Source organism: Nicotiana tomentosiformis, chromosome 4 (assembly GCF_000390325.3).
Source record: "Nicotiana tomentosiformis chromosome 4, ASM39032v3, whole genome shotgun sequence".
Classification (NCBI taxonomy): domain Eukaryota; kingdom Viridiplantae; phylum Streptophyta; class Magnoliopsida; order Solanales; family Solanaceae; genus Nicotiana; species Nicotiana tomentosiformis.
The window spans coordinates 78,464,066-78,525,013 of NC_090815.1; the positions used below are offsets into that span (position 1 = coordinate 78,464,066).

The following is a 60,948-nucleotide window of genomic DNA, read 5'->3' on the forward strand; positions in this document are numbered from 1 at the left end:
GCAGCTGGTGCTAAAACGAATCTTTCCACATCAGGATGAAGCCAAAGGAAAATTCTCACCTAACTGGTGAGGACCCTATATGGTTCACAGAGTACTAACAGGAGGAGCACTCACACTCACAGAAATGGATGGAGAGATTTGGCCAAAGCCTATCAACTCAGATGCAGTCAAAAGATACTATGCTTAAAGCCATTTACATTTATGCAATTGATGTAACTAAACTACGCCTGACTTGATTCCCGTTTAAGAGGGGATATATAGGCAACCTTGTGGGTTCGGTCACAATTCAATAAAATTCTCATTTTCCCCACAATTAGAAACTGGGCAGAATTTTGAGGAGGACCCTCAAAATTCTAAGGAAGTCGCAATGTCTCTAAAGTGTCACAGTCATTAGTTCATCTAATTTATCCGATATTGCATACTAATGTATTTTAAATAACTACATTCATCATATACACATTTTTGAAAACTTTATTTTAATGAAATAGCCAGATGCTACCCATGGTTACTCAAGCAGGACTTTGATACAGAGCAAAGCAAAGCAGGCAGGCGGAGGCACGAACCAACCTTCCCTCGTAAAACTCACGATTGTCCTTTGGATGCAGGAACAAGAAATATTCTCAAATTTGGGCACACTCCAGAATCATTATCTTCATAATGACAACGCTACCAAGCGCTAACATATCTCCAGCTAAGAAATACTCTGCTATCACTCATTTTCGTTTCCTGCTTAAGGCTAAGCATTGCCTTTCCTTGCACGAGACTAAGCATTGTCTCCATTTTTCATGAGGCTAAGCTCCGCCTCCTTAATTGCATAAGGCTAAGCACTGCCTTTCCTATTGTATGAGACTAAGAACTGTCTCTATTTTACATGAGGCTAAGCCCTGCCTCCTCAATTACACAAGGCTAAGAACTGCCTTTCCTATTGCATGAGACTAAGCACTGTCTCTATTTTACATGAGGCTAAGCCCTGCCTCCTCAATTGCATAAGGCTAAGCACTGCCTTTCCTATTGCATGAGACTAAGAACTGTCTCTATTTTACATGAGGCTAAGCCCTGCCTCCTCAATTATACAAGGCTAAGCTATGCCTTCCCTATTGCATGAGACTAAGCGTTGTCTCCACCTTTGCATGAGGTTAAGCCATGCCTCCTTAATTGCACAAGGCTAAGCTCTGTCTTTCCTATTGCACGAAACTAAGCATTGTCTCCAATCCTACATGAGGCTAAGCCTTGCCTCCTCAATTACATAAGGCTAAGCATTGCATCCACCTCTGCATGAGGCTAAGCCCTACCTCCTAAATTGCATAAGGCTAAGCATTGCCTTCCCCTGCACGAGACTAAGCATTGTCTCCATCTTTGCATGAGGCTAAGCCCTGCCTCCTTAATTGCATAAGGCTAAGCTCTGCCTTCCCAATGCACGAGACTAAGCATTGTCTCCAATCTTGCACAAGACTAAGCATTGTCTCTCCTTGCATAACCACAAATGTTGCGCTATTCAAAACCTTGCATTATTCTCTTCTCTCGGGGCGAAGCTCTGCCCCCGGCTCTACACAAGACTAAGCTCTATCTTGTTTCATCTCAAGTATCATGTCTTTTCATCTCATGGGCTGAAGCATAGCCAAATTTTCCGAAGGCGTCATAGTCCGAGGGCATCATCCTCATAGCCGGAAGACACCATGCCATGGCCTGAGGATCTCTCAAAATTGCACATCATTATTCAAAGGCATCATAGTTCGGAGGCACCATCTTCATAGCCCGAGAACATCATTTCATGGCCTACGAATCCCCTATATCAAAATTCATGGCCTAGGACGTCATGATCTAAGGACATCATCCTCACCGTCCAAAGACGATCTCCATGGTCCAAAGGGAATTTGCATCATGCTTAAATTTATGCAATAATCAACATATATATATTGTGCATACATTGTGTTTTGAGTTTGCAGGTGATCCAAGAAATAACCGTTCTCTTAACTGGAGCAATCTTCGCTCCGATTTCCATTCAACGTTCAAGCAATTATTTCAAACGTAACCAACCACCATCTGTTACCCATTTCCATCTGATAACTATTCAAATATCCATAACCATTCCCAGATACATTTGTTTACAATCCCGATATCATCTTATGCAGAATATCTTGTCTGTTCTTACAATAACTCCATCGGTTTATTCCATCGTTGGATCCAGAACTACACATGGCCTGATTCCTGTAAAAACAGGGATATGTAGGCAGCTCAGAAACCAGGGTCCGACCTATATTTTTCAAAATCACCCCGTTCGGTCAATATCGATCATTATTTCTTTACCCGGTAACTCTTTCATCCTTTCCAAGTAAAGAGGGGCAGTTGTTGATACCCGATTTTTCCCTCATATTTTTCAAATATATATAAATATATACCTTCAAAATGGCTCATATGCATTATCATTTGATTTACAAGCATACACAAGTATTTTCATAATTTTCCATGATTTTTAAAGACTTTAAACCAATTTATTTCTGCATTTTTATTGTATAAATATCCAATAATTATCCTCCAAATTATTTTATGATGATTTAATTGTCTAAACTTATCATTTACACCAATATGAGGTTTAAATATTTTCAGGGCATTTCTTATAATTACATTTGCATTTTTCTAGGGCCAAATTGCATATTTTGCAATAATAGCCCATATGCATGTATAATTACATTATTTATGCAGAAAATAACTTTTTATATTTTTATAATGTTAAATAATTGTTTTTAATCATTTTCATGCACAAATGATAATTTAGATATTTATTAATTACTTTTATAAATTATTTATTTATTAAACATTGGGTATTTAAAATCTAGTCCTAAATTCCTTTTAATCTCGGACCTAACTACCCAATCCTAGCCCAATAACCCTTGAGCCCAAACCAATTAACCCAACCCCATTCCCGATCGCGACCCGTTTCACTAGCCCGACCCAGAACCCCCGACTAATCGTGGCCGTTGATTTCAGAGATCAACGGCCCATATTACACCCGCCCTTTTAAATTATACCCGAACCCCTCTAAACCCTAAACCATCCGCCCCTTCACCCGCCGTCCTCGAACTCTCTCAAACTCCCCTTCTCTCTCTGTCAAACCCTAGCCGCCACCCCCACCCCCAGTTTTCTCTCTTAATCCCACCGATCATGGGATTCCATAGCCGCTTCTTGCCATATTCGACTCCCCCTTGGTACTAAAACCTTCTATATACCGCTTGCCTAAACATGGCAAGCGGATTTCATCGATTTCGAACCAAAGCTGGTTCATTTCCTTGACCTTTTCCGTCTATGTTCGTTCTTGTTCGTTTATGGTATGAATCTCTGTGCATTTTCGTGATTCCTACTCACCCTAAAATTAGGGTTTCAGATTCTTTTAAATCGAACTAAATCTGGTTCGATTCTTTGATTTTAAAAGGTATTTCTGTTTATGTTCATCTTATTCTATGCAACATGTGATTTTCACCTTTTATTTATTTTTTGGTTTCTACCGATTTTACACTTTCCCTAAAATTAGGGTTTGAGATTTTTCTCTTTTCCTTACTGATTTGATTGCATGCGATGATTCTTTCCTTTCTCGTGTTTGATTGATGATTTTCCTTGTTTGGATGTTAATTTCTGTCATGACTCAAACCGATGGGCCGCGACGAGTGCCCGAGTCCTACCTGTCAAACACCCTTAAGCATGCGACTAAGATATAAGCATGAATAATATCCGCTGAATTACGAGAATAACATGCGGGAGGAAAACCTGTCCAAAAGACATATATACATATACGTGTGGAATATGTAGGGCGAACCGGCAAGGATGCTATAGACAACTACATATCCAAAATTAGAAGCCGACAAGGCCACATACCACCCAACTATACACAATAATCTACAGACCTCTAATAGAAATACAACTGTACAAAGATGGGACTGAACCAGGTCATACCCATATATGTATACAAGCATATCGTACCAAAATCAAAGGCAGCTCCGGATTGAGTGGTGCATGCCAACTCTCGCTGATAAAAGATCCTAAGAAGGGGGACCGTCAGTTTGCCTACCTGCACCTGCAGGCATGAAATGCAGGCCCTGGGAAATAGGGCATCAGTACGAATAATGTATTGAGCATGTAAGGCATGAAAATCAGTATATAAAAGACATAAATGAAACATGGAATAAAGGAATCCATCTGTAAGTCTGAATAACTTTGTAAATTCTGAAACATTTATAATGTCATGCACGTGCATATAAATGTCGTATCATGCATAGGTATAGGTGTACATAATATCATCAAGCCTCGGAGGGCATCTCATCATATCGTCTCGGCCACTGTGGGCAACATCATCAACATATACCAACTAATCAGGTGGTGGTGCGTATATAACGTCGTAACCTTTTTTCCATATCCCATACACACACACATACATACACACACACACACACACACACATATATATATATATATATATATATAAATGTCGTATCATGTATAGTTATAGGTGTACATAATATCATCAAGCCTCTGAGGGCATCTCATCATATCATCTTAACCACTGTGGGCAACATCATCAACATATACCAACTGATCAGGTGGTGGTGCGTATATAACGTCGTAACCTTTTTCCCTATATATATATATATATATATATATATATATATATATATATATATATATATATATATGCGTAAATAATGCCATCTGGTCATGGGTCAATGTACATGTATAAATGAATGAAATGCATAAAAATATGTAATAATCTCAATATTCCTTTCGGATAAACTTTATCAACTGCGTATTATTTTGAGATGCATGAACAGAAGATATAATAATATGTCACGTGGGGAATCAAGAACACAGAGACCCCTAGTATTTCTATGAATAAAGTCGTTTATGAAAACTGTGTGTTTGCTCGTTTCTTCTGTATAATTTAGATCATGCCAAAAAGAAAGAATGGATAGCCTTAACATACCTGGAGTAGGGAAAAATTCGTGTGATATTATTGAGAAGTATTACACCGTACTCCTTTAGAACCGCAAAAACTTTCATTGCTAACGCTGACTTAATAATTATCGTAAGAAATTGTTTGGTTGCAAGAATTTCGTTGAAACCTTGTAGGAAGATTCTAAGTCTGGTAGTGTCTTTCTATTCAAGACATGAGAAAATGAAGTGTTTTGTTAGTGAGAAATTTTTGTTGAAAGTCTTTGAGGGATTTCTAACGCCTAATTGTAAGGCTTTTGGTATTTGAAGATATTAGAGATGAAGTGATTTGTTACTATCTTTGCCAAAGCTTCATATCTGATTGGTATTGAAATGTTGGAAACATTACTACTTTGCCAAAGCTCCACATTTAATTAGTATTGAAAATGTTAGTGTTTGAGAATGACATGTGATTTTGTATTCAAAATCCTAGGATGAAGTGTCTTAAAATCACTATATTATATTGCCACCTAACCACAATTGACCAAGAGTCATTTGTTGGGTTAGTGTCTTGCTGCCACATGGCGGTGGGAAGGGGTTTTAATCTTATCCCATAACTAATTAATTAATTAGGTAATATCCCGTTACCTCGTAATTAAGAATTGTCTCAAATTACTTATAATTCTACTCATTTTTAATATACTTTATACATCATACTATCACGGTCATATGGTACCTTGTATGGTACTAATCCATAAATATCGGGTATTATAGCTCAGACCGTATTTTATCCCAAATCGACAACCTTCAACGAAACCTATTTTCTTTAATTCGTGTACCCTTTATCCTTCATGGCACTTACTTATCGCTTGTTATAAATAGCATAAATACGTTAACCTCAAGATAATCTCATCCCCGAGTCTATGTCAATTAACTGAAGATGAAACTTTAACATACGAGAAATGCGGGATGTAACAATTTCTACTACTATATAAACCCCTCCCTATTCCCCTTTTTGGGACAAACTTGAATCGTGAATGTTTACTAAAAACTAAAGTTATCGCTCTTTGTTCTCTAAATACTCTTGTTATATATTCTGGTTCCTGGCCAGCTGAAAGCCAAGGCCAGAAATTCTGGGTTCTTGCTACTGTGGACTTTGTTCTTTCTTGTTTTTCGTTTAACTGGTGAGTTGCTGAACTTTCGTCACTTCATTCCTATTTACCTGTCATTAGCATGTGTTTTCACTTCTGAAGGTTGTTGTTCAATATGTTTCTGGATTGTTCTTGTATGCAATCCTGACTATCTTGCTTCAATTCTAGGCCTTTCTAATCTAAAATGCCATTACGCTTGTAGTTTGAGACATGTTTAGACCTGCTTTAAGTTGATTAATTTCTTTTTAAGTCTGCCTAGCCTATGTGTTACTGATGTTTAGAACCTTTGCACTTTAGCCATCTCTTTAGTGTTTAACTTTGCTATTAACCCTGTTACTTGAACATGCTTTCACATCCCCTTTTATGGATTAGATGACTAAGCATGAAGTTATTCACTAAGTGTTTAGCATAAGTCTGTTTCTGAACTTGCTGTGATGACATGTAGCATGTTTGATCCTGTATGCTTCTACCATGACTTCACTTCCCAATAGTGGACTTAATTTGTTCTTATTCTTTTAAGTTCTGTTTCCAATTGATATGATCCCTTCTTGGGACACTAGCATCTACACTTAGCATAATCTGAACACTTTTTTTCTAAATATGAGTCTGTGTACATCAATCTTGCAAACCTGTCTTGTTAGTATATACATTATGTGTTGAACTTGTTTTTCTGAAACTTTGTTAAGTCTGTTCTCAAAACCTAAGCATGTTCTACTACATGTTCTATGTGCTCAATTTGAATCTGCTTGTATCCCTCTGTGTTGTCCCTTAACCTTAGTCTATTCCCTTATTTCCTGGTCTCTTTTGAGTTCTTATTCATAGCCGGCTGAAAGCCAAGACTACTTAGGTTCTATCATTTGACCTCCTTAGTGTGAGCACTATTCGGGGTCCAATTGAGACCCTTGTGAACTCTGACACACTAGGATTTGGTCCTTAGGCTTTCTCTGAATTTCCTCTATCAAACTCCCTAGTGTGAGCACTGCCTTGGGTTCTTGAAACCCTTGGGAACTCTGACACACTAGGGTCATGGTTCTAATGCTTAACTATTCCCTGTGCCCATTAGGTGAATCACTTGATTCCTGGCTACCTTATGCCCATGAGGATGTAATTTTGGGATGTTATCAACTATGAGAATGAAGGCTTGACCTGGCCGGGTGTATCTTTGGTCTTGTTGTAGGCTCCCTATAGCTATTCTACTTTGTAATTTATTCTGGGCCTGTAATAATTCTTGTAATAACATTTGGGGTATTAGTGAAATTGGGAAAGGGATTTTTATCTTATATTTTCAATCAATGGGGTAGGAATCCTGCCTATAGGTTCAATAATGTGTGTTTAGTTATCGTGTGATAGAAATCATGCCTATAGGTATCCTATTATGTTCAGCCATTATATGTTAGCAATCCTGCCTATGGTTTCAATACTTGGTTTAATTATGTTCTATTTCTGCTTATTAGAAACCATGCCTATAGGAAATCACACACTTTACTTAACCTGCCTACTACCTGCACATTATTCAAAAGCATGATCGTTTGACTAAATATTTTACATGCTCTTATGCCTATTTCTGCCTGATTATTAGATATCATGCCTATAGGGAATGAATGCTAATAACAGTCCTTTCAATCTGCACCACGCTCAATAGATATCATGCATGTAGGATTTTAATTACTTAAAATCGCTATTGCATCATATTGTCCATCTAGAAAGTATTCCTATAGGAGCTAACATATGAGAATCAGTTCCAATCACTAGTCTCTGGAAATCATGCCTATAGGACATCACCACTTGCTCTTAAAACGCTGTTATCCATGCGATTATAAGGAGGCATAAGTAATTTTGAGCATTTCCAATAAGTTTTATTGACCCTACTGCATTAATCACCTAGAGATCATGTCTATATTTTTGATAACCTACAACCTGTAGTCTCAATAATCAGCGTGTAATACCAAATGCTCCTAAACTATATAGTCGCTTAGAAATCATGTCTATAGGTTTCATGACCTCCATAATCAGCAAATTAGTTAACTTGGGACAACAGCACCACATATACGATATTGAATTCGGCATCACCTAGAATCCATGCATATAGGACTCTAAGTCTCAAATTCTGAAACTACGTATTGCCCGCGTGCATTTGTTTGTTTGTGTGTGGAGGCTAACTTGAGCCCTTAATTGCCTTTACATGAAGTCCCAACTTGTTTTTTTGTATGTCGCCTAGTTTTATCATTTTTGAGCAACCTAAGTTAAAGTCTAGAACCCCCTTGAAATAGAGGTCTAAATGCCTCCTGGACCATAGGCATGGGACGGATAGTGCACGCATAGAGTATGACTTAGAATTGACTAGTGCGCTTTAGGTAAACAACTTAAAGATAGTAAACGGGTAGCAGAAGATGATAGTCTGTGCCCTCTGAATAATATGAGTAACACCCCATCTTGAAGGAATTACGAAGTATTATTTATATTGCACGAGGTGATCCTTTAGGCTAAAAAACTTAGGACCCCCCACCTTTGTTAAAGTCAATCATTTTATTTGTCCAAATTGATTCCCTTCCCTTAGACTAATTCATATAATTCGAGTTCGGCCGAGACCCACCATTGTGGACCTCGAGGAATGCCTAACACCTTCTCCTCAAGGTAATTTGAGCCCTTACCCGATCTTTGGTGACGCAACTGGTTAATCCAGAGTTATCTGCAAAATATGTGCCCTAACGCACCTTAATCCGTTAGGTGGCGACTCTTCTCTTTTAACACTCCTCCTATTTAAAAGAGTTGTCACGACGTCGAGGCCCGCTTTCCACGAGGAAAAACGGGGCGCGACAGCAGTCACAGCTCCAGATGCGCGGACGCACACGTCCGTTCCGGGAACTTTACCCAGGCCTATTTTGGTAAATTCAGAGGCAAATTGTTTTGACCTATATGAAGCCTAGCTCGTCTCAAAACAATGTATCTGAGATTTTGGAGCAACTTTTGGAGAGAAGAAGGCAAGGAAACAACGGAGACTCTAATTACTTCATCCAATTCATTCAATACGGAAGTTTGCTTGATTTTGTGAATTGTAATGTCTTCTTTTTCTTCTAATACTCTTGTGATGAATAACTTCTCCACTATGAAGTAATATTTCTTAGGGTTACTGACAGATATTGTGATTTGACTATTGTTTTGGGTTTTTACTCTCTGTTAATTTCCTGAATTCATTGAATGAGTTATTTATTGAATTGCAAGGCCAATTGTGGTTTTACTTTAATAGAAAGAGGTGTGTTGCTGCAATTCACATTGTGTCATATTGTTTGGGTTGATTTTACGCCTCTCATAGGTAATCGAAAGAGCTTAAAGAGTTATCAACTGACCCAGTTTAGAAGAATAGTCGAAAGACGTTCTTCGAAAGATCATTCATTCATTGTATTTTTGCATATGTTCATAGAACCTGTCATTAGGTTGGTTAATGGAACTCTCATTCATTCGGGAGAAGAATTTGAATCCTTGATATACCTAATCATCTGTTGAAATCGAAAGAGTCTATAGAAGTTAAGAGTGAACTTAGCACGGAGTTATCCGGAATAATAGTTGATCACATATCTTGTCACAACCCTTACTTCCCAACTTGATATTCAATTGTTGCTACTTAGTCAGTAAATTTCCATTATTTTCTCACAATCGATAATCTTAGTTTTTATTATTAGTTGATAATAACATAAATCAAAGGTTTATCTTCCTGGATAGTGTTAAGCTGAAGGTTTATAAGAACATTATTTAAACCAATCCATGTGGAGACGATTTAATACTATACTATCTTTGATTAGCGAGCCTAAGTTTTATTTTTCGCTCGTCAAATTTTGGCTTCGTTGCCGGGGATTGGCGATTAATAGTATTTGAATTAATTTTTGGTGCTAATTCAGGAGGAATTTTTTTTATTTTCCGTTTTTACATTCCTCTTATCTGTGTGCAGGCAACAAGTTAAGTTCAGCGGTGTATGACTCAATCCTTTTCCAAGGAATTGGTTCCATATGATCCAAAATTAGACAAGCACCTACGGCAATTGAGAAGGGAGAAAGGATCGAGCGGATTGGTTCTTGGGTCAGTCTTATACTCAAAATACAATGGTGAACAAAGAAGAGGAGGTGAACCTAGCTGCGAGAGAGGCAGATCAGCGACAGGAAGCAGGGTTAGCAGATGAAGTAGCCCGTAGAGTTGCGGATGAAACAGTCGATGGGGATAAAAGGTTCAATCTCAACTAAACCATGATCGAAGATGAATTTGAAAATACAGCTCCTAGGCCTGGGACGTCGCTAGGAGATTATGCCAGACCGGTGTACAACCAACAACAGTCTAGTGTGAGGCCCCCGCCCATTGATGCCAATAATTTTGAACTCAAACAGGGAGTCATCCAGACCATTCAGAACAATTGCATATTCAGAGGCAAGCCCAATGAAGATCCCAACAACCATATGATGGACTTCAACGAAATTATGAATACATTCCGCTAATCTATGAAGGGCAGCTTATGCTCAGAGTGGGCAACGAAAAAGTAGTGTTCTAGATGAAGAGGATGATGAAATACCCCAGTGATGAGGAATTTTATTTTGCAATATGGCACTACAGTGGGCATTTAGCTTGACCACTATTGTTTCCTCTAATTTTCTCTTGCTAGACATGATTTCCTTCAAGAACTTTGCATAAGCAGGCATCTGAGTGAGTACCTCTGGGAAGGGAATGTTCACATAAAGTTGCTTGAGCATATTCAAGAATCGCCCAAAACATTTGTCAAGTTTCTCCCCCTTCATCTTTTGAGGGAATGGTAGAGCTAGCATATGTATACTTTCTTCAATCTTCTTTTGTACCTCGCTACTCTGGCTCTTTTGCTCTTCACTCTTTCTCTCTGTTGGTGTCTCAGTCTGCTTGTTAACCACCTCAGGTCTATCTTTCACCGTTGCTTCAGTCAATGCTTTGCCACTTCTCAGATATACAACTTTGACTGTTTCCTTTGGATTCTTTTCAGTGTTAGAGGGAAGAGTTCCACTAGCCCTCTCATATAACAAATTCGCAATTTGTCCCATTTGTCTTTTTAAATTTCGGATAGTCGTGCCCTGAGTCTCGAATTTTTCATTTGTTTTGTTGATGAATGCCTTCATGGGATCTTCCATACTTGACTAAATTGGTTGTGGTGGGTGGTATTGCTGCCTCTGCTGGTTCTAAAAACCTGGTGGTCCTTGACCCTGGGGGTTGAGATTATTTTGCTGCCATGAGTTCAAGCTCCCATTAGGTGAACTCCACGAAAAACCTAGATGTCTTACCTAATCTTAGAGACTAGGTGACGTCACGACATCATACGAAGGGAAATTGGGGTCATGACATTTGTTTTCTCTAATTCAGTTATTAGAACAAGTTATGCGTAATAATTGTTCTCTTCTCTTTCTTTTTTTGCTTTCAGTTTCTTTTTTTCTTTTCTAATTTCATGTATTATTATTTCAAATTATTTTTTATTTCCTATTTTTCATAATCTAAATCTACACACCTTTTTGACTCCTTTATTTTTGTTCTTTTTTATTTTTTCTCTCTTTTCTTTTTCACTATAAAAAAGAAAACTGATATAATATATTTATTTATTTATTTATTCCTATTTATCAAAAAATAACTTATTTTAGCATATAATACACCAATAATAATAAATTTATAACCGTTTAAAGTATATTGTTACAGTATACTATGATACCCATATGGTATATATCATGTACTGATAGGGTATCATAGAGGACTCGTTCATTTCTTTAACAAACAAACAAAAAAGAATCATGCATAAGTTGTCACGACGCAATTTCACCTATAGGCCGTGATGGAACCCAACGTTGCCGCTATGCAAGCCAACTATGAACTAACCATGTATTTATTCTTTTTAACAATTTTGAAATAGTTGATTTTTCTTTTATTATTAAGTAAGAGGTGAAAAGTTTGATAAAATAAGTGTAAACAAATATGGGAACAAGTGTGGTGAAAATAAATACTCAAAAAAAATATATCAGATGTCTACTAGCATAATTTCAAGACTTGCTGTCACAAGTGTATGAGCTACTAGTAGAATATACAAAATACTAAACTACTGTCTGAAATAGAGTAGGCAGAAAGTAATGTAAAAGAGAGACTCCAGGTGCTGTCGAACGGACTTAGAAAAGTAGCTCACCACTAGGCCTCGGGGTATCGAGGGTGCACGCCGGTATGACTGTCAGATGCACCTACCTCAGATCCTGCACGATTAGTGCAGAAGTGTAGCGTGAGTACATAAACAATATATACCCAGTTAGTATCCAGTCTAACCTCGAAGAAGTAGCGACAAGGGGTCGACATCGACACTTACTATGGGCTAAAAATAAAATACAGAAATGCTAGATGGGCATAGAGTATGTGAATAATAATATTAACACAATAACAACAGCGATTAAATAATTATTTAATAATTAATAAATTCCAAGAGTCTTCTATTAGCACATACTAATTCCAAATAAATTCCGAACAAATAAATAATTTATAATCTCTCACTTTATGAAAAATAATATCAAGTATGTTCAGGCATCAAGCATTATCACACACGATTTATGCCGAGGTAATACGGCCCGATCCGGAATAATGTGTACACTGCCGAGAATCGAGCGGCACGAACCATAGATTCATATGTTATACTGTCGAGGCATTCGGCCCGCTCCACAAGAAGAGAGGATACATTATGAACATCCGATTTAAAAGCTGTCATTAGGCTAATACACAAAGAAGCACAATTTCTATTAACAGACAGGTAACCCGCCAAAACTCAAGTAAGTGGAATTCGGTCTCTACAAATCCATTACCAAGTTTCATTATAGTTTAGGCACTTTAATTAACAAGTAAGGTGCAAACATTACAAGTATTTCATGATTTAGGTCCTAAACTACCCGAACTTAAGCATAATTAGTAGCTACGCACGGACTCTCGTCACCTCGTGTGTACGTAGGCTCCCACAATTAGAATCAAATAGCAATTTAAATCACATATGGGGTAAATTCTCTCTTACAAGGTTAGGTAAGAGACCTACCTCGTCTCAAAGATCACTTTTCGGCCACAAATTCACCCTAAGGACCCAACTTGGTGCCGAACAATCTGAAGCTAGCCAAATATTATATAAAATAATCAATATAAGCTCAAAAGTTAATAATTTAGCTATTAGAGTAATTACCCAACCCAAATTGGAAGATTCTTAAAATTCACCCACGAGCCCACGTGCCCGGATTCCAAAAATTTTCGAAGGTAATTATTACCCATAACCTCACGAACTCAAATATATAATTTTCACTCAATTCCATAACCATTTTCATGGTTAAATCTAATTTTTATCAAAACCTAGGTTTTTCAACTAAACCCAAAATTTTTATAATTTTACATGTTAAAATCTACCCATAATCTATGTATATAACTTACATTGGGTAGGAATTACTTACCTTCAATAGCTATGTGGAAACCCCTCTCTAAGAAACTCCAAAAATCGCCCAAGAAGTGAAATAATTGAACCAAAATGACCTAGCCCGTCTAAAATGAACCTCACTGCCTCCAGCGATTCTGCTTCTGCGGGCCATGGGCCACATCTGCGGCGTCGCACCTACGAAAAATCCATCGCAGGTGCGGTCAAGCCCAGGCCTCTAGCCTTCACTTCTGCGGACGGGCACTCACTTCTGCGGAAGCTCGTCGCACCTGCGGTCCAGACCTAGCCAGCCTCTTCCCGCGTCTACGACCCTTCCATCGCAAAAGTGAGGCTGCTTCTGCGGGCCATTGACCACTCGCCCAAAACTGCTTTTGCGGCCAAGAGCTCGCACTTGTGAGCTCGCATCTGCATCCAAAAAGCTTGTAGGTGCGGGCACACCAAAACTGGTGCACTATCAGCTCTTTCAAGTTCAAACTTGATCCGCGCATCATCCGAGTAGCACCCGAGGCCCCTGAGGCCTCGTCCAAACATACCAACAAGTTTGAAATCACAAAATGGACTCGCTCGAACCCTCGGAACACGTGAAATAATATCAAAACTAAGAATCACAACCCAAAATCACATAGAATAAACTCATGAACTTCAAGTTCTTCCAACTTACTCCGAACGCGCCGAATCATACTTAAACTACTCGGAATGACACCAAATTTTGCGTGCAAGTCTTTAATCACCATACGGAGATATTCACAGGCTCGGAATTCCAAACGGACCTTGATAACACCAAAACCTACTTCAAACCAAATTTAAAGAACTTTAAAACCTTCAATGAACCAACTTCCAACTTTATGCGCTGAAACGCTCCCGGGTCATCCAAAACCCGATCCGAACACACGCCCAACTCCAAAATTATCATACGAACCTATTGGGAATGTCAAATCCCGATTCCGAGGTTGTTTACTAAGAATGTTGATCCAAGTCAAACTTAACCCTATTTAAGTCAATATTAAGGAACTTAGTGTTCCGATTTCAACCCGAACCTTTCCAAACCCGATTTAACCATCCCCACAAGTCATAAAACAGTAAAAGCATATACGAGGAGTCTTATTTAGGTGAACGGGATTTTAGAAGGCAAAACGACCGGTCGGGTCATTATATAAGTCCTCCATGATACCCATATGTTATATATCATATACCCATATGATAGGAATTACTTACCTTCAATAGCTAGGTGGAAACCCCTCTCTAAGAAGCTCCAATAATCGCCCAAGAAGTAAAATAATTGAACCAAAATGGCCTAAGTCCCGTCTTAAATGAACCTCACTGCCTCCAGTGATTCCGTTTCTGCGGACCATGGGCCGCATCTGCGGCGCCGCACCTGCGGAAAATCCATCGCAGGTGCGGTCCTAGCCTAGGCCTCTAGCCTTCGCTTCTGCGGACGGGCACCCGCTTCTGCGGAAGCTCGTCGCACCTGCGGTCCAAGCCTGGCCAGCCTCTTAACGCATCTGCGGCCCTTCCATCGCAAAAGCGAGGATGCTTCTGTGGAAGTTCCTCCGCTTCTGCGGTCCACTGACCTCTCGCCCAAAACCGCTTCTGCGGCCAAAAAGCTCGTAGGTGTGGGCATACCAAAACTGGTGCACCATCAGCTCTTTCAAGTACAAACTTAATCTGTGCATCATCCGAGTAGCACCCGAAGCCTCGTCCAAACATACCAACAAGTTTGAAATCACAAAATGGACTCGCTCGAACCCTCGGAACACGTGAAATATCATCAAAACTAAGAATCACAACCCAAAACCACATAGAATCAACTTATGAACTTCAAGTTCTTTCAACTTTACTCTAAACGAGCCGAATCATACTTAAACTAGTCAGAATGACACCAAATTTTGCGTGCAAGTCTTAAATCACCATACGGAGCTATTTCCAGGCTCGGAATTTCAAACGGACCTCGATGATACCAAAACCTAATTCAAACCAAATTTAAAGAACTTTAAAACCTTCAATGAGCCAACTTCCAACTTTAGGCGCCGAAATGCTCCCAGGTCATCCAAAACCCGATCCGAACACAAGCCCAAGTCCAAAATCATCATACGAACCTAGTGGAAATGTAAAATCCCAGTTCCGAGGTCGTTTATTAAAAATATTGACCAAAGTCAAACTTAAGTTTTTTTACGTCAATATTAAGGAACTTAGTGTTCTGATTTCAACCCGAACCCTTCCAAACTCGATCTAACCATCCCCACAAGTCATAAAATAGTGAAAATACATACGAGGAGTCTTATTTAGGGGAACAGGGTTCTAGAAGGAAAAACGACCGGTCGGATCATTACATAAGTCCTCTATGATACCCATATGGTATATATCATATACTGACAGAGTATCATAGAGGTCTGGTTCATTTTAAAAAAAAAACACCCAGTCCTCTATGATCCCCAGATAGTACATATCATATACTGATAGGGTATCATAGAGATGTGGTTCATTCCTTCCAAGAAAATACTCAGTCCTCTATGATACTAATTTGATATATATAATATACTAATAGGATATCATAAAGGGCAGATTCATTCCTCAAAAAAATACTTCTCAATCTTCTATGATACCCACATGGTAGAAGATACCCACATGGTATATAGCATATACTGACAGAGTATCATAGAGAGTTGTTTCATTCCTTTAAAAAAAGTACTTCTCAACCCTCTATAATACGCACATGGTATATATCACATATTGACATGGTATAATGGAGAACTAGTTTACTTCTTAAAAAAACAGTTCATTCATTTATGATACCAAACTGGTACATATTATATACTGATATGGTATCATAGAGGACTGGTTCATTCCTTAAAAAATCACCTAGTACTCTATGATACTCATATGGTATATATCATATACTATTAGGATATCATAGTGGATCGAATCATTTCTTAAAAAAACGTTTAGGCTTAAATTTAATATTTAATTTTTATAACATTTTAGCAAATTTTACTTGTGAAAAAAATAAAAAAAAATAGATTTTTATTTTAGATATAATTTTTTTTTCAAAAGAAAAAGAAAATTTATAAAGCATATTTTCTAATTAATTTAGGTTTTAATAAATAAGCTAGTGATTTTGGTATTTTTCTTAGTTACTTCTTGTTGTAGTCTAATTATTTATTTTTATATTTTTATTAGTCTAAAAATATAGTTAAACCAAAATTTGTGCAGAATGCAATTGCTACAGCAAATGCAACTACAATTTCAATGTGCTACCAAAAAGATTTATAATTATAACAACAAGGTATATGGTTTGTACTAGATTGTTTCCGCAACTAGGGGTGTTCGTCGGTCGGTACGGTACGATATTTAGATATTTCGCTTCGGTATTTTCGGTGTTCGGTTTCTTAAAATGCTATACTAATACCGTACCTAATGAAATTCGGTATGGTTCGGTATTTCTCATTTCGTTTCGGTTTATTCGGTTCGGTAACTTCGATTTATTCGGTTTGAATACTAACTAGTGCATAGAGTCATAGACGGCAATATTCTTAATTAAAGTACTCGAAAGCACAAAACTAAAAACGTTTGTCGACAAAAGTTTTGTCCAAAACCAGCAAATACCAACCCAGAGAAAGAAAACTGTACATAAAAGAATAAATTTGATCATTAAAAATGTCTTGTTACTTGCTTAGAGTTAATTGATGAACTTAGAGAATAAAGAAAAGTAAAATTTTAGATTTCTTATATTTATGGTATAACTTAATATGTGTATTGTGTAATATAATATATATTTCGGTACAGTTTCAGTATTTCGGTATTTTATTTAAAATATCAAATACCATACCTAATACCAATTTATTTAAAACTTAAATCAAATACCATACCGAATGCCAAAATATCGAATACCAATTTTCGATTTTGGTACGGTAATTCGATATTTATCAAATTATGCACAGCCCTACCCCGCAACTATATATGATTATATTTAAATTGTAAATGCAACAAAAAAGACTCTCACTACAATATAATACCAAAATGGTATATAAGTATATAAAAAATAAGTGATTTTTAAAACCCACTTTTATGAAAAAGAGTGCTTTTAAAAATATACAAAAATAGGAAAACATTTAACCAGAAACTACTCTAAAATATTGTAGAAGAGAACTCAAACAAAGTCTTACACGTGAACTGAAGGCGGTGTTCAAATATAGGAAGATTGTCCAATTACATCATGAAAAAGAAGGTTCTGAAAATATACAAATATAGAAATGTTTTGAGCCACAAATCACTCTAAAACTTATAGAAGAGAACTCAAACAATAATGGCGATTTCATGGTTTACAAAGCCATAGGTTTTTAAAACACATAGAAATTAACATATGTGAGCAAGGAATCCCTAGTCGAAAAATTTGATGGATTGAAATGAATTTATGAAGGATACAGTTCTTTCAGTTTCAGTATAGCTTATATCGGAATATTTGTAGCATCTTTTTATATAAACTCATTTATTCTTTTTAGAGAAAGGGACCACTTGCGTGAAGATATGTGCCTTCAGACAATTAAAGAGGGAGGAATTTACACATAATACAACCTTCTTAAAACTAATTCAAAAGAATTACAATTATTTTTAAAAAATTACATAAGATACAATTTATTACAACTTTTTAGTTTTTTAATTAAATCATATACAATTTTTCATATCCCTTAAATATCTCCATTAAGGCCATTTAAATAGGAAACGCAAATCATTTTGAGTATTCAACATATTTCAAAATTATCAATACTCTCTCTCGTCAATATACGTTATTTTGCCATACCTACATGGAGAAATCACTATTATCATTCTCTTCCACAAGTTCATAGGCATAAAATTATTTTCTGTCTCCCCTAAATCTTTTTCTTTGCCAAAATTGAACCACTAACTTATTTTTCAGTTTCCACTAATCTTTTTTTTCTAATCTCCCTTTATCATCCCAATACTTCTCCATACTTTGATTCCAATAGATTTTAGGTTTTTTTATTTTGGGTTGATAACTCCATCTGATATAAAAATGGATAGAAAATTCATTCCTATTGCTGCCAGAAAACCCAAAGGGCAAAATAGTGGAATATACACTATATTATTTTTATTTTTTTTTGTTATTGACACAAAATATATATTATTTTTTATATATTATATTGTGTATAATATATTCATTAATGTGTTTCTTTCTTTCCAGTTTTATGCATTGTGTCTTATATGTGTATACAATATATTATAAAGGTAGATTATAATAAAATGGTTCTATGCTGGATTTTTGTAGAGTGTTAATCAATGTCTTTATACTATACAATTATATAGAATATATGATATATATCTATTATATATTCGTATATTATATTATATAAAATATATAATATAATTATATAATATATAGTTCATATAGGTAAATAGTTCAATACAGATGTGTATTCTGACAATATGATAGTTAATGTATACAGTAGCAGTAGACAATATATTATACACATTTAAAGCATACTTTTTCATAATTATTATAGTGCTATGAAGTATATACGATATGAAGTGCATTGCATAAAAAAAGTTTGATGGCAATCTAGGTTTAGAAGTTGCGTATGTTTTTTATGTAAAAATAATATAATTACTCGATGAAGACCTATTGGAATGGGAAGATCTCGAATTAACTAAAACGAAAATTAATTATATATGTTAAGTATACCATATCAAACATATACCATTAACATACCATTATTAAAAAGGCTATGCCAAGACACTAAGTTGTTGCGCTAACTCGCTAGCGCTAGCACACTACGGCTTTTCAGCCTCCTGCAGGTCCCTTCATTCCCTTCGCTTTACACGGACTTAAAAGAGTACCTAAGGCGGATTAGTGATTTATTTTCAAAAAGGATTTTATTTACCGTAGCTTTTAGACAGCTAACAGCTAAGCCACTAATCATATAACTAATAAAATAAAGTCGGTCACTATTGAGACAACTCATAAAAGTCGTTTCAGGTTCAAGGGCTAAAGCTTCTCTTTGGAGAATTCCTTCGCTACACTCGACTTAAAGGCACCTACGAACTCACTCATAAGGAAACTCATCAAGTAGGTCTTTCGAGTCTTTCAAGTTCTGGCGAAGCTTTAATTGAAGATCTTTCTAGTCGTTTTTTTAATAATATTTTTCAGAGGGTTGTTATTGGTTGTCATTATAATATCTACTTTAATTTCACCTAAAAAGGTAGAATGAAGAAGATATTTCTTAATGAAAAAAAACTTTTTTTTATTTTTTGAGTAAAAGATTCTTCATATTATTGAAAAAACAATGCCTATGCTTTTTAGATCCGATGGTAAGATATTTTCGTAGCTTCATTTCTATTTTGTAAGAAAGTTATTATTGTAACTAAGAAAGATAATTAATTGGTAAGCTTAAATTTAAAGATTCTATTTTTATGTCAATTCCTTAATTTTCGCATGGAGAGAGGAGTAAGTTCCTTTTTCGTATTTGTTGTACTAAACATAATAATGAAATTGGTTGTAGTTAATGTTAATTGATCTCTTAAGGCTTGCAATGGGGAGTGAGATTGGATGAGCCAGGTAATTACTTTTAGGTAGCCGCTTAGGCAGAAAAGGATTTGCATCTATATCCAGTTTTTGGGTCACGTTTTAACTTATACTCGCTTTGCAAAAAAATATTGCAAGCGTACCCACGTTTCGGGTAACTTCAAACATACGAGCCTCAAGTAGCAAAAATTTATGTCTAAAATTTGAATATCAGAAAGTTTTGCCTCAAGTGTAACCTTATCAAAGCAAAACTTCGGATATTTTTGCTTGAAGTTTGGCCTGACTTTGCAAAGGCAATCACACAAATTTCAATTCATCGTGCAATGGCAAACTTCAGTTCAATAAAACTACAGCATGTTTTGGCTGAAGTTTTTGTTTTGTAATTGCTGAACTTCAGCATTCTAGGAGCTGAAATTTTGTTTTGTAATTGCTGAACTTCAGTATTCTAGGAGCTGAAGTGTAATGACCCAACCAGTCATTTTAACTTTTAGAAACTCGTTCTCTAAAATAAAACTCCCTGAACGTGCTTTTATTGATTTATGACTCGCGGGGATGGTTGGTTCGGGATTTGAAAGTGTCTGGGTTGAAATCGGAACACTTGGTTCCTTAAGTTGGCTTTAAATGACCAAGTTTGACTTCGGTCAATATTTTGAGAAAACGACCCCGGAATCGGGATTTGGTGGTTCCAATAGGTTCGTACGATGATTTCGGACTTGGGCGTATGTCCGAATCGGATTTTGGATAACCCGGGAGCGTTTTGGCACTTAATAATGAAATATTAGCTATTTGAAGGTTTAAAGTTCTTTAAATTTGGTTTGGAGTAGGTTTTTGAGTAACTGAAGTTCGTTTGGAGTTCTGAGTTTGGGAATAGTTCCGTATAGTGAATTAAGACTTTCACGCAAAATTTCGTGTCATTCCGAATAGTTTAAGTATGTTTCGGCGCATTGGAAGTAAATTGAAGTTCTTAAGTTTGAATTAATTTGGTTTGGGGTACAATTATTAGGATTGATGTTGTTTTACACGTTCCGAGAGTTCGAGCAAGTCCGTTTTATGATTTCAAACTTGTTGGTATGTTCGGAGGGGGGGAAGGGGAGCGTTAATCGGTTAAGGCTCGGATCAATTTTCGAACCTTGGTCACAGCTGAAGCTTTCTGCTTCTGCTATAATCGCACCAGCGCTTGGCCAGCCGCAGGTGCGTGAAGAGCACCGCAGAAGCGGAAAGGGCACAGATGCGCAGGTACAAGCACAGAAGCGCATCGCAGGTGCGATGTAAAGCCGCAGAAGCGGACACGCAGAAGCGAGCTGCTAACCGCACGTGCGAGCGAAGACGGCTAAGGGAAAACCGCATATGCGAGGGAATTTCCGCAGATGTAATTTTCACTGTTGAACAGAATGGTTGAAAAGTCGGGGCTCAGACATTTTGAGCCCATTTTTCCTCCATTTCTAGGTGATTTCAAAGCTTTCGAGGGGGTGATTTCTTCTAGCAATTTAAGGTAAGTTAATTATACACACCTTGAGTTAAATACATAGATTATGGGTAGATTATAACTAGTAAATCTTAGGAATCAAAGGTTTAGATGAAAAACCTAAATTTTTATAAAAATGAGATTTTAACCACGAAAATGGTTATGGAATTGAATAGAAATTATATATTTGAGTTCTTGAGATTATGAGTGACGTTTTCATTTTCGGAATCATAGCACGTGGGCCCGGGGTGAATTTTAGGAATTTTATTATTTTGGATAGGGTAATTTACTTAATAAATAAATTTTGAGTTATTGAGCATATATTAATTATTTTGTATAATATTTTGATAGCTTCGAATTTTTCGGTGCCGAATCGAGAATTCTACGCAATGCGGTAATCGAAAAGTGGACTTTGAGACAAGGTAAGTCTCTTGTCTAATCTTGTGAGGGAGAAATTACTCATAGGGATTAAATTAAATAATTATTGCTAATTGAAGGGGCTACATACGCACGAGGTGACGAGAGTCCGTGCGTAGCTACTATTATTGCTAAAGTCCGGGTAGTTTAGGACTCAAAGCATGAATTAATTATGTAAACTGTGTTCTTTATTAATTAAATTATTTGAGGTATATATTGTGAATTTGTTATGAAAGGTAGTAAAATATGAAATCTACATATGCTTAATTAATTATTAAAATAAATTGTTATCCTCTCGAATAAATTTTACAATAACTACTCTTATCCCGGAGGTACATAGAAAAATGTCCTCCTTTCTTGTGGATCGGGCCGAACGTCTCGGCAGGATAGATGCATCTATGGATCGTGCCGTACGTCCCTCGGCAGTGTACACGACACTCTGGATCGGGTCGTACGTCCTCGGTAGAAATCGTGCTTAATAATAATAATTACACGATACTTTGATAGTTTATTGCAGCTTGCGAAGCTAATTGATAAATTGGAAATCTTTAGAATTTAAAGAATTATTTTTCCTGTTTGTTAATGAATTATTGTTGTTTATGAAAATGAGATTAATTAATAAATTGAAATTTTTTTGGAATTGAAGGAATTTAATTATTTATGTTGGTTAAGTAAATTGTTGTAAATTCTGTAAATCATGCTGATTTAGATATTCTAGTTTTATTTTAATTAATTATTATTGACCCATAGTGAGTGTCAAAGTCGGTTATCTCGTCTCTACCACTTCGAGATTAGGCTTGATACTTACTGGGTACACGTTGTTTACGTACTCATACTACACTTGCTGCACTTTTTGTGCAGGATCTGAGACAGGTACTAGTGGAGGACCTATCATCACATATCCACGTCATCCCGAGGCATAGTGGTGAGCTGCCTTTCTGAGCCGTCCTGCAGCTACCAGTGTATCTTCTTATATTTACATTTTTGTCTATTTCATTTCAGATAATATTTGGAGTTTTGTATAATCTACTAAATGCTCATACACTTGTGACACCAGGTCTTGGCACACATATTAATAGAACATGATAATTTTATTATTTACGTGGATTTAAATCTAATCGATATATGTTTAATTTATTAGTTGGCTTGCCTAGCTATAGCGTAGGGCGCCATCATGCCCTCTAGGTGAAATTGGGTCGTGACAACGTGGTATCAGATCCCTAGGTTCACGTAGGACTCACAAGTTATGAGCATGCATAATAGAGTCTTGCGGATCGGTACGGAGATTTCTGTACTTATCTTCGAGAGGCTATAGGGTGTTAGCAAACTACCTTTCTTCATCTTCCATCATACAATTGATGTAATACTAAATATCCTTCTCTTACTCTCTCACAGATGGTGAGAACGCATTCGAATGAGGTTCTGGACCAGGGAATAGCTACTCCCCCAGTTGCTAGAGGCTGAGGCTGAGGCCGAGGGAGAGCTCCAGCCCGTGGTAGAGGTAGATGACGTCCCAGGACTGTCCCGGTTATTCCACTAGTGTGTCCGACAGAGGATCCCATTATTGAGGAGCAGGGTGAGGTGCCTGTGGCAGAGCCAGCTCCGGTGGATTTCACATCTACACCAGGATTTCAAGATGTTATAGGTCGTATGTTGCGATTCATGGACACTATGACTTAGGCCGGTTTATTTTCGGTAGACCCAGCCACATCTCAGGCGGGCGGGGGACCACATACCCCTACCGCGCAGGCTCATGGATAGGCAATTACTGTATATCAGACCCAGGGTGCACTACCCGTGGGTGGAGCTCAGCCAGTGGCAGCAGCTACACCTGAGTCCAAGCCAATTGCAGTCGTTGATCCGTAGAAACTATTGGACAGATGGACTAGACTACATCCTCCTGTCTTTGGGGGTGAATGACATGAGGATCCCCAGGACTTCATTGATCGATGCAGGGACAGACTACACAACATGAGGATATTGGAATCTCATAGGGTTGAATTTTGCTACTTTTCAGCTATAGGGCAGGGCCCGTAGATGGTGACAGTCTTATGTTCTTAGCAGACCAGCAGATTCTCCTCCCATGACTTGGGACAGGTTCACTCGTATCTTCCCGGGGAGGTATATTCCACCCTCCCAGAGGGAAGAGTTGCGGTTCCAGTTTGAGCAGCTCCAGCAAGGTCATATGTCAGTGACCGATTATGAGGCGAGGTTCTCTGAGTTATCTTGCCATGTACTTAAGATACTCCCTACTGAGGCAGAGAGAGTGCGGAGGTTTGTAGCTAGTTTACACACTGGCATTCAGGCCACTATGGCTCGAGAGGTTGAGATGGGTAATTCTTATGAGCTAATCGTGGAGATAGCCCGGAGGATTGAGGGTGTACGTCAGCGGAGCCGAGAGCAGGTTGTGAGAGATAAGCGGTTCAGGTATTCCGGAGAGTTCAGAGGTGCTCCGTCCGGGGGCAGAGGTCATTTCGTGAGAGGGAGGTCCAGCAGGCCCCCATATCCAGCACCACCGCCTCCTTGAGGTTCTCCAGTACGACCTTATTTCAGTGCTATACCAGAGAGTTCTTATCACCCACCAGCTATTCAGAGCTCTTCCAGTAGGTATTCAGGTCCCCAGGGTTAGACTTCTAGTCAGCGGCTTATTGCACCGCAGAGTTGTTACAAGTGCGTAGATCCCAGTCACATACAAAGATTTTGTCCCAGGCTGCGGGGTAGACCAGTGCAGCAGGGTCAGCAGCCTATGATTACCGCACCAGTTGCTCCACCAGTTGCCCGACCACCTAGAGGTGGAGGACAGGTGTGTAGAGGCTGTCCTAGAGGTGGAGGTCAGCCAGGTGGAGGCTAACCAGTTGGTGCTCTAACTCGGTTCTATGCTTTTCCGTCCAGACCAGATGCATAGGCCTCAGATGCTGTAATTACAAGTATTATTTCTGTTTGCAGCAAAGATGCCTCGGTATTATTTGATCCAGGATCCACGTATTCATATGTGTCATCTCTATTCGCTCCATTCCTGGGTATTTCTCGTGAGTCCTCGAGTACTCCTATTTATGTGTCCACTCATGTAGGCGATGATGTTATTGTGAACCGGATCTACCGGTCTTGTATTATTACATTCTGTGGTTATGAAACTAGAGCAGATCTCTTATTGCTCAAGATGACCGATTTTGAAATTATTCTGGGTATGGACTGGTTATCTCCATATCATGCTATTCTAGATTGTCATGCCAAGACTGTTACCTTGGCTATTCCAACTTTGCCTAAGATGGAGTGGAAGGGTTCGTCTGTTAGTTCATTTAATTGGGTTATTTCTTTTATAAAGGCTCAACACATGGTTGAGAAGGGTTGTTTAGCTTATTTAGCTTATGTTCGGGATACTACTTCAGAGACTCCGACTATTGATTCAGTGCCTGTAGTTTGGGAGTTCTCCGATGTATTTCCTTCAGATCTTCCAAGTATGCCACTTAATCATGATATTAATTTCTGTATTGACTTGGCTCCAGATACCAAGCCTAAATCTATTTTGCTGTATCGCATGGCTCTGAAAGAATTGAAAGAACAACTTGAAGAGTTACTAGCAAAAGGGTTTGTCAGACCGATTGTATCGCCTTGGGATGCACCGATATTATTTGTGAAGAAAAAGGATGGCACAATGCGAATGTGTATTGATTATCGCCAATTGAACAAAGTCACTATTAAGAACAAGTACCTGTTGCCACGTATTGATGATCTATTTGACCAGTTGCAGGGTGCTAGGGTATTCTCTAAGATCGACTTGAGGTTGGGGTACCATCAGTTGAAGATTCGGTATTCGGATGTTCCGAAGACTTCTTTCCGGACTAGATATGGTCATTATGAGTTTCTAGTGATGTCCTTCGGTTTAACTAATGCCCCAGCATCATTCATGGATTTGATGAACAGGGTATTCGGGCCACATATTCATTCATTTGTCATTGTCTTTATTGATGACATTTTGATCTACTCACGCAGTAAGGAGGAGCATGAGCAGCATATGAGAGTAGTGCTTCAGACATTACGGGAACAAAAGTTATATGCTAAGTTCTCCAAATGTGAGTTTTGGCTAGAGTCTGTAGCATTTTTGGGGCATATTGTATCGGGCGAGGGTATTAAGGTTGATCCCAAGAAGATTGAGGTGGTTCATAATTGGCATCGTCCCACTTCGGCGACTGAGATCAGGAGTTTTCTAGGTTTAGCAGGTTATTATCGTCGATTTGTAGAAGGTTTTTCATCTATTGCAGCGCTTTTGACCAAATTAACCCAGAAGGGTACCCCATTCCGATAGTCTGATGATTATGAGGTGAGCTTTCAGAAGCTCAAGACAGCATTGACTACATCACCAGTGTTAGTGTTGCCTTCCGGTTCAGGGATGTATACAGTGTATTATGACGCTTCATGCATTTGTTTGGTTTGTGTATTGATGCAGGAAAAGCGAGTTATTGCATATGCTTCACTTCAGCTGAAGCCTCACGAGAAGAATTATCCGGTACATGATTTGGAGTTAGCTGCGATTGTTCACGCTCTTAAGATTTAGAGGCATTATCTTTATAGGGTGTCCTGTGAAGTTTATACTGAGGCCATTAGCTTGGGATATTCAGTCCTTGGCTAACAGACTTGTACGACTGGTTATTTCAGAGCCCAACCGAGTTCTTGCATGTATTGTGGCTCAATCTTCACTATTTGAGCAGATCAAGACTCGACAGTATGATGATCCACACTTGATGGTTCATCGAGACACGGTACTACGAGGTGGTGCCAAGGAATTTACTATTGGTGTAGATGGTGTTCTACGACTCCAGGGTCGTCTATGTGTTCCTAATATGGATGAACTGAGGAAAAATATCCTAGAGGAGGCACACAGTTCCAGGTACTCTATTCATTCGGGTGCTATGAAGATGTATCGTGATCTAAGGCAGCATTATTGGTGGCGGCGAATGAAAAAGGACATAGTCGAGTATGTAGCTAAGTGTCTGAATTGCCAGCAAGTTAAATATGAGCACTAGATGCCAGGTGGCCTACTTCAGCAGATGACTATACCCGAGTGAAAATGGGAACGCATTACTATGGACTTTGTAGTTGGGTTGCCGCGGATCTTGAGGAAGTTTGATGCAGTTTGGGTGATTGTTGACAGGTTGACCAAGTTGGCACACTTTATTCCGGTTGTGACTACGTATACTTCAGAGAGGTTGGCCAAGATTTATATTCAGGAGATAGTTCGGTTGCACGGTGTGCCAATTTCCATCATATCGGATAGAGGCCCTCAATTTACTTCACATTTCTGGAGAGCAGTACAGAGTGAATTGGGGACCCGTGTAGAGCTCAGCACGACTTTTCATCCGCAGACCGATGGACAGTCAGAGCGGACAATTCAGATTTTGGAAGATATGCTCAGGGCATGTGTGATTGACTTTGGAGGTCAGTGGGATCGTTTCTTGCATTTGGTAGAGTTTTCTTATAATAACAGTTACCAATCCAGCATCGAGATGGCTCCATTTGAGGCTTTATATGGTCGGCGATGTCGTTCGCCCATCGGATGGTTTGAGCCCGGTGAGGCTAAGTTATATGGTACTGATTTGGTGAAGGATGCCTTGGAAAAGGTAAAGTTGATTCAGGAGCGACTTCGTACAACACAGTCCAGACATATGAGTTACGCGGATCAGAAAGCGCGTGATTTATCATTTATGATAGGTGAAAAAGTTCTCTTGAAAGTTTCACCGATGAAGGAAATCATGAGACTTGGGGAAAAGGGGGAAATGGAGCCCAAGGTTTATAGGCCCATTTGACGTGTTGAGACGAGTTGGGGAGGTGGCTTATGAGCTTGAATTACCTCCCAGTCTATCGAGAGTTCATCCGGTTTTCCATGTATCTATGCTCCGGAAGTATCATGTTGACCTGTCACATGTGTTAGACTTCAGCACAATTCAACTAGATGATAGCTTGGGTTATGAAGAGGAGCCATTTACCATTGTGGATAAACAGGTTTGCCATTTGAGGTCCAAGACGATTTCTGCAGTAAAAGTCCAGTGGAGGGGCCAACCAGTTGAGGAAGCAACTTGGGAGGCCGAGGAGGACAAGCGGAACAAATATCCACACTTATTTAGCACTCCAGGTATTATTCTAAACCCGTTCGAGGACGACCGTTTGTTTAAGAGGTGGAGAATGTAATGACCCAACCGGTCATTTTAACTTTTATAAACCCATTCCCTAAAATAAAACTCCCTGAACATGCTTTAATTGATTTATGACTCGCGGGGATAGTTGGTTCGAGATTTGGAAGTGTCTGGGTTGAAATCGGAACACTTGGTTCCTTACGTTGGCTTTAAATGGCCAAGTTTGACTTCGGTCAATATTTTGAGAAAAAGATCCCGGAATCGGGATTTGACGGTTCCAATAGGTTCGTACGATGATTTCGGACTTGGGCGTATGTCCGAATCGGGTTTTGGATAACCCAGGAGCGTTTTGGCGCTTAATAGTGAAAACTTAACTATTTGAAGGTTTTAAAGTCCTTTAAATTTGGTTTGGAGTAGGTTTTTGAGTAATTTAAGTCTGTTTGGAGTTCTGAGTTTTGGAATAGTTCCGTATAGTGAATTAAGACTTGTACGCAAAATTTTGTGTTATTCCGAGTAGTTTAAGTATGTTTCGGCACGTTGGAAGTAAATTGAAGAACTTGAAGTTCTTAAGTTTGAATCAATTTGGTTTGGGGTATGATTATTAGATTTGATGTTGTTTTACACGTTCTGAGAGTTCAAGAAAATCCGTTTTATGATTTCAAACTTGTTAGTATATTCGGGCGGGGCCCCGGGGGCCCCGAGCGTTAATCGGTCAAGGCTCGGATCAATTTTTGAACCTTGGTCACAGCTGAAGCTTTCAGCTTCTGCTATTACCGCACCTGCGCTTGGCCAGCCGCAGGTGTGTGAAGAGCACCGCAGAAGCAGAAAGGGCGCAGATGCGCAGGTACAAGCGCAGAAGCGCATCACAGGTGCGATGTACAAGCCGCAGAAGCGAGCTGCTGACTGCAGGTGCGAGTGAAGCCAGCTAAGAGAAAACTGCATATGCAAGGGAATTTCCGCAGATGCGGAGCCGCAGAAGCAGCTTATGAGCCTCAGATGCGATTTTCACTTTTGGACAGAATGGTTAAAAAGTCTGGGCTCAGACATTTTGAGCCCATTTTCCCTCTATTTTCGGGCGATTTCAGAGCTTTCGAGAGGGGGATTTCAACTAGCAATTTAAGGTAAGTTAATTCTACACACCTTGAGATACATAGATTATGGGTAAATTATAACTAGTAAATCTTAGGAATCAAAAGTTTAGATGAAAAACCTAGTTTTTTTTTTATAAAAATGAGATTTTATATTTGAGTTCTTGAGATTATGAGTGACGTTTTCATCTAATTATTTTCGGAATCCGGGCACGTGGGCCAGGGGGTAAATTTTAGAAATTTTACCATTTTGGATAGGGTAATTTATTTAATAAATAAATTTCAAGTTATTGAGTATATATTAATTATTTTGTATAATATTTGGATAGTTTCAGATTTTTCGGTGCCGAATCGAGAATTTTACGCGATGCGGTAATCGAAAAGTGGACTTTGAGACAAGGTAAGTCTCTTATCTAATCTTGTGAGGGGAAAATTACCCATAGGGATTAAATTAAATAATTATTGCTAATTGTGGGAGCTACGTACGCACGAGGTAATGAGAGTCCATGCGTAGCTACTATTATTGCTAAAGTCTGGGTAGTTTAGGACTCAAAGCATGAATTAATTATGTAAATTGTGTCCTTTATTAATTAAATTATTTGAGGTATATATTGTGAATTTGTTATGAAAGGTAGTAAAATATGAAATCTACATATGCTTAATTAATTATTGAAATAAATTGTTATCCTCTCGAATAAATTTTACAATAACTACTCTTATCCCGGAGGTACATAGAAAAATGTTCTCCTTTCTTGTGGATCGGGCCGAACGTTTCGGCAGGATAGATGCATCTATGGATCGTACCGCACGTCCCTCGGCAGTGTACACGACACTCTGGATCGGGTGGTACGTCCTTGGCAGAAATCGTGCTTAATAATAATAATTACATGATACTTTGATAGTTTATTGCAGCTTGCGAAGCTAATTGATAAATTGGAAATCTTTGAAATTTAAACAATTATTTTTCCTGTTTGTTAATGAATTATTGTTGTTTCTGAAAATGAGATTAATTAATAAATTGAAATTTTTTTGGAATTGAAGGAATTTAATTATTTCTGCTGGTTAAGTAAATTATTGTAAATTCTGTGAATCATGTTGATTTAGATATTCTAGTTTTATTTCAATTAATTATTATTGACCCATAGTGAGTGTCAAAGTCGGCTATCTCGTCTCTACCACTTCGAGATTAGGCTTGATACTTACTGGGTACACGTTGTTTACGTACTTATACTACACTTGCTGTACTTTTTGTGCAGGATATGAGACAGGTACTAGTGGAGGACCTATCATCACATATCCACGTCATCTCGAGGCATAGTGGTGAGTTTTCTGAGCCGTCCTGCAGCTACCAATGTCTCTTCTTATATTTATATTTCTGTCTATTTCATTTCAGACAGTATTTGGAGTTTTGTATAATCTACTAGATGCTCATACACTTGTGACACCAGGTCTTGACACACATATTAGTAGAACTTGATGATTTTATTATTTTCTTGGATTTAAATCTAATCGATATATGTTTAATTTATTAGTTGGCTTGCCTAGCTGTAGCGTTGGGCACCATCACAACCTTTAGGTGAAATTGGGTCGTGACATGAAGTTTTGTTTTGTATTTGCTGGACTTCAGCATTCTAGGAGCTAAAGCTTATGTTTTATATTTGCTAAACTTCAGCAGTCTTAGAGCTGAAGTTGTGTTCTGCCTTTCTTTGAAGTTAGATGGCTTTACATTATAACTTAAGCAAAATTGTGCTGAAGTTTTAACTGATTTTTTTATAATGTTCTGAAGTTATTTTTTCTATCTTTTATTTTTCACTTCTGCAGCCCTTTTCTGTCGTTTTTCCTGCAGATGATATCATAAAGCAAGGGATAAGCTAATTTCAAGAGATCGCGAGAGCAACTATTATGTATAATAAATTTCACATGCATGTGTCATTCTTGTGGCAGGTAACTTGGAAGAGAGGACATGTAGTAGTCTAATCGAAATGCATACATTTGTCTCATACACTATGGGGATGGTGAGAAGAGATATATTTTACATCCCAGAGGGGCTATAATTGGAGATACCATTGTTTCTGGTACAGAAGTTCCTATAAAAATGGGAAATGCCCTACCTTTGAGTGCGGTTTGAAGTTGCTGTTATATGTTTAAGAAGGATGGATCTGGGAAAGACACAAATCACACCTACTTTAACCAGCTTGTGGAGTTTTATTTACTCGTCCGTCAACATAGAATATGGTAGTTGATAAGATTTAATAAAAACTTTATAGATCCAATCAATAATACTTATACAAAGTCTCATGTGTTTGAGAGAGAAAATAAGAAGAGGAAAAGAAGAGGAGGAAGAAAGCAGCGCATAGGTTAGGAGGAAGAAGAGGAGGCGTCTGAAGTTGTCAAAATTAGGGTATATATTAAAGAATTTTAAAAATATGAGTATAGGTAAAATGAGGGCGACCAAATAGGGTGCCCCGTTGCAATCTTTATGAAAACGTAATAGATTTGGGCTTGGATAAATACGGGTAATAAATTTAAGCTTTATGGGCATATTGTGTAGTTTACCCCAATTTAAGTTTTAGTGAAAATAGCACAGGCTAGCTAGTTTTCGGACTAGTAATAATTGAAAAATAGTCTGCGTTTGCAAAGTCATTGAAAAATAGCCACTATTTTGCTGTAACACGGAAAGTTCCAGCATAATATACTGGAGATTGTTGCACCTGTGTATGAACTTGCAGCATATTATACTGGAACTCCAACACACGGAAAATTCCAGCATAATATACTGGAGATTGGAGCATCTGTGTATGAACTTGCAACATATTATGCTGGAATATTTTTCGAATTTTGAAGTGTTTTCGTTCAGATTTATCTTTACATGAAAAGTTGCTAAATTTCGATTACTTTTGAAACTGTGGCTATTTTTCAATTACCACTTGTAAATCTTTTTTTAATTTTATTTCACCCCAATTTTTATGAGGTGAAGGCCTTAATTCTTGAAGCTGTCCCATGATTTAAAAAGGCTGCTGTTCGATGTCTAACATGAACCCAACACAATCGGTCCATGTATTGATGGCCCAGCCCATGAGTCCATATTGAGGTCAAAATTGCTCTTCTTTCTTCCTCCTCAATATTCCCATTCCCATTGAAGTTTAATGGATAGCAGCTTTGTTCTGCTTCAACAAAGGTAAGGCTTTTACGCCTTTGAGTTTCCATACATTCCATTTTCAGGTGAATTCATTTCGATTCTTGAATGATCTTTGCTTCTTCACTGAAATGACCTCAATATTAAGAAGAAACCAATCCTTAAAAACAATCCTCAGAACCCCCAAAGACCCATTTTTTACGAAACCAACCCTTAAACCCTACAAAAACCCTCAAACCTCATCTACTTACTTCCTCCCTAGGGTACTAAACCAAATATACTTTTCGACCCATTCGTCGAAATTCCCTGAATATGAAATGCCAACTGTAACATGGGGTGTAATCCAAGGCCGTAAAGAAAAGTTGGTGTCACGTGTCATAATCTGTGATTATTTGAAAAGTATAGGAATTATCCCTGATGAATTAGAGGAGTTAGAATTACCCTCAACCGTTGAAGTTATGCGCGAACGGGTTGAGTTCTTGCAGAAAATTGGACTGACAGTTGATGATATTAATGAATACCCTTTAATGCTTGGTTGTAGTGTGAGGAAAAACATTATTCCTGTTTTGTCATACTTGGAAAAAATTGGGATTCAAAAGTCTAGGCTTGGTGAGTTTGTTAAGAACTACCCCCAATGTCTACACGCTAGTGTCGTCGTGGAGCTTGTTCCGGTTATTAAATTTCTACGAGGTCTTGATGTTGAGAAACAAGATATTGGGTATGTTTTGATGAAATATCCTGAGTTGTTAGGGTTTAAGCTTGAGGGAACAATGAGTACTTCAGTTGCTTACTTGGTTAGTATAGGGGTTAATCCGAGGGATGTAGGGCCGATGGTAACACAATATCCATATTTTCTTGGAATGAGAGTTGGGACGACGATTAAACCACTTGTGGATTATTTGGTTTCGTTGGGTTTGCCAAAGAAAATCTTGGCGAGGATGTTGGAGAAGCGAGCATATCTACTTGGTTATGATCTTGAAGAGACGGTGAAACCTAATGTGAATTGCTTACTCAGTTTTGGAATTAGGAAGGATGCTTTGCCTTCTGTTATTGCACAATATCCACAAATTATTGGTTTGCCTTTGAAGGCTAAGCTGTCGTCGCAACAGTATTTCTTTAACTTAAAGCTCAAGATTGATCCTGATGGTTTTGCTCGAATAATCGAGAAGATGCCGCAAATTGTTAGCCTACACCAGCATGTGATAATGAAACCTGTTGAGTTCCTTCTTGGACGGGGATTTTCAGCTGATGATGTGGCGAAGATGATTGTTAAATGTCCTCAGTTAGTTGCTTTGCAAGTTGGCCTCATGAAAAATAGCTATTACTTTTTCAAGAATGATATGGGTAGACCAATGAACGAACTTGTGGACTTCCCGGACTACTTCACATACAGCTTGGAATCGAGAATCAAACCCAGGTACCAGAGGTTGCAAAGCAAAGGAATCAGATGTTCTTTGGCTTGGTTTCTCAATTGTAGTGACCAAAGATTTGAAGAGAGATTGTATGGTGATTATATAGAGCCTGAAAGTTCTGGTCCGTCATTTTATATGGGTGGGAAGTTAGAGCTACCAGGCAATGAGATCGTATCAGAAGAGGAGGAAAGTGATGATGAAACACTTTATAGACGCACTGTCTCATTGTAGTTTACTTTGTAACATTCGTGAATTGGGTATAAATGCTAATATCTTTCAATATTAGTTGAATTCTTTTGCTGCTTTTCTAGTTTGCCTAAGGCCCTTGTAACATTCTTATGTAATGATTCACATGATAATATACTTTTTTCAATCAAAAGATTTTCTCATGTGAATTATTTATCAAAAAAAAAAAAAAGGTAAAAGAATCATTTAACCAATCTGAGAACGAAATTGTGCATTGACAATTAGCAATCTTCTTGGCTTGGGATGAGCGGGAAGCTAATCCTCGTGAGCCCTTTCTTAAGATTTATGCAGCTGATGCTAGAAGCCTGTGATATGTCGATGTGTAATCATCCCTGCTATTGATCAATAGCTCTCACCCTCTGATGTTTATGTCATTTCTACTGTGACTAGATTGCAGCTTGTTCTTACTTTGATTTACTTTGTATTAGGCTTGTTGATGAAAAGGAGAAAGTACTGTTTAACTGTTCTTCTGTTATAGTTAAATAATGATAGAAGCCTAAGGGTAGAAAAACTCCTGCAAGGTGGAAAGCTTTGCAGTATCTTAAAATGCTTGTCTTTGTTAGAACTTTACTACTGAAACAGCACAGCACTTTGATCCATGCTGTGTTGTCTTTTTTCTTTTCCTGGAGTTATGTGCTCACATGATCTAACATGAATACGTAACACATCTCCTTGTTGCCATTCAGATGCAATAATATAAGAACTTTGTGAAAGAACTGAACGTACAATTATTGAAGCCATCTTACCTAACTTTTCTGGTATATAATGCTTTATGCATTCAAAACTGACATGGTTCAAATAGAAGCTTCTGCAGTTTTGTTTTTTGCATTCCTGTCTTAACAATGTGGATGCGTTTACGATCATGAACTTGAAACCTTGCAGACAGAAGTGTCTTCTTTAAGCTTTGAAGGATGCCATCTTATAGGCCATCCTACTGTGGCAACGGCAATATAATGTAATGCCTCATGTTTTCTTCTTCTTCCTCCTCTATTTTTTTTCCGTAGTTCTAGTTTACTTGCAAGATCAAGTTTTGTTTGCTTCAAATATTTCACTACATCCACTTTAAGCAGTAAGCACCCACCATCCCTGCCCCTAGAGATAGTTACTAATCTGACCTCCATGTGTGTAATACAGTTGAAGAGAGAGGTATAGCAGTTTGTATTCGTCAGTTTGCTCTTTTTGTGCTTTAGCATCTTATTCTTTTCTTCCTTAACTGATGTTCGGGATGTCCACTATGGAAGTACACATTATCTGAATTGATGTTATGCGGAGCAGAATTATCTTTAACTGAGACTTGATCAAAGGCGGGATGGATGTTCGGGATCCATTGAGTTTGGCAAGGTATGACCAGCATCTCATGATTACAATTCAGAATCTCTTCTCCTGGTGCCTTGTAGTTCTTTTTTTTTTAAATACAGGTCATTAGTGATATATATTTAGCTTTTGCATCAAAAGAAGAGATAAATTAAATAAATTTTCAGTGGTTTAGAAAATAAATGCTGGGTTTGCTCTAGTAGATGGAGATGGCTAGCATCAGTTATAGTGCATGTGGATTTGATTATTTCAATTCCATCCAAATCATAATTTTGACGATTTTTTATATGGGATCTTTATAGTACTCAGGGGCGAAGCTGCATGTCTTAAAGGGTGGTCAATTGACCAACCTTCGCCGAAAAGCTATACTGCGTATATAGGTAAAATATTAGATTTTAGAGATATAAAACATATATTGAACACTCTTTGTCGCAGAAATTTTTTCAATTCTTTTAAGTTTGAACACCCTTGAGGAAATTCCTGGCTTCGTTACTGATAATACTGATATACTAATTGTAGTACGTGACTTTCAGTTGATATCTTCCTTGTCTTAGCTTTGCCCATTTTTTTCAATAAGCACTTGTGCTTAGCTTTCCTTCATTTGGTAACATCTCTCCATGCTTGTTTGCTTTAGTAGATCATTAGCTGAGCTATTAACATTGAAAAAAGCATACTGAAATGAGAAAAAGTTGATCATGCTTTCCTATTTAGTGTAAATCTCAAGCTTGCCATCTTTGGTTGTTGACTTGGTTCGTGTATCCAAATATAAGATCAAACTGATAAAATGTCCTAACATCATAGCTTTAAGGGAATTGTAGAATCTTCACGTCGTTTTGTAGTATTAATACACTCGTGAGACACATCTGTGTATTTTCTTAAATTAGTGTATGTTTCCATTATCTCATCTCCATATGGTTCCATTCATTCTATTTCTTTGAGAATGATAAGTGATGTTTCATTGATGATAAAAACAAAACTGTGTGTGTGCTAGTATTCTTTCTGATGCCTTTAGACCATACTTTTCTTTGATCACCTTCTTCCACAATGGTGTTTCTGAATTGTTAAATCTCGAGAGCCACTTTGATTTTGTAATCTCAGATTTTTTATTCCCAGGGAACCAAGTTTCTTAGGTAGAGTGCAAGTCTTTCAGTTGACCAAATGGAAAGCTTTCTAATCGTTATTACCTTGCCGTAGAAATTGCTTGAAAGCACTTCATCAAAGAAGAAAATTGCTTCTCAGCTGGTTCAATTTGTTTTGAACCTTGACAGGCATGGGAAATATTAGCTTGACATATGAGGGGAGTGAGTCCAGGACACTATTAATGAGCACAAGTGTGGCCCCAAGTGTTAGATATATATGCTTCTTTCAGTTGGATAGCCTTTTCAATAATGCCTTGCCAGATGATATCAGCTTTACATTTGGCGGAAGCAAGCCAGTTTTGAAATACTCCATTTGGAACTTTATTCAACTCAGTTAATGTGTGACTGCTTCAAAAACTGTGAGAATCAGTCTCAGATGCCTAAGTTGCTCCATATCTGGCATGTAAAAGGTGGTGATGTGAGATGGACATGTTCTGAGCATTGTTGATCACTTAAAAACCTTTCAGCCGACAATGAGCTTACGCAGTAGGCCACATAACTTCTCCATTTAGTACCAAACACTAAATCTTTAAGCAACGAAAAGAGAGAATCCCAGTTTGCAAATCTTTAACCTTTTTCTTGTTATCTAGACATTCGTTAGCAATTAAAGTTGCATCCAAAATTTGTCTCCCTTTTGTGTGTTCTTGGATCTCTGTTAACAGATTATTTTTCTCACACTACCAGTCAAGCTAATGGTCTAAAATCTTGCAGCTCCATGGCACCATTCTTCTTTGGAATTAGAGCAGCAATGTATGTATTCAGTAGCATTCTGGCTTCTTTCAAACCTTCCTCGACTGTAAAAGAAGCCTAAAGCTTTCATTTATCACTGGCCAGCATTTTTTTGTAGAATGCCTTTGTGAAACTATACTAGGGATAATTATTTGTCCTCAAATGTGGAGAGAGAGTAATATACTGAAATCAATAGTAGCAATAAATTGAGAGCAAAGAATAAATACTCAAAATATCCTTTCAACATAACAAGCAAAAGAGATCAGAGGGAGTATTTAATAGCATTAATTTTTTGTAGAATGCCACGCGCGTGTACCCCATATATATATTAATGGCAAAGGTCCAAATATATCCTTGTACTTTCGAAAATGGTCTAAAAATATCCCTCGTTATACTATTGGGTTATCTATACCCCTGCAGCCATACTTTGAGTTCAAATATACCCTTCATTTAAACGGAGGGACACGTGTCATCGATTTGTTGGCCAATTCTAAATATCTCCTAATTAATTAAAAAGTAATTTTTTAAACACAATTTTTTTTTTTTGTAAAAACTGGAAAAAACTGAATTTTTTTTTACTAAAAACTGAAAAAAAAGAAGAAAATATTTGTTTTTTCAGTTTTTACAAAAAAACTGCTTTAAAAACAAAACTGAAAAATATTTTCTAAAACAATGTTTTTGTAAAAACTGGAAACAAAAACTGAAAAATAATTTTCTAAAGCAATTAAAAACTGAAAAAAACTGATTTTTTTTAATTAAAAACTGAAAAAAAGAAAATATTTGTTTTTTCAGTTTTTACAAAAACATTGCTTTAGAAAATTGCTTTTCAGTTTTTTTTTAGTTTTTACAAAAAATAATTGCTTTAGAAATTATTTTTCATTTTTTAAAAAATGAAAAAGCAATATTTTTCTAAAAACTGGAAAAACATATTTTCGATTTTTTCAGTTTTTAGTAAAAACAAATTCAGTTTTTTTCAGTTTTTACAAAAACATTGCTTTAGAAAATTGCTTTTCAGTTTTTTTTTAAAGCAGTTTTTTTGTAAAAACTGGAAAAAAAAATTATTTTCGTTTTTTTCATTTTTAGTAAAAATTATTTTAGTTTTTACAACAAAAAATAAATTGTTTTAGAAAATTACTTTTTAATTAATTAGGAGATATTTAGAATTGGCCAACAAGCCGATAACACGTGTCTCTCCGTTTAAATGAAGGGTATATTTGAACCCAAAGTATGACTGCAGGGGTATAGATAACCCAATAATATAACGAGGGGTATTCTTATACCATTTTTGAAAGTACAAGGATATATTTGACCCTTTGCCGATATATTACAAGGATATATTTGACCCTTTGTCGATATATTAATGAGGAAAAAACTCAAGTTCCTGAAAATTTAAATAGACTATTAAAGAACATTTTGGATTTATAATTAAAATTAAAGCTAAAGAAAAAAATTCAAGTTTCAGAAAATGATGAATTTTAATCTTAATTTAAATATTATTAAAGAACGTTTTTGAGTTATAAAATAAAAGGTAAAGAAGAAAAATTCAAGTTCCTCAAAATGATGAATTTTAAGTTGAATTTAAATATTATTAAAGAATATTCTTGAATTATAAAATAAAAAGCTATAAGAAAAAAATTCAAATTCATAAAACTGATGAATTATATTTGATTAGCTAATATAAAAACCATATCCAACAGATATCTTAAAAAACAAAAGCAGTAAAGGTGATCCATCAAACGTTGTACATGTTGGAATTGTAAGCTTGTGTAGCTTAAAGAGGGTAAATGAGAAATGAAAGGAAAATGAAATATTTGAGTTTCCCTCCTTGACAAAGGGACATTATCCCATATTAGAGGAAGAAAAGGCTTTTGATGGGTATATATATAATTGCTCTTCTTCTAGCTCTTAAAGAGTTAAGAAGAAGGCAAGCCTCGCGCCGTCGTCGTCGCTCGCTAGCTCGGCTTCGGATTCCCGTGACCCGTTTTCTTTCCCGGATTATTTTAAATTCATTTTCCCGCAATATTTCAAACAACCTGTTCCATGGCTGTTTCCGAAAGGTTGCAAACCTTTTCAGAAACAATGCCAGCAACTCTATAAATATACTTTGAATCCCAGAATCTTTCCTTACGAAATTTTCTGATCTTCTTCTCCTTCTTCTGCACAAAAATTTCGGTGAGTTAAATCGTTCTATCCTGGGAGGATATAATCCAGCACCTCGGGTACTTGAGGGGAATAATTTCCTTAAGGACACATTGTGTATTCAGTGGGCTCGATTTATTCCTATACTGATTTTCCAGAATTTATTTCGTTAAACAAGTATTACTAACTTTCTGTTTTGTTTATATATTTCAGAAAGTTTAATGGTTTAATTGTTTATTATAGCGATACAGATTTATAACACTACCTGTGTCCTAAGTTGGCACATACACCAGATGAAAGCAATAAACGTGAGGCATGCTGAGACTTGTATTATAATATAATGAGATGTAACAGAATATGTGTACATAAGATAATTACAATTAATATACCAAAGGATAATGCTAGCAACGCCTGCTTTAATATCCTCAAATGTGCAAAAACATTAACCGTGGTAGCCAAATGAACAAACATTAAATGCTAGAATGTGAAAAGTCTTGTAAATGAAATGAAAATTAAGAAAATTTATTACCTAGTTGAAAGCCAACAGTAATTACTGGTACGTCGAGCAATTCTCCTCATTTACCCAGTTGAATGTACATAAAAATACATAATCATTTAATTAATTGGTAAGCTTAAATTTAAAGATTCTATTTTTATGTCAGTTCCTTGATTTTCGCATGGAGAGAGGAGTAAGTTCCTTTTTCGTATTTGTTGTACTAAACATTATAATGAAATTGGCCTTGCTGTTATTTTCCATCTCAAATATGCCTCTCCTACTAACGGTTTTCTGTCAAGTGGCAACAGTTCCAGAGTTAGTTAGTACCGTTCAATTCTAACTTATTATAGTATTTTATTCCTATCCATTTAAAGAAAAGCGGTACTCAATTTTTTTGACTTGTCTATAAAAAGGAACTCTCAAAAAAGGAAAGGATGAAAAAGGAAAAAGAAAAACACAAGAGAAAGAAACAAGTCGAATTGCATTATTATGTCTCAAAAGCAAAAAACTCAAATTCTTCTCATCTTGAGCTTCTCTTTTTATGCTCATCTTCTTTCTCAATGCAACTGTGAATGCAAATTTGGCGTATCAGGCACAAAAATCCGAGGGATGATGGTATTTGGCAGCTCATTGGTTGATAATGGGAACAACAATTTTCTTGTAAAATCAAACGCAAAGGCAAATTACTTGCCTTATGGAGTAGATTTTGTAAGGGGACCAAGTGGTAGATTTACAAATGGGAAGAATGTGATTGATCTTATTGGTGAGAATTTAGAGCTTCCTCAAATTCCAACATTTAAAGATCCAGAAACTAAAGGAAGTTGCATTGTTCATGGTGTTAACTTTGCTTCTGGTGGTTCTGGGATTCTTGATGAAACTGGTGCTGTTTCTGTGAGTATATACTCTACTACTTTCTTTATTTTTTATTTTTATTTTAAGAAATTAAATATTCTCCGTTGGAGTCATCAAAAGGTATAAATAATTTAGGTGGTTTGAGATCATGTCATAGCATATATAAAGTCCCAACTACCTGCATTCTTAATTAAAAGGTGAATGGAGGGATTATCCTTAATTACGTAATTAAGGGGTGGATCTGTTGTCAGGAAGGATATTTATCACCCAACATGTATATTTTCTTATGTTTCTATGTTATATTGAGAGACAACGCGCTGATTGGGCTAATGAATTCTGAAAGTCCGGTCACTATCAACGAGTGTATTTTTTATCAAGAGTTTTTGATTTGAGCTAAATTTTTTGACAGTGAGTGCTTCCCCTCTTAGTTAGCTCTACTTGGCATGATTTCAAATTAATTTGAGAATATGTTCTAACAAAAAATGGTTATTAGGATACAGAGGAGAGAGAGAGAGGCGTACATAACACCTCGTTCTTTTGTCGATTCTACGACGTAGGCTTGTGATTTTGCATAACATAGAAACACCTTTATTCAATAGAAACATCAATATCCCCCACAACGGTCCCCAGTCCCCTTAACATGTTACAAAATCTTCTTCCTTTTTATTTTCTTTCTTATTCTTATATTTCCCAATTTTGGTTAGTGTCCAACCACACAGTTACAAACCACATAATACTTTAGTTTCCAATTAACTGTTTTAAGCTCTAAGTACAAACAGAACCTTTGATTATGCTTTTCTGAAAGTCCAATTGGAAGAAAAATCTCTCTCTTAAATGTTACCAAATTATATAGGCTGCAATAATTAAGATACCACTGTAAAATTGACAGCAATCTGATAGCGGAGGTAGTCCTCACTTGGATAATGTATCACCCATAATTTTTTCCCCTGCATGCACTTAAAGTAATATCCTACTTATGATAATAAAAGTTGTTATAACCACATATAAAGAGAGTCTTTATAACTTTAACACCTTTAATATGGTTTATATTTTGCTAGTTTTTCACTTAAAACGTTGTATAGTTTTACTTTACCCATCAACAATCACAATAATGTGAACAGGTGAAGATCAAATGTCTCCAACTACTAAATTGCGTTTATGTGATGGTACTTCTCTCTTGATTCTCCTAGTCTTATTGTCTCCTAATCAAGATTAGAAAAAAAAAATCCTGGAAACTCGAAGAGATCCAAAACTTCTTATTGACCATCAAAACTTATAGTCTAGTCAATGAGAGTCTTTCACACAATAGATGTGGGTTCGATTTTGACTATTCCTTTTCCAATTATCTCATCATTTATGTAGCAATTTATGTGACAATATTTCATTTTTAGTCTGTTCCACTGTAGATTATTATTGATGTTTGATTCTTAATTAAATTATTGCAGGGGGAGGTGATGAGCTTAAATGAACAAATCAGAAACTTAGAGAATGTGACGTTGCCTGAGTTGGAAGTACAGCTGGGATGCAATGGCAAAGAAGCACTGGGAAATTACCTGTTTGTTGTGGGAAGTGGAGGCAATGATTTTTCACTCAACTACTTCTTAAACTTCCCCAACAACAATGCCACTCTTCCAGCTTTCATTTCTAAGTTGATCAATGGTCTCTCTCACCAGATCCAGGTCTGCCTCTAACTAACTTCTTTCTTGCATTTTTTCCCCACTTTTGGTCTTATATTATTTTAATTTTAAAAAATCTACAGTATTTGTTTTCTTTAGGTTTTGGTATAGTTTGAGGCAAGAAAATGAGAAAAATTTGTTATACTCCTTTTTTTTCAAGAAGAATAGTTAGGAGAAAATCTATTATTTAAAATTGGATGGAGATTTTTTTTTTTTTTGTTTCCCCGTTCGGTGTCTAGAGCCCGCATTGAGGCTCAACTAAATCCGACTCTACCACAACCCTTGTTGGTAGTTGAAAGGAGAGTTTGATTTTAAAGCAAAGTTAGGAGGTGAAAAATAATTGTAGTCCAAACCTCATGTCCACATTTTCATACTTTTGACTGTACTATTTTCGGGAAAAAAAGTACTACAGTATTTGGCAATCTCGCTATCCTAATTATGATAGTAGTAAACGAAGTACTATAATATATTTAACATTTGTGTTAAATCAAAGTTAGACGTCTAATTATAAGACATATAAAAGAGAATATATCTTAATATGGATAATTTGATTTTGCAGAGGTTGTACGACTTGGGAGCAAGAAAATTTGTGGTAATGTCATTATATCCGAATGGGTGCAGTCCAATGGTTAGGGCAAGAATTCCCATTCCAATGCCCACTGACTGCGTACAAGCAATAAATGTACCTCTACGTCTTTACAACAATAACTTAAGGAGTTTGGTCGATGAGATGACGCAAAAAATGCCTGGTTCTAAACTAGTCTATGTTAATGTTTACAAGATCATTAGGGATATCATACGAACTCCTACTCAACATGGTAAGTACTTTCAATTCTTTCCTTTTTTATTTTTATTTTCTGGATATTCTTTTTGTGGTACATATATGGGTTTGTCTTATCACTTTAGGGTTAGTTTGATTGGTAGGATAAATGAGAACAATTCCGAGACAGCGGGACTAATGTATGATTACTTCATTCTAGTTCGGAAGAATATTTAAGTTCGAAATTGTTTATACCTCAATTTTGGTATAATTTATCCTACGTTATATGTGGGATAACAATGTTGGAATTACTATTCCCTTGATGAAAGAACAAAATGACATATTTGCCCTTCTTCAAAGCTTTTTCCACAAATTAAGTCTTTTTGCAAAATCAAGGTTAAAATTAAAAATAAAAGCTTATCTTAGTTTAATCTAATTTAAACAATAACAACAATAACATATCCAGTGTAATCCCACATTGTGGGGTTTGGGAAGGGTAAAGTGTATGCAGACCTTACTCCTACCTTGTGAAGGTAGAGGCTATTTTCGAAGGACTCTTGGCTCAAGAAAAAATAATTTCAGCATGTTTGAACAGGAGAATAACAATAAGAGGTCATATTGAAAATACTAAAGACAAGAATGTTAACAACACAAATAGCAAAGTAGCAAGATAACTAAAGCAAGGGGAACAACATATAATAATAAAAATTGAAGAATAAAAAAAATACTAAAATTATAATACTAATATTGGTATTGAAAAACACAGAGCCGATACGGAGTACCAGACTCGACGGCCTACTAACCTTCTACCCTAATCTTTGACCTCCGATCCATATCTTCCTATAGTCTAGGGTCATGTCCTCAATAAGATGGAGACATGCCATGTCATGTCTAATCACTTCTCCCTAATACTTCTTTGGCTTACCTCTACCTCTCCTTAGACCCACAACAACCAACCTCTCTCACTTCCCCACTTAGGGTATCTATGCATCTTCTCTTCACACCATTTCAGCCTCGTTTCCCTCACTTGTCATCCATAAAGTCCACTCTCATCTTATCCCGAATAACTTCGTTCCTAATCATATCTCTTATATTATGGCCACACATCCACCTCAACATCCTCATTTCCATTACTTTTATCTTCTAAGCATGAGGTTCTTGACTGGCCAACACTTCGCCGCATACAACATAGCTGATCTAACAAGAACTCTATAGAACTTACCTTTAAGTTTTGGTGGCATCTTCTTATCACACAAGACACCAGATGCAAGCTTCCATTTTATCCACCACACTCCAATACGATGTGTGATATCATCGACAATCTCCTAATTTTCTTGGATTACTGATCACAGATACTTGAAACTTTATCTCTTGGGGATGACTTGTGTATTAACCCTCACTTCCACATCTTCCTCCTGGAGTACATCACACAACTTGCACTCCAAGTACCCCGTCTTAGTCATGATCAACTTAAAGACATTGGATTCTAGGGTCTTTCTCCAAACCTCCAGCCTCGCGTTAACTCTGCTGCATGTCTCGTCAATTAATATTATGTCATCTGCAAATAACATACACCATGGGACTTTTCCTTATATATATCGCATCAACACATTGATCACCAAGGCAAAAATAAATGGGCTAAGGGTTGATCCCTGGCGCAACCTCATTACTACTGGAAAGTACCTCGAGTCTCCTCTCACTGCTTTTACCCGAGTTTTGGCCTCATTGTACATGTCCTTAATCGCCCTAATGTATGCCATATGTACACCTCTTGCCTCTAAATATCCCCATATAACCTCCCTAAGAACTTTGTCGTATGCGTTTTCTAGGTCAATAAACACTATACTTAAGTCTCTCTTCCTTTGCTTATATTGCTCCACCAATCTCCTAACAATATGAATGGCTTCTGTAGTAGATCACTCCGTCATGAATCCGAATTGGTTCTTGAAATAGACACCCTCTTCCACACCCTCATTTCCACCGCATTTTCCCAAATCTTCATCATGTGACTAAGCAGCTAGGTACCCCTACAGTTGTTACAGTTTTCAATATCATCTTTGTTCTTGTACAACTGATTCATCGTACTCCACCTCCATTCTTCGGGCATCTTTGCCGTCCTAAAAATAATATTAAATAACCTAGTCAGCCACTCCATACCTGTTTTGCTTGCGATCTTCCAAATTTTAATAGAATTTTGTCTGGCCCGGTCGTTCTTTCCCTCCTCATCTTACGCATAGCCCCTGTAACCTCCTTGAACTTAATATGTATAAAATACCTAAAATCTCGACGTCTTTCGGAGTGTTCTAAATCACTCAACATAATATTTATGTCCCCCTCTTTATTCAAGAGTTTATGAAAGTATGTCTGCCATCTTCGCCTAATGTGTGCATTCTCCACCAATACTTTGCCTTTCTTGTTAGATGTACTTCACTTGGTCCAGGTCTCGGATCCTCCTCTCTCTCGCCTTAGAGAGCCTGTACAATTTTTTATCCCCAACTTTGTCCTCTATATCCACATACAAGTGTTCAAATGCGGTCGTTTTTGCCGACGAAACTACTAACTTTGCTTCCTTATTCATCGTCTTATACACCTCCTTATTCATCCTCCTTTCCTCCTCGTCTTTGCTCTTCACTAGCCTTAATGTAGGCCACCTTCTTGGCTTCTACTTTCCCTTGGACCTCTTCATTCCACCATCAATTCCCTTGTTGCCCATTGAAGTGACCCCTCGAGACCCCCAAAACTTCTCTAGTTACTTTTCTAATGCAATTAGCTGTCCTATCACACACACTGTTTGCATCACCATTACTACCCCAAGCCTCCTCAGCTATCAACTTCTTCCCCATCTCCTGAGCTTTGGCCTTACTCAAACCGCTACATTTGATCCTTGGTTAGACATACACAACTCTCTTCTGGCTCTTCCTCTTAATCTCGAAGTCCATAGCCAAGAACTTTTGTTGGGTCGTAAGATTCTCATTCGGAATAACCTTGCAGTCCATAGACCTCTATCACCTTTCCTAAAGAGCAAGTAATATATTTGAGTCTTAGCCACCGTACTACGGAAGGTAACCAAGTGCTTCTCCTTCTTCGGGAAACTCAAATTATCTATCACCAAATCAAAAGCCTTTGCGAAGTCCAAAAACGAAACTCCTCCTTCGTTCCTATCCTCAAAATCAAAATCGCCATATACATCATCATAACCTCCTAACATAGACTCGATGAAGCCATTGAAGTCTCCTCTTATGAAAAGTTTCTCGATATGCGCAATACATCTCACAACCTCATCCAAATCCTTCTAATATAAACTAAATATGTATTTTATATTATATTTAATATATCCCACTTAATTTTATCCTGTGAAGTAAATAATTCCATCATTATTTAAGTGAAAAAGTGATTGATTTTTTAACCGATTGTGACAAGTCTTTTCTATTTACGTACACAGGTTTTGATGATACAAAGCATTCGTGCTGTGAACTTACAACAATAAAGGAAGGCGGGACTGAGACTTTGTGCAAAACTGGAGGGCATGTTTGTTCAAGTAGGAGCAAATATGTGTGGTTTGATGGGTTGCATCCCACAGAAGCAGTGAACGTTGTGCTTGCTAACAAGGTCTTTGCCTCCGATCTTCAAGTTGAAGTCTACCCTACAAATGTTAAAAACCTCGCGGAACAATAAAATATGGCTTTTCATGTTCTAATTCTATAAGACTATATATGTAGAACTTAATTACTGGTGTATAACTGTATTTTAGTACGATGATTGCAGTATGTAGGACCCTTTTTCTTTTGCATAACACAAGTTTTTAGAGTTTGGGTTAGACCCATTGCAAATGTTCTTTTAGTTCTCGCAAGAAGTTTTAGCTAAAGCGTTTGCAGTTAGAACTATACCAATATTTTCTTAACACATAAGAAGAGGAGGAGAAGTCGAAGGAATTGCAGAAGAAGCTAGCTTCTGCTGCTTAAATCAGAAATGGATTATATTTGAACAAATATTTAAATTGTAATTATGTTTTAAATAGCAACATTAACAATGGCTATACCGTGTTATTTCTACGATTTGCACTATCACGCATGACTCTCTTTTCTTAGAGCTGCTCCATTATTAAGCTCCGCTCAAATTTTTGTTTGATTTTGAAAATTTTAGTTTCTGAAACTTTAATTTGAAAATAATTTTAAGAGGGAGTTTTATGTTTGAATTCATTTAGGAAATACTTTTGGATAATGTTTCTCTACGTTAATACCCATTATCATGTCGACTCCATTTTTTTTCTGTACTTAACAAAATTTAAAAAGCTTACATGTGGTTTTCAATTTGATTTTGATTTAATTTCTTTAGTTAATTTACGAAGAAGAACTTTGGTTTACTTGCAGTACCTTTGAGAAAAATGTTTTTCCAGAACATTTTGGTTAGGTTTTCTCAAAACTTACCTTCGGGTTATTTTTGTTCCTAAGAGCAATCCGATGAAATTGACTGTTATTAATCCGAAACTTTTTATTTAAAATATGAAAAGCTTTTTAACTAAACGGATATATTAACAAATACGACATCTTTTGCCACAAGGATCGTTAAATAACAAATGTATTCAGCAAAACAAAAAAAACAAATGAATTTAATGTCAATAATTGACGAAGTATATATATATATATATATATATATATATATATATATATATATATATATATATAAAGTAATATTTAACTTATATACATAATAAAAAAATTTCAAATTCAATACTACCTTTATAACATAAATTGCATAAAAAAACCTAGATAAAAAAATTAAGCGAGTTAACCTTCTTATAAATTGAGGCAAATGTATTCTTTACTCACGGGCTAATTTGACCAAATCATACGATATTCCCTCCTTTTTTGTTTTTATATTTATTTTCCTTTACTCAGTCCACCTGCGTGAATTTGGTTTTCCTCTGTTTGCTTTGCTATTTGACTATTCCAAACTTTCAAATATGTTAAGTGATGATTCTTCAAGTAAGTTAATTTATCTTGACTGCTTAAAACGTTTGACTTTTTAAACATTACTGTTATTCTCAAATTTCAATCAACTAAATGAAACACCAACTCTTTCAGCCAAATGCAAATTCCAAAATCAAAATTTAAGTGGAGATAAAATATTTGATATTCCAAGGTACTCCAAATATATGTTTTAGTCTAAAATTAAGTCACAACACATAACTATTATCTTCAAATTTCAATCAATTAAATCAAACACCATTTTTTCCAGACAAATACGAATTCCAAAATCAAGATTCAAGTCCAAATAAGAAAAGCAAAACCCATAAGTCAAAGTCGTCTCCTCTTCTTTCCCACCTTCCCTTGTCTTCTTCATGTCATCTCCTCCCCCCTCCCCCCCCCCCCCCCCCCGAAAAAAAAAACAATGGCACGAAACTCATAAAGCCACACCAAAATCCTCTTTCTTCTCAACCCATCTTCTTGAAAAATGAAAGCACTATTCTTCATTTTCACTATTATTATTATTACCATAGAAGCTGCAGATATTCTTCCTGGTTCAACCCTTTTAGCTTCAGATCCAAACTCGAAATGGTCCTCTCCAAACAACACCTTCACTCTCTCCTTCTTACAACTGGACCCCACAAACCAAAACACATATTTTGCTTCCATTTCTTACAACAACATACCCATTTGGACAGCCGGTGGCACCACCGTCAACGGTGGCGCAGTTGATTCCTCCGCCGCACTCCGGTTCTTGTCCAACGGTGACCTTGTGCTCACAAATGGACCTTCAGGTATTGTTGTGTGGAGCTCAAGAACTGCAAATCTTGGTGTTTCCTCAGCTTCTCTTGATGAAAATGGTAATCTTGTACTTAAAAATGGTACCTTTTTAAACATTTGGTCTACTTTTGATAACCCAACTGATACTATTGTACCTGCTCAGAATTTCAGTAAAGATCATGTTTTGTCATCTGGGTTGTATTCTTTTAAGCTTAGGAATAATGGGAACTTGTCACTTTGGTGGAATGACTCTATAGTATATTATAATTCTGGGTTGAATTCTTCTTCTAATGTGAACTTAACTTCTCCTAGTTTGAGTATGCTGCCTATTGGGATTCTTTCACTTTTTGATCGTAGCCTTTCAAGTCCTTTAAATGTTGTTTATAGTAGTGATTATGCTGATGAAGGGAATATTTTGAGGTTCTTGAAGTTGGATTCTGATGGGAATCTTAGGATTTATAGTTCAACTCAAGGTAGTGGGACTCAAAATGTGAGATGGGCTGCTTTGACCGATCAGTGTCAGGTCTTTGGATATTGTGGGAATTTTGGGGTTTGTAGTTATAATGAGACTGGTCCTGCTTGTGGATGTCCTTCAATGAATTTCGAGTTTAATGATCGGAATGATAGTCGAAAAGGGTGTAAGAGGAAAGTTGATCTTAGTAATTGTCCTTCCAATTCGACGATGTTGCAGTTGGATAATGCTAAGTTCTTGACTTATCCTCCGGAATTGTCTGAGCAGATTTTTTCTGCTGGTATTTCTGCATGTAGGTTTAACTGTCTTGTTAATGGTGCTTGTGTAGCTTCTACTTCTTTAGCAGATGGTACAGGGATGTGTTATTTTAAACAGCCCAACTTCGTTAGTGGTTATCAGGCGCCAACCCTCCCGAGCACTTCATTTGTTAAGATATGTGGTCCCGCATTGCCTAATCCTTCTGCGGTTTCAGAGACTGTTCAGAAGAAAAATGGAGGAAGGGTTCCTGGCTGGGTTGTTGCGCTTGTGGTTGTGGCTAGTCTCTTGGGTTTGATCTTGTTGGAGGGTGGTTTGTGGTGGTGGTGCTTTAGGAACAGTTCGAAATTTGCATCACTGTCGTCTCAATATGCGCTTCTTGAATATGCCTCTGGTGCCCCTGTGCAGTTTACGTACAAGGAGCTTCAGCGGACAACAAAGGGTTTTAAGGAGAAGCTTGGTGCAGGAGGATTTGGGGCTGTTTATCGGGCAGTTCTGGCTAATAAGACTGTTGCTGCAGTGAAGCAGCTGGAAGGAATTGAGCAAGGCGAGAAGCAATTCAGAATGGAGGTTGCAACTATAAGTAGCACACACCATTTGAATTTGGTGAGATTAATTGGGTTTTGTTCTGAAGGACGCCACAGGCTACTGGTGTACGAGTTCATGAAAAATGGTTCTCTTGATAAGTTCCTCTTTGCGGAAGATCATTCGTCAGGAAAGCTTTTGAACTGGGAGCATCGATATAATATTGCTTTGGGGACAGCAAGAGGTATCACATACCTTCATGAGGAATGTCGAGATTGTATTGTTCACTGTGACATAAAGCCTGAGAACATATTGTTGGATGAGAACTACGCTGCCAAAGTATCAGATTTTGGCCTAGCCAAGCTCGTTAACCCAAAGGACCACAGGCATAGAACCTTGACAAGTCATGTGAGGGGTACTAGAGGATACTTGGCTCCAGAGTGGCTGGCCAATCTTCCTATAACATCCAAATCCGACGTGTACAGTTATGGTATGGTGTTACTGGAAATAGTGAGTGGAAAAAGGAATTTTGAAGTCTCGGAAGAGACTAGCCGGAAAAAATACTCTTCGTGGGCATTTGAAGAATTTGAAAGGGGTAATACGGAGGCCATTTTGGACAAAAAGCTCTCCAAACAAGAGATGGATATGGAACAAGTTATGAGAGCAATTCAGGTGAGCTTTTGGTGCATCCAAGAGCAACCATCTCAAAGGCCAACAATGGGCAAGGTGGTTCAGATGTTAGAAGGCGTTACTGAGATTGATCGGCCACCTGCACCTAGGGCTACTGAAGGGTCCTTTGCTGGAACTAGCTTAAACGCCAGTAGCACAAGCGCTTTTTCCACCTTTGCGGCCTCAGCCCCAGCTCCCTCTTCATCATCATCATTCCAAACTGCAGGTTTCCAGTCTTCGGCTTCTGCAAAGAATGTTGATAAGCCATCATCATCACTTTTACACTCCGAAACTAAGTGAGTCTAAACCATACACTTCCCATTCCCTACAAGAACTGATGGGAATTTTAGTATCTCAAAGATCATGGTTTGATTGGTATCTTGCAATTCATATTGTATAGTAGATAGGTTTTGGCATGTATATTAGTAGATATCTTGCTACTCGTTTATATTGGAAAATAGCACACTTATTTTCCATATCCTATTGTTCGCCAGAATTGGGCGAGTCTGTCCATGTCTTTGGTGATTGTCCGATGTTTTCGATAAAGAGCTAGATACATATATAGTTTCTTTATGAGAAATATCAGCAAGCAAAATCATTGTCTCCTACATTACTGGACAGTCTTTGGGGTGTTTCAGCTGGTCTTTTAAGGGGATGGTACCTTTTGATGCCAACATCAACCTCCTTTGATTCTTTGCACCAACAATTAGATTAGTGTAGCTTCTTTGCACCAGCACTTTTAGACTACCTTTTTGGTTGAATAAAAAAAAAAATGGTACTCCCTCCGTCGTCTTATGAATCTGTGGTCTTAAATTAAAGATATGTGTAATGTATCCAAAGTTCATAAACATGCTATGAGGGTGCTGGAGTTAAAAGTTACTAAATATAGAAAGAGATATTCTTTTTTATGGGAGGGGTTGAGGCTGTTGAATGTGAATTGGAAACATGGCTATAATATCATTTGATTGTAGAATAGCAATGTCAACTTTGGGGAACCACTAATTGACTTGTATTAGTAGCTTGATATTTTAGAGGCTGGGGGTCCCAGTCTCAACATTAAACTAGCTCAGTAGCTCATAGTTTGGTTGGCTTTCATTTTCAATAATTTCTTGTGCTGGCTTTTGCTTAAATGACGTCTTTAAAAGGAAATAGATGGCCATTACTTGTTGGCATTAATGCAATAAACAAACACACACATATTTTGCGCAAAATCCTTTATCTTTTTTAGAAAGATATCTTTTCCTACAAAGGAATGAGGAAAGGATCCTGTGATGCTTTGTCAGAGATCCTTTCTCCACTCAAATGGGAACTTGGAATTGTCTTCACAAATTTCTCCTTTTATCATTTACTTCCCAAATATGTTAAAGCGCAATTCACACCTAAATTTTGTGTACAAATTCTGATATTGCGCTCCCACCTCTAACTTTTACCCTTTTTTTGGTTAAATTTTTTTCTTACCCCTTGCTTTTATGTTCTTGAACGGTGAATCTTGCCTGAAAATTGTAAACAGTTTGCCTTCTCACCCCAATTCACCACTTAATTAGGTCCATCACACCTTGGGGCTTGTAAGCTACGTCTGGATGTAATTACTTTTTGGTAAATAAATTTCGATGGTGAAAATGGCAACATCTTAATTTGAAGCGTCCATCTCATATATACTTTACCGGACTAAAAATGACCTCTTTGGAGTCAAATGGAATTTATTTTATAAAACAAAAACTACGCTTTAGTCCGAACATTTTTGAAAGCATTTATTTAAACTAAAAAAATGACAGAAAAGAATCAATCATTGTACTATATAGTATTATACTCTATTATTTGATAATGCAATGTTTGAATATATTTATTGTTTGTCGTCTCATAATATCATGCATCAATAATATGAAGAATAAATCTAGAATATTTTATTTAAAAAAAAAAAATAAAGTACGAGGTAAAATTATTATATAAAAGGTAGGGTAAATAATAAAATAAGATTATTTAATAATAAAGAAGGGCAAGATGAGAAAAAAAAGGTAATGACGCGACCACACCAAATCGCTCGTTTCATAAAGTGACATTTTTCGTCGTTACGAAACGACGGATTTAACGATACGATACAATAAAATTTAAGTAACAATCAAAATAAATATTGTATTTAAAGTAACAATATGATACAATACAATAGGTAACAACCATCCAAACAAGTTGTAAGAGAAGATGAACTCATATCCCGCTCGTCTTGTCCATTTGAGAAGGTTTTAATTTCAAGAAAATGACCCTCTATAACCTCTCAAAATTTTAATAGCCCATATTTTTTTCTATTGACCCGAAATGTCCCTACGTCCCAAACATATTATATCTAATAGCCCGAAATATTTATTTTGTATATTTTTTGTATAATGACGATCTATTTTGTATATTTTTGTACAATGACAATCTATTTAGTATAGTGGCAGTCTATTTTATATTTTTTTGTATAGTGACAGTGTATTTAGTATATTTTTTGTATAATGACAATCTATTTTGTATATATTTTGTATAGTGACAGTCTATTGTATATAAATTGTATAGTGACAGTCTATTTAGTATATATTTTGTATAATGTCAGTCTATTTTGTATAGTGACAGTCTATTGTATATAAATTGTATAGTGACAGTCTATTTAGTATATATTTCAACGTTATACATAGTTATCTGAGAAAGAACAATCATAAAACTTTTACAATTCAAAAGGATAATTTCAATTAGAACAAATTAATTCAAAATTATCATTAAGGAGAACTCTAGCTATATAGCAATTACTTTACCTCTAACATAGTTATGAGATGGCAACTCGAGCATCCCTTCACACCAACGTCATGGAACTAAAAGAAAGAGGGGTGAATTGAAGACAGAATTGCCTCAAACTTGTTAACTAATTTAGATATGGCCGCGGCGCGATTGCAATATATGTTCAGTCTTAACCCGAAAAGACTTCAACACACCCCGCCCCGCCATATATAGCGATTTTTTTTTGTTTGTAACCATATCTTGACTAAAAATAAAATCTATTAAATACATGTAATATCAATCTTAATACATGAAATATCAAATTTGATCGTTAAGGTCTTTAGGAGAGCCAAATGATCTTGATCATGTGTCAATGAGAGAGTATATAAATTAAAATGTTTAAATATTAAACTTGATAAGTATATGTTTTATCTATTAAACTAACTTTTTTAACCTAACAATTCTAAATTTCTTTTACTATTAATAATATAAATACATAAATTAAATTAAAAATAAAATAAAATTTGTGTTCAGTCAAAGACTATGATATGAGATGAAATGAGGTGGCGCAATAATTTTAAACATGGAAAGATTGCAAGAACATCGACTTTCTGCATTATTCTTTCAAAAAATATTTTCAAACTCGCCTCGAACTGCATTATATCTCATACAGCGGCGGCGATGGACAGTGGAAGTTTTTATGTGGATGTCTAACAGATGGTAGAAGAGGAAAGGTGGATGAGAAGGGTGTTGTTATTGTATTTTTAGAGTTGCATATACTGACCATTTAAAAAACAATTAGGTTGAAAATTTACAGCGGGCGGTGTTTGAGAAAATAACTGGATATTTTTCATTTAATAAGTGAAGATGTAGGAGAGGAGTGAAAATATGCATATATGTGGTGAATTATGTTTTGGGTTGTGAATTTGAGACTGAATTGAGAAAATAAAGACCGATATTTATGATAGGTTAGATAATTGTTTGGATGGTGGAGCTGGGCTTAGCAAAGAGGCAGAATGAAAAAGATAAGGTGGGTTAGCTAATGTTTTGTTGTAGCTAATGCAATAAGTTTTTTGGCTATAACTTGCAATCAAATATAATGGACTAGCGATTGTTTTAAGTTAGTTTTAAGTTAGTGCCGAACGAGCCAAATATGTCAGAATCTCTTTAATTTCCGAATGCATGCATTTAAAAAAAATGTACTAGGTAGTGATAGCCCGGGCCAATATTGTAAAAATTGAAACTCTTATTTTTTATTAATTAACTTTGTTTTGATATTAAATTACAGATAAAAAAAATAGATGCATGTCAGTATCTACCAAACTGGATATATATGGACAACATCTCACACTAATAGTTGGATACTATTTACATACTTTTGGAAGCAACATCATAATATAAGCTGCTAAGGCGTCACATTCTTTGCATCTAACTAATTTTACAATATTAATAACTAGCAGATGTGCATGAGCTCAATGAGAAATTAGTTTATTATAAAAACGAATCATGCACCACACTCTTGCAGTTTTTCCAAAATTATCTACATGCATATACCTTGACTAACTAACATGTCTATATAACAATAAATTAAAAGAGACACATATAAAACAAAATAACAATGAAAAAATAACAAGATGAGACGTTTTAGCTTTATGTATCTTGCAGCAAATCAGATGAATAATAAAGCACTTGGGTGATCTTTGAAGTAATAGTTTAATTTGATCTTCTTTTTCCTTGATCTCTTTCTTAGGAATAACCATAATTAGTTAAAACATCATTCTCTATGGAGAGTGGAGAGTGGAGACCTCCAAAGTTGATTCTGGATATGTACTGATCTTCTCCATTTGCTCCAAATAGTCTGAACAATTAGTGACCGGACTGTAAAAGATTAATCTGAGTAGCTAGGCAGGACAATAATTAATGTTAGAAAGATACAACCTCCGCATAATCACTCCTTCAAATTTTGTTCCACTTATATATTGTGTCCCTTGTTTCTCCGATCCTTTAAATATAAATAAACTAGTGAATTTATCGCGCTTCGCGCGATCTTGATAGACCTCAATTTAAATTATTTACCAAAATAATATTCTTTAATATCCAAATATTAACAGTGTTTTAAAAATTCCTTTTAGTATTCAGATTCAAACAGATCAGGCTTTAAGTTTTAATCCTTTTTATTATTAACACTAAAAGTTCGTATCTTTATCTAACTTTCCATCCAATATATATGTGTATAAGTATTCAACTTTTCTTTTCTTTCAATAGAGAGTTAAGTGAGTTCATACTCTTCATAAGAGAAGATCAATGTCTCTTAAACAAATAAACGTGCTATTATCTTATTGATTAATATAGTGTAATCTGAAACCCTCCTCTTTTTTTCCCTTTGTAATAATCAATCTCAATTAAGTTAATAAATAAGAGCTTATAAAGTTAGAGAGTCTAGGAAGAACGAAAAGGAGTTATACCGAATTCGAAAAGTTGTAACGCAATTGCGGAAAGTAAGAGAAATAAATTAAGAGGATTATAAATGAATGAAATGTAAAAGAACTTTGGAAGTGGTATTTAAGAATATTGTAGTATTGATTACGTTCCCAATTCCACAATTAGAAATCAAACGAAATCGAATTAAATAATTAATTTTGAAAAGAAAAAAGACAAACCAATGAATACATTTCTAGAGTAATAATATCCTAACTATAGCTCGCTCCATATTTCACAAGGCAGCCTTTAGTTTTTAAGGTGTGTGCAACAAAGAAAAATACTCATTTTTCAGCAGCAAAAACCATCCACATGTTCTTTTCTTTTCCTTTCCTTTCCTTCCATTTCATCCCGAAACTTTTCATTGTTGTTAATCTTGTAGTAATCTGTAGTCCTCAATACTAAGATTCAAAGTAATTTGAGTTCCAATATATCTACACAACTACAATAAAAGAAAGCTTGCAACATTACAAGTCAATTGTTTCACCATTGATCTTGTTGTCTCTTTCTCACATTAAGCGTCACTTTTCATCTTCCAAATGAAATAGTTTTACGATCATTCATCAAAACTTCTTGAAATTAAAGTTGCACTCTCCGGATTCTAGCCATCTCACCCATTATGCAGCTGTTTAGTCCCTATCATCTACGTTGTACCCGTGATCGTGTAGTCTTATGTTGGTTCTAGCCAGGAATAACACCGCCAAAACTGATTATTCTAGATCCATATTGCAGATTACATTAAATATGGGATCCATTTTTGCACGGGATCCAAGTTGCATTTAGGTGCTACAGACCAAAAAATTACCAATATAGGAAAATATAAAAATTAGATATTTTTGAAAACATACCTCTAAAGAGACACGCACATTAAATGCAGTGAATTAAAGCCAAAAAATAAGGATATCAGTAAGATAAGAAGAAGAAGCAGAAGCTTTTACAAGAATATCATCTCCCCCACTAAATTATTATTATTATTATTTTAATTTTTTTTACAATGATTGTAACTTAAGAAAAATACGTATTTGTTAAAATATCTACACACATATTGTTCAAGTGACAAACAATGAATGTCTGCCCATGAGCTGTCAACACTTCAACTAATTAGAGTTCCGGGCACCGAATAAAGTGGACAGAAATAAAAAAAAAAGAAAAAGAAGAAGAGATAATTAACGTGGGCCTAACATTACAAGAGAGAATTTTAACTTTCAAAAGCAGGAGTTTAATAATTTTGTGGAGTATATACCTTAGACTGCGAGGATGTGAAAACAAACTTAGATGTGGAAAAAATCATCAAGAGAAGGTGTCTTTTCACTTTTTGAAGAAATGGTTCTGAAACTCACCCAAAAAAAGCCATCTTTCCGAATTATTCAGGGAAAAAAACTAAATTGAGTAAAAAAAATTCACAACTTAGTTCAGTTCTCACCAAAAGAGAGATGCCTCTGCTAACGATTCGTCCACCTATATTAAAACATATCCGCTCGTTCTTAGTAGATCAAAACCCTAACCACAACAAACATAGGGTATAATAAATGATTATATTCAAACGAACTCAAAAACTTTAGATAATAAACATCATATGTATCAACATACCCTAACCACAACAAACATAGGGTATAACAAATGATTATATTTAAACGTACTCAAAACATTTAGATAACAAACATCATATGTATCAACATTCAACAATGATAAAATAATTACCTTTAGAGTTTTAAGAAATCAATGAACTTCAGTGTGAGTATCAGAATTACTAACCTGTAGGCTGTAGGAGGAAGAGTGGAACGTCAATTGCGGTTCTTTTTGTTGCTTTTATTGTTGTTACAAAAGAGCACTTTTGTTTTCTTCAATAAAGGTTCGTTTCATATGGCGACTTTTGGATGTCCAGATACAAATTTTGGCTAGAAACGATTTTCTGAGAATTTTGAAATCGTTGCCTTCTCTGTTTCCTCATTAATAGGGGCTGTAATTGAACCTAATATTCAGATTTAATAATTAATTATGTTGAATTAAAATTAGAGGGAAAAGATGAAAAACTAAGAAATTAGATAAATACATTTGCTGGGATATGAGAGTGCCACATCAGCTTTCAATTCCCCTGCTTTATATTTATGTATAGATACTTAACCACTCGGTGTTAGGTGAATGAGAAAAATAAAATTCATCAAGAGAACAATTACAGTACTTAACTCGACCGATACGTTATCTATATCATTTTTTATGCATTACCAAAAGGGTACCTGGCCTACTGTGTCTATCATTGAAACTAGTTTATCATTAAAACTCATGTAAAGTTATACAATAAAATAACTACACCTAAGAGGAGCTCGAAAGATTAATCGGTAGTATTAAAAAGCCAGCCAAGGTAGCTTACTTCCCTATTTTTGATCTGATTGAAGGCAAAATCATTTCTCTTTAATTTGGAGGAATTTTAATCTTCTGCTTCCCCACTGTAAAATTTTCAATCTGCATTTTTAACAACAAAAGGAGGTTAACCAATATTAGTATTTTTTTAAAAAAATATTTATGTATAAGATAACCTTCAATTCTCTCCTTCTACTATTGATCTCGCAATAATGTTATGTATCCTTATTTTGCAACCTAATGTTACCTCGCATAAGCTTTCTATCTCATCACTACTCTTTGGAAATTAAAGACCTTGTAGAATAACAATGACATTAAAATCAAACTGTCGGAAGCCTACGGTATCTATATATATGGAATTTTTCATACAACTAATGCGCAACACTTAAGGTATCTACAGTGGCGAAGCTAGAAAATATTTCAAGGGTGTTCAAATTTGAACAAGAAAAATAAAAATTGTGGAGAGTGAAGCTCGAACCCGCAACGATGAGGCCATCTTGACCACCCTTTGCCACTGAGCTATGATTCTTCATTGTTTTAAGAGTGTTCAATATATATTATATGCATATAAATCTAAAATTTTACCTATATACACCGTGTTAATTTTTTGACATTTTCCGACGAAGGGTGGTCAGTTGACCACCCTTGCTACACTGTAGCTTCGCCCCTGGGTATCTATCACTTTTTTTAAAAGTAACGTCAAACGTATAGACATCACTCTAGTATCAGTTAATTAATTTTCCTTAAACTTCAGTAAAGAATGGTGGTAAGTGATGTTTTACTTTCAGAATTCTGATTAGTAATAATGTATTTTTCTTGCAGAAGATTACGCTTAAAAGGGTTGATGTACAAATTATAGCCAATAAGAACGTCATAAGGTAAAATAGATTTGCATATGAAGCAAACTAAATAGTTATGACAAATATAATAGGTAATTATATTCTTTGATGTAGCTATGAGCTTAATAGTTATGATAAATATAATTGGTAATTATATCCTTTGATATACCTATGAGCTTACGCATGACTAATAATTTAATCTCAGGAAATTAAGCGTAAGACAATGTGACAGTACATAACTTTCTACACTCATAAAAGAGGTTATAAGTATTACCTCTAAATATCAATATAGGAGGGAGATTATCAAGCAATCTCAATGTGCTTACTCTGAAGAAATCTACTCAACTTAATTAGCACAACCCTTAGATGATTTTCTAACTCCATCATCTTTATATTATAAATAATAAGCATATATGTAACAGTACAACAAATATAAGCAAACAAATGATTAATCCCAGTTTACCGCCAAAGGGGTAAGTAGATGGATTTTCTTTCTTATTTATATGACATTAGAACAACGACAGTCCGAATGGTAGACAGTAGAATCAAGTTAGAATATGTGGATATTTGAAAATCATCAAAATTCATTTGTCAAATCTAGAGCAAATCACCGTAAAACTCTTATCACCAATTTCATTATTCTTTTTCCACCCATCCATTAACAAATCTATCAAACTAAATATTGGATTTTAACCAGCAACGATTCAGATCCAACTTAGGCCAACAAAAAATATTCCACTTCAGAGAACTTTTCCATAAGCAAGCTACAATCAATAATACTCTCCAAATTATCGATTGAACACGATAAATGATCACGCCTAACTCTAATCCCAAAAGGATAAGCGGTCGCTGTAAATATAATCCGGTCTAAGAGTCTGGAGTCGAATCCCACAGAGAACTAAGGCTTAACTATAACTGTTCAATATCACTAAGAAGACAAGCTCGAACAATTTTTAAGTTATAAAGAATGTAATTTTTTATTCTAAACTAATGAACTAAATAATTTAGAAAGGCGTAAAACTATCAATTGACAAGGATAAAATCACTACAAAAAAATTGCTAAATTGTGGCGATTAATTTATGGGAGTTATAAGAAATTCCCACTATACATTTGTTTTGTGGCGTTTGCATCAACCCCTACAAAATAATTCTTTTTGTGGGGGGTTGTAAAAGATCTCCACAATATTTTCAATTTATGGCGTTTGTTCTAACTTTCACATAATTATTCGTATTGTGACAGTTTTATTGTGGAAGTTTCTGATACCTCCAGAAATACAAATTTAATTGTCTGCAAAATCTTTGCCATTCGATATAAATTGGAGGCCACTAACTCATGCAATATTTAGTCATTTTTTCTACCATCTTTTGAAAATCTAATCAAATTGCACATTTTAGTTAAATTTCTACAAATTTATGCAATTTATGCCAATTTTTAACCCTTGCCATTTTTTTATCTTTTCCCCAACATTCTACCCCTACAAAAAGTAGACACAAAAACAGAGGTTTTCATTATCTCCATATATTAGTTATTAGTTTTTCTTTTATTGTCTTCAGACATTTTTTTTATTTTGTATATTCATCTTTAGCTAATGAAGGATTGAAATACCCCGACAAATAATTTAACCACAAGTAAAAAAATCAATAAAGGCTATATAGAATTTTTTTTATCAAACTAGATAGAGAACGAAGATTTTTATTCACTTATAGATTCTTGAATATCTCTATATCGAAGTTGTCACGATCCAATTCCACCTATAGGTCGTGATGACGCCCAACACTACAGCTAGGTAAACCAACT

The 60,948-nt window shown here is 36.2% G+C and overlaps 3 protein-coding genes and 1 long non-coding RNA gene across 4 annotated transcripts; 3 read left to right on the forward strand and 1 right to left on the reverse strand.

The window, feature by feature from the left end:
- Positions 1–32,263: 32,263 nt before the first annotated feature.
- LOC104120551 (transcription termination factor MTERF4, chloroplastic) lies at positions 32,264–34,081 on the forward strand. Its single transcript, XM_009632348.4, has one exon. The coding sequence runs from the start codon at positions 32,422–32,424 to the stop codon at positions 33,931–33,933; it is 1,512 nt and encodes a 503-aa protein (XP_009630643.1). The 5' UTR covers positions 32,264–32,421; the 3' UTR covers positions 33,934–34,081.
- A 4,707-nt stretch (positions 34,082–38,788) lies between these two features.
- Positions 38,789–39,983, reverse strand: LOC138910645 (uncharacterized). The gene is made up of 2 exons (XR_011415784.1): positions 39,799–39,983; positions 38,789–39,286 (listed from the first exon to the last, which is right to left on the reverse strand). It is a non-coding gene; the product is annotated as an uncharacterized lncRNA (long non-coding RNA).
- A 206-nt stretch (positions 39,984–40,189) lies between these two features.
- On the forward strand, positions 40,190–46,870 carry LOC104120552 (GDSL esterase/lipase At4g16230-like). The gene is made up of 4 exons (XM_009632349.4): positions 40,190–40,656; positions 42,063–42,296; positions 42,853–43,111; positions 46,496–46,870. Exons 1-4 carry the CDS (start codon positions 40,255–40,257, stop codon positions 46,726–46,728), a joined length of 1,128 nt encoding a protein of 375 aa, XP_009630644.1. The 5' UTR covers positions 40,190–40,254; the 3' UTR covers positions 46,729–46,870.
- A 1,550-nt stretch (positions 46,871–48,420) lies between these two features.
- On the forward strand, positions 48,421–51,331 carry LOC104120553 (G-type lectin S-receptor-like serine/threonine-protein kinase At1g34300). The gene has a single exon (XM_009632350.4). The coding sequence runs from the start codon at positions 48,508–48,510 to the stop codon at positions 51,019–51,021; it is 2,514 nt and encodes an 837-aa protein (XP_009630645.1). The 5' UTR covers positions 48,421–48,507; the 3' UTR covers positions 51,022–51,331.
- Positions 51,332–60,948: the final 9,617 nt, after the last annotated feature.

What these genes read in the sequence shown, in the direction of transcription:
- LOC104120552 (XM_009632349.4), top strand. Translation starts at nt 40,255, where the DNA reads ATGTCTCAAAAGCAAAAAACTCAAATTCTTCTCATCTTGAGCTTCTCT. An exon ending in ATGAAACTGGTGCTGTTTCT is followed by an intron (nt 40,657 to 42,062) that starts GTGAGTATATAC and finishes AAATTATTGCAG; the next exon opens with GGGGAGGTGATGAGCTTAAA. An exon ending in ACGAACTCCTACTCAACATG is followed by an intron (nt 43,112 to 46,495) that starts GTAAGTACTTTC and finishes TTACGTACACAG; the next exon opens with GTTTTGATGATACAAAGCAT.
- LOC104120553 (XM_009632350.4), top strand. Translation starts at nt 48,508, where the DNA reads ATGAAAGCACTATTCTTCATTTTCACTATTATTATTATTACCATAGAA.
- LOC104120551 (XM_009632348.4), top strand. Translation starts at nt 32,422, where the DNA reads ATGACCTCAATATTAAGAAGAAACCAATCCTTAAAAACAATCCTCAGA.